The 55,300-nt window shown below is 52.6% G+C and overlaps 3 protein-coding genes across 6 annotated transcripts in view; all 3 read right to left on the reverse strand.

Moving 5' to 3' along the window:
• Positions 1-17,681: 17,681 nt before the first annotated feature.
• On the reverse strand, positions 17,682-27,066 carry C1qtnf6 (C1q and TNF related 6). 2 transcript variants are annotated; one of them, XM_036208578.1, is made up of 3 exons: positions 26,932-27,066; positions 21,713-21,962; positions 17,682-19,735 (listed from the first exon to the last, which is right to left on the reverse strand). In XM_036208578.1, exons 2-3 carry the CDS (start codon positions 21,954-21,956, stop codon positions 19,191-19,193), a joined length of 789 nt encoding a protein of 262 aa, XP_036064471.1. In that variant the 5' UTR covers positions 21,957-21,962; positions 26,932-27,066; the 3' UTR covers positions 17,682-19,190. The 2 variants fall into 2 exon arrangements, with proteins under 2 accessions (XP_036064471.1, XP_036064470.1); XM_036208577.1 differs by lacking the exon at positions 26,932-27,066 and adding an exon at positions 24,047-24,139.
• Positions 27,067-30,558: 3,492 nt separating this feature from the next.
• Sstr3 (somatostatin receptor 3) lies at positions 30,559-37,810 on the reverse strand. 3 transcript variants are annotated; one of them, XM_036208907.1, is made up of 4 exons: positions 37,495-37,810; positions 36,954-37,092; positions 36,451-36,530; positions 30,559-33,793 (listed from the first exon to the last, which is right to left on the reverse strand). In XM_036208907.1, the coding sequence occupies exon 4, from the start codon at positions 33,752-33,754 to the stop codon at positions 32,486-32,488; it is 1,269 nt and encodes a 422-aa protein (XP_036064800.1). In that variant the 5' UTR covers positions 33,755-33,793; positions 36,451-36,530; positions 36,954-37,092; positions 37,495-37,810; the 3' UTR covers positions 30,559-32,485. The 3 variants fall into 3 exon arrangements, with proteins under 3 accessions (XP_036064800.1, XP_036064801.1, XP_036064802.1); XM_036208908.1 differs by lacking the exon at positions 36,451-36,530; XM_036208909.1 differs by lacking the exons at positions 36,451-36,530; positions 36,954-37,092; positions 37,495-37,810 and adding an exon at positions 36,108-36,440.
• Positions 37,811-55,071: 17,261 nt separating this feature from the next.
• Rac2 (Rac family small GTPase 2) overlaps positions 55,072-55,300 on the reverse strand; it is a 14,317-nt gene continuing 14,088 nt past the window's right edge. Inside the window, exon 7 of the mRNA XM_036208290.1 lies at positions 55,072-55,300. This exon is cut by the window's right edge and continues 464 nt beyond it. The gene's annotated coding sequence lies outside the window, so the exon portion shown is untranslated.

Below are 55,300 nucleotides of genomic sequence, written 5' to 3' on the forward strand. Positions count from 1 at the left end.
GTAGCCTGATCTTCCAGGACTAGGATTACAGGTGTGGGCTGCCACACCCAGCACTGCTTGTTCCTCTTAATAAAGAATGGCCATCATGCCTTTCACCATCATTTCATCTGGAAGAGCTCACACCCTAACTGTAAGACATGTGACCACCCATGGCCTGTTAGCCCCTGGCATTCTCAGGCAGGGAGAGTATGTCAGGAAGAAGAGGCCATAAGACGGTCACACCAGCTTGCACAAGGGTTCACAGCCTCTCCTTACAGCTTTCCTTAAATGCTCCCTTCTGCCTCCTCAGGCAGACTTACCTAAACCCAACCCAGAAGCTATGGCAAACCTGACTTTGCTGTTGCAGGGAGAGCAGTCTTCTGAGTGTAGCTCGAGATTACCTGGGAATGCACTGTGGATGCCAATTCACTGGGACTTGAGGGGGGTGACTCAGTGGCTAAGAATGCTTGCTGAGCAGCAATCCTTAGGAACAGAGTTTGTATCCAAGTACTTGACTGGTGAGCTCAACATCGTGAAAACATCATGTAACTCCAGCACTGAGGAATCTGATGCTGACCCCTGCAAGTGCAGAAACACATTCCCATGCACACTCACACAGTCTCACACACACACACACACACACACACACACACACACACACACTCACACACACACTCACACACACACTCACACACATACATACACACATTCACACACACACATACACACACTCACACAGTCACACACACTCTAACACACTCACACACAGTCACACACACACTCTCTCACACACACTTACACACTCACACACACATTCACACAGTCACACACACATACACACACTCACACACACATACACACATACACACACACACACTCACACACATACACACATATACACACACTCACACACACACAGTCACACACACACAAACACTCACACACACACTCACACACACACTCACACACACACTCACACACACAGTCACACACACACAAACACTCACACACACACACTCTCACACACACACATAACTAATCAAACCTTAAAAAAAAAAAAAAGTGCAAACTCACAGACCCCACTGCAGCTCGGGTGACTGGTGTTCTTGTCTCGCGGCTCCGTGGCATCTACTTTAGGGAGCCCTCCCACAGACTCTGGTACCCACTCACGTCTTAGTGTCTCTGCTCTATGAAGCAGCTCCTGTGGCTCCCACTCTGTTCCCCGGCATCTCGTCAGCATACACGCCTGGTTCCACCTCCTGAGTCTCTCTTGCCTCACCTCTCTTCTGCCCCTTCACTGGCAGCATTGGAATTCTGTCCCGTCAGTATTTCCAACTTGAATTAGAATGGCTTCCCGACAGTTCTCCACAGATCCGGGCCTCAGACCTGCCCCGTCAGCAGCTAGACTGACCCATCTAAAGTGGTGTGTGACAACCTTTCCTGCTGCTATGGTCTGGCTCTGGAATGTCCCTCCAAAGGCCCGTGGAGAAAGATGCGGTCTCCACTTTGGTACTATTGGTCTTTTGGTTACTGGAAGTATACCCTTGGAAGTGGGGTACTAAAAATGTCCCTGGATCATTCATCATTCTCTCCCACTCTTGCTTCCAGGCCATGAGATGAGGGGTGTGACTCCTCTGCACACTGCACAGTCCCAAAACAACAGGGCCAGGCTTCATGGACCAGAACCTTCAAACCCATGAGCCAAAAGGAACCTTTCCTCTCTATAACTGGACTGGCTTGGTATTTGTTACAGTAACAAATGGCCGACTGATACAGCTGCTTCCAGAAATGGCTAGAATGTATCTATCCCAGGTCAGTGCTTCAGGGCCTTCAGGGGACAAGGGGCCTGGAACTAGGGACCTTTCAGAGCAGTCCTAGATCCTAAAGGAGATCAGAGCTGACAGCTATCCCAACTGCAGCAGCGAGGAGAATGGGTGACACAGCCCAGGATACAATTTTCTCTTGTCACCTGCCTGCCTGCCTCCAGCCCCCTCTACCGTCCCTGGTGGCTCACAGGAGGCACCCTTCAGATGCACTGCGAAGGAATTAAAACGATTTCCTCAGCCATTGGCACTGACTACTTTCCACAACCCTAATCTAAGGGCTTAGTGCGTGTCACATCATTTAATCCTCTTAACACCCCAGTACTTAGTGAGAATTATCCTAATCTTGCATGAGAGGAAACTGGGCCTAGAAACACTTGCCTCACATCACAATTCCAAAGTGTTAAAGCTGAGATTCGAACTCAGTCATGTCACAGAAGAGCTCAGACTGTTTGTGTGTGTGTGCCTATGTGCATTTATTTATTTATTCTGAGAGGCAAGCATGAGTGTGTCATAGCACACATGTAGAGACCAGAGGGCACCTTGTGAGAGTCATTTCTCCCCTTCCACCACACAGGTCTCTGAGATAAATTCAGGTTGTCCAGTTTGGTGGCAAACCCTTCTACCCATTGAGCCATCATGGCAGCCCAAACCAGACTCGACTCTCCTCTCCTCTCCTCCCCTCCCCTCCCCTCCCCTTCCCTTCCCTTCCCCCTGCCCTCTGACAGTATCTCACTGTGTAGACCGGGCTGGCCTCGAACTCACAGAGATCCACCTGGTTCTGCCTCCTGAGTGCTGGGATTTAAGGCGTGTGTCACCAGGCACCAGGCCAGCTTATCAAGCCAGACTCCAGACTCCTAACCCCTGGCTGATGTTTACCTCACAGGCTTGTTTATGACTATGACTAGGATCCAAGACATCACAACAATTTAGTTTAAGAATCTGTGTTAGCCTCTTTCCTTCCTTCCTTCCTTCCTTCCTTCCTTCCTTCCTTCCTTCCTTCCTTTCTTTTGTTCATTCTTTCTTTCTTCTAAGAAAGGGTTTCTCTTTGTAGCCTCAGCTGTCCTGGATGGAACTTGCTTTGTAGACCAGACTGGCCTCGAACTCAGAGATCCACCTGCCTCTGCCTCCTGAGTGCCGGATTAACTACATACACCACCACACCTGCCTTTAGCCTCATCTTTGGTTCTAGAACCAGGCAACACTTTCATAAAAAGGGAGTAAGTGTTCCAGAAAGTTCAGTTCTAAGTCTGACTTGTGGGGTGACCTGTGACCAAACTTCTCCAATCACAGATCTCTGTTTGGGAGCGATGTGGGGAAGGGAAGGGAAGCCCAAAGGCTGGCGAGGGTGTTTGCAGCAGGCCCTCCTCACATGCTGCTTCTCTGAGCCTTCGAGCCTGAATCCCAGAGACCTCTGCTCTTCCTTTGGCTGCTGGCAGAGGCTGAGTGGACTTCTCTGCTTTGCACCTGGAGTTCTTGACTGGGGTAGGTACCTCTGCCAAGCTGAGGGAGCACCCACTGAGCACAGCTTGAAGGATTGTGGTGAAGGCAAGGCCGGTGTCCTATGAGGGGGCAGTCAGGAACATGCATGCCCACCTCCAGCTTTCTCTCTCCCAGGGTCTTAGAGTCAGGCTGGCATCATCATGTGGCATGCCCTGGTGCCCGCCCAAAGGTACCTAAGGTACCAACTCCATTCCGCTTGGCTCCCCAGCAGGGTTAGTGATAGGAAAAGAAAGGGCCCCAATGCTCCTGGCAGACCGCCTGTGAGTCCCCTGCACACCTAGGGGGTTAGTCCTCCAAGTCCTTGCTGCTTTAGGCAGCTGGCTAATAGAGACAAGCCGCAGAGCTCTCAGGGGGAGCAGGGCCTGTGTCTGGTGGGTGGCTGGTTTCGTTTTCAGAGTGGCTGAAAGTCATCCTGAGAGGCACGTAGTACACGGAAGGACAAGGCTGTTCTCTCAGACTGTTTACTCAACCCTCCTTTCCTGGGGTTACAGGGCACATTCCTCACCTCCATACCATGCGTCTACTCTAGACTATGCCACAAGTCAGCGTGCTGAGGGGTGCTGGGGACCATGAGGGCCAAAACTGTCTCATTGGCTGACTCCACATCTCTACATATTCCATTTCCTCCTCACTCTGCCCAGCAGCCAAACCACCAACACTTCCAACCCAACACTGGCAGGCTAGATAAGGGGGCTCTCTCCCAGTATCCTCCCTACCTCTTCAACCCAACCACTGGCACAGGTCAGAGCTGGGTCCCAGCAGGACCACCAACTCACTAGGCCTAGGTCCCTCATCCCACTAGGCCCAGGTCCCTCAGGTCCCTCATCCCACTAGGCCCAGGTCCCTCATCCCACTATGCCCAGGTCCCTCATCCCACTATGCCCAGGTTCCTCATCCCACTAGGCCCAGATCCTTCAGGGTCTCATCCCACTAGGCCCAGGTCCCTCAGGTCCCTCATCCCACTAGGCCCAGGTCCCTCAGGTCCCTCATCCCACTAGGCCCAGGTCCCTCATCCCACTATGCCCAGGTCCCTCATCCCACTAGGCCCAGGTACTTCAGGGTCTCATCCCACTAGGCCCAGGTCCCTCAGGTCCCTCATCCCACTAGGCCCAGGTTCCTCAGGTCCTTCATCTCACCAGGCCCAGGTCCCTCATCCCACTAGGCCCAGGTACCTCAGGGTCTCATCCCACTAGGCCCAGGTCCCTCAGGTCCCTCATCCCACTAGGCCCAGGTCCCTCAGGTCCCTCATCCCACTAGGCCCAGGTCCCTCAGGTCCCTCATCCCACTAGGCCCAGGTTCCTCAGGTCCCTCATCTCACTAGGCCCAGGTCCCTCCTCTCACTAAGCTCCCATCCCTTCCCTGGAACAATCGCATTGTGAAGCTGCAGATCCCAAGGACAGGTTGTGGCTAATATGAGTGAAATAGAACAAACCAGAAGAATGCAGAATGGCACCCAGGAGGACAAGAGATTCAGACCTCAGAAGACAGACTCAGAACAGCCGAAGAAACCCTGGGACAGCCACACACACCAAAACCAGCTTCCTGGCCTAGATCTCAGAGTCACACTGGCTAAGTGTGACTTAATCCGTGTCACCTCCTGGGTAGGGCAGGAGAACTTCCTCAACCAGCAACCCAATGAGCCCCAAAATACAGGAAAGATTCCCAAAGAGAAATGGCCACTAGCAGAGGCCAGAGTGCCATGAGCCAGAGCCCTCAGAGGGAGCCCTTATCCTGAATCCTTCTCCGGGAAGGGTGCCCTCTGATTGGCAAGTCCATCCTAGGCTTTGTGCAATCCTTAAGGGAGCTGGGGCTCTTCTCAGACACTGGAAGGGGGGACTCCATGGGCTTTGCACCCCACTCCCTGAACCCTGACTTAGGAAAAAGCCAAGCATCAAGGATGTGTAGAAGCTCACCCTCCACTGGTATGTGGGGCTTGACCCCAGGAACCCATGACCTTGATTGACCTCCAGGACCTTCCAGAGCAAAGAGGGCCAGCTAGGCCCCAGGCAACTTGTCATTCTCATTCTTGTTCATCAAGATTGCTGCAACCAGCTCATTCACAGTGCTGGGGGTGATCCTGGAGAAATGACTCCCACTGAGCTCAAGCGAAGCAGTATGAGCCAGGAGCCCTGGACCCCCAGACTCTGGTTTTTCTCCCAGGGATACCGCAATAACCCTGGATTATCGGCCATGTTGCAGACAAGGCTGTGGAAGGAGATGTAGCTCCCGTGCAGAGAGCTGAAATGCACGGAGCCCCCCCACACACACACTCTAGTATAGGGTGCTCTTTCAGCACCTGCAGCCCCTCTATCTTACAAAAGTCAGAGGTCAGAGACTAAGCTGGGTCTGGCCCATGCTCAGAGGCCAGAAGAGAGGACAGGGTAAACTGGCCTTGGGCGCGCTGTTGGGGAGGATGTGGCCGAGGCTTCGGGCCTGTGGTTTCAGCCTGGCTGAAGCCACCTGCACCTATCTTGCAGGAAGCAGGGGGCGGCAGGTGCAAGGGGCAGGGGAGTGGGCGGGGGTGGAGAGGCTGGGAGGTGTGTGGTTTGGCCTGTGAAGGCTCACCAAGCTAGCATGGTCACTTGAGGAGGTGTTTTGTGGGCCCACACCACCAGGCCCTCTTCCTGGGTCTCTTTCAACTCTCCTGCCCAGTGCCTGCCCCTCCTCAGGCCTAGAGCATAGACTAACCCGGGGTCTCAGAGTAGCCACCCCAAAGACACATGAGACAGCAGTATTGTGGAATCAAGCAGAGCACTGGGGTAGAGGGCAGAATGTCCCCAGGCAGAACATTCTAGAAGCCATAGCCTCCCCGGGTAAAAGCAGCTAATGCTTCCTCCACCCTTGACATTTATTCCTTACTGTGGCAAGTGTTCATGCCTAGAGTGTGTCAGAATCTCAGACCCCACCCAGACCTACTGGGTCAGAATCTATTATTTAGTGAGACCCCGTGAGATCCATATGTACACAGGAATTCAGCCATTTAGTACTGACAGCAACCTCACAGATAGGGCATCTCTCATGCTGCTCCTTGGATGAGGGAATTGAGGCACGGAGATTTTAAATGACTAGCCCAAAGCCCCATTGATGGGAAGTGTCAGGGTTGGGGTTAGAACCATGGCTGTCTGGCTTCAGGACGCATATTCCTCTCTGCTTGGCCACTACACCTTTGGAAGGAGAAAGCCAATGGATGTTTGAGGTACCACTGGCCACGTTGGGTTTAGCCAGGCTGTGCAGCTCTGGCCTTGCAAGGCTCGCTGTGGTCTTCCCACTATTTCTCTGGCCCCTACATACCAAGTGAGAGTCTGATTGCACAGATCAGAGGCATTAGTGATTAACTCTGCATTACCAAGAATGCATCACATTAAAGAGAAGGAAATACACCTGGCCTTGCAGTCGATGAACCAAGAGCAAGTCCAGATTGGATTCTCTGCTGCATGATTCCTGTGTCTTCCATCCTGTCTGTCTATTGTCTGAGTCTGAACCTGTGCCTGCCTGAAGGCTGTCTCATGAATCTGTTTGTTCCTGCGCCCATGTCTGTGTGTCTGTCATGTGTGACTGTGTCTTCCATGTGTTCTGTCTGTGTGTCTCTCTGTGTGTGTGCCCCCCACAAAGGGCTTTGCTCTGGATTTACTGAACCCCACAGAAAACACCATGTGGGGAAGGAACGGAACACTTGACAGAAATCTTTGACAGTTTTAGAGCAAGGCCTTAAGTCACTGGCTCCAACAGACTCAGACAGCAAACACTACTGCAAACACCACTGTTTACCAACTAAGATCCATACACGGAGGCTTTCAACCTTGACAGTGGATTGTAGAAGGTTGCTTTCAATCTCTGAACTTACTGCTGTCAGCAAATGATACCCATGCATTGTTCTGGGACGGGGGTATAGACGAGTACGTAACTTCAGGTCACAGCTCTGCATTAGCTTAGGTTATAAAAGTTGATTCCATGAGAAATCTGAGGCAATGAAGGTTGGTTGTGACTTATCCTCTTAGAGGCAGTAAAATAACAGACTGGGTACACAGCAGTCCTGCATCTTAAGTGACTGCAAGAGGTATTGTTACCGCTAGTTGAGAGGTCCGGCAAAATTTTCTGCCTCTTGGTGTGTGAGAGATATTGTCATAATATTGAATTGCCATACTGAATTATATTTTTCCTGGGCACCAAAGGAAAGCCTGCCTCAGGTCAGCGAGGAACCATTCATTAAGCTCTTGGATTGATGGTATAGGTGGTCACAGAAATACCAGTCCACCATGCCATCTACGAATCCTGAGTCCACTTGTGGAGACAGACCACAGATACCTCAACTGATGACCATAATTGGGAGTTTGCATGTCCCCCAAGGAGGGGGCCTGGATGATGGAGAGTCAGGGAGACCAGCCCGCTGGGAAGAGGCAGAGTGGTACAGCAGGCAAGCCTGTCTGGTGAACATTGATGCTTAGAGTTCCCTTCCTTCCCGAGTCCAGCCCTGAGCCAACACCACGCTTCCAGGAAAGGACCACGCTACTGTGAATTCCCCCAGGGGTAAGGAGGTCATGACACCGTGTGTGTGTGTGTGTGTGTGTGTGTGTGTGTGTGTGTGTGTGTGTGTGTGTTCTTTGTGTACAGAAGGATGAGGGCCTCTTTTGCACAAATGAGTCACGTACATATACCCAACCTGCTGTGGATGGCAGATGGCCCCCACACTTTCAGATTCCTGGAGTCCTGGATCCTTGGAATGCTTCCACTGCTGCTGAAGGACCCTCCTCTACTCTGAACTGGAAGAAGTCTCTTGAATCATGGCTGCCCCAGTTGGGAGGAAGGCTATGGTTTACACACCCATTCACAGCTGTGTGTCACAGGCACACGCAGTGGGCTTGTGTGTTGTACACAGAGCCTGTGCTTCCCGCCTGGGCGGTGAGGCTAACACACGCCCTCTAATTCTGCTATCCCTTCTTGCCGCAAATGCACACCTGTGACACTTCTGCCTGAGGACTTTGGGCACTAAAGAAGCTCAATAACTCCTTTAAGAGCAACCTAGATGAAACACAGAGAGGGTGGTACCAGTAGTTGCCACCAGAGGGCAGTGTGGGCTCCACCCTAGTTTCCAAGCAGCACCAATTTACAAGAGGAAAATGACCAGAACACAAAGACCAGAAAGTCTGTGGGAAATCTCATGAGCTAGATCATAATAGGCCTGGGCCCAGAGAGGGTAGCCATCATTCTTAGTTGACACAGTAGGGCAAGGTGCGGCCTCTGACCTTCCAAATACTCTGTCCGTCAAACCTCCCTGTCTACCCCTGCACCCAGCCCTGAGATCTCCCGACCCTATTAACACCAGTATCCCCCTGGTTGGTTTTACATGCTGTCTACTCCAGCACCTAGTTGATCGGGTGCTGGTGGGTGGGTCTGCTGGTGTCTTGACTCTGGTGTCTCAAGTTCCTAAGCTCTATGGATCCCAGAGCTTTCAAGTACTGACAGCCAGGTGTGGCTCTATGTAGGTGCTCAAACTGTCCCAGCTGAAAGAATGGATGGGCAGGAGGAAGGAAGATAAAAACAAAGAGGGATAGATGGACAGACGGAAAGACGGGCAGGTAGACAGATGGACGGATGAGTAGGTGGGGAGGTGGATGAGTAGGTAGGTGGGTGGATGGACAGATACATGGATGGATGGATGGATGGATGGATGGATGGATGGATGGATGGATGGATGAACAGACGGTAGGTGAGTGGACAGATGAACGGACGACCTCCGTGTAAGCTGAAGAGGCATCTCTTCATCCTGCCCTCATCCCAGGAAGAACCTGCCGGTCCCTCTGGCAGCTCCATGCTGAGTGCTATGGAAGGGCTAGTATATGACGGATTTGCATCCTGCCTAACCAAGGCGTTCTCTCAGCGACGGGGAAGAACACATATGGAAATTATAATGAATGCAACATCAGTGCGACATCCCTTGGCCTAGATTTTTGTGACAGCCTAGTAGCAAGAAATATTAAGTCCATATGACTTGACTCTAAACCTCTCAAGACTTTAAATAAGCTAAACTAACAGGAAAAAAAAAATCATGTTTTAGGCCAAATATGCAGTTTGGTTCTTAGAAAAATGTGGTCACCATAAGTATAAGTAACCCAGAGCGTGCCTAGTTTGAAATGTATGCAAAGACCAATATATATATTGAGCTGGAGCAAATAGGCCAAGCTTCTGGAAGAAGTGACCCTGGTGACCCCAGTGACCCCGGTGACCCTGGTGCTTTGATTCAATGCAACAGGCAAAGACAACTGATGTGGACTCCAACCCCAACCTTGCTGTCTCCTAGCTGTGTGAGCCTTGGTAAATTCCGTTACCTCTCTGAGACTCAGTTTCCAGATCTGAAACATGGGAATAATCCCTGCCTCACGAGCCTTTTTTGCAGGGATGGAGCAGCCTGCACACAAAGGCTTGTCAGTAAACAGGAGACATCTCTGTGATCAAGTTACTTCTTCTTAACCTTTTAGGATAAGGTGAAGCACAGTGGGAAACATCCCCCATGAGTTGCTTGCTCTGTCCTTGGCTGGGGATCTGGAAACTGTAGGAGGCAGGGCCTAGTTGGAGGAAGTAGGTGGGTGGGGTGGGTGGGTTAATGTCCTGGGAGCTGTGTCTTGTCCCAGGCCCTCCTGTCTGTCTCTGTCTTTCCCTTCTCTTCTCTTCTCTCTCTCTCTCTCTCTCTCTCTCTCTCTCTCTCTCTCTCTCTCTCTCTCTCTCACCCCTCTCCCCCTCCATCAGAGGTAAAGAAGCTTAGTCATATACCCCTGCTGCCATGATGTCTTGCTTAAGGACATGTAGCCAAGCAACCAGAATTGATCCCCCCCCAACGCCCCTCCTCCACCCGCCCTCTCCCCCCCCCCCCCAAAAAAAAACCCTCATGAGCTAAAATAAATCATTTCTTTCCTGTAAGTTGTCCGGTCAGGTATGTTCTGTTACAGAAACGAACAAGTAACTAACACAGAAGGCTGACACCAGAAAGAGCTGATGCCGTGACCAACCTTGGCTGTGTGGTTCTTGAGCCTCTGGGACTGACTGGTTTGCAGGAAGAGATGGAAGAGTCTGGAGAAGTGAACTGTCAAGTCTGGAGCCATTGTAAGAAGAGTGTGGTAGGGAGTCGGTCAGAACGCAGGCAGGGGCATGGACAGTCCGTGAAGTGAGCTCCGCTGGGAAACAGACTCCAGCTATTCATGTTACAGTGGGAAAGAATTCATCCACATGTTCACCGTGTTCTGATTCCCAAAGTGGAGCTAAAATCAAAAGCAACTAACGGGTTGGTTAATTTGGTGGAGGGCATTCAAGGTGGTGGGCATTCATGCTGCAAGCCACAGGAAAATATAATGGAATCCAGCTACTATCACAGAAGCTACTACTTGGAAAAGTGGAATGCACAGCTAGCTCAGCTGGTAGAGCATGAGACTCTTAATCTCAGGGTCATGAGTTCAAGCCCCACATTGGGCGCCTGGTCTTGAATATTATTAAAGGACCAGCATTAATAATATTCTTCCCAGGGGACCATAAAAGAAGCTATGAACAGCGAGAATTATTTTTGGGAAATGAATCTAAGTACACAGAGCTCTTAGTCTGTCTACTTTATTCCTCTGGGGTAAAATCCTATCTACACAGCTTCAGTTCTGTTCTTGTGCCTAGCTCCTTTCTTGCCTGATTTCTCTCTATATTTATCTACTGTCCCCTCTATGTTCTAGTTAATTCTCTTATCTTAATCTTCTGCCTCATCTAGGTCCTTTTCATCTCGTTCTTACCCAGCTAGTACTTCTCCATCTGACTCTTCCTCTTCTTCCATCTTGTCCTCAAGTTCTCTAGTCACAATCCTCCTTATCCCTCTCAGTTCTCCATCCTCAAGTTCTCTAGGATATTCAGTTATAAACCTAGCAACATCAATCCTCCCCCTCCAGCCAGGTCACCAGGCTTGAATTCCTACAGGAAGTGACTGTCAGGCTTTGTTTTATAACCCCAAAAGGGAGTGGTTAAAGGAGGAGGTCAGCTGAGAGCTAATGTGGGTTAGTATATCAAGAAGGGGATTAATAGCAGGAGGTGGTGGCGCACGCCTGTAATCCCAGCACTTGGGAGGCAGAGACAGGCGGATCTCTGTGAGTTCAAGGCCAGCCTGGTCTACAAAGCAAGTTCCAGGAAAGGCGCAAAACTACACAGAGAAACCCTGTCTTGAAAAACCACAAAAACGGGGGGATTTATGTGCTTAGTCTACATTCCTAGAGGTGATTAGGTAATAAGTTAGGAGTCTATAATACTAAAAATATTAGTAAGGCTGTATAAGAAAGAAGGTCCTCACCTTAAATTGTACAAGAAATAAAGCTATCTGCCTGACCTAGGAGACAGGTGTTGTTTCTATAAGGGTGTTACCTTAGTTCAGATCATTTGGCCTTGGATGCTTGATAGGTACTTTAGATAAATACACTCTTAGGAGTTCTTGGAAGTACATAGCATACAAGAAAATCATTGTAAGAACCAGCTAATATATATATACAAAAGCTAAAATATCAACAAGACTTCTTAAGCCATGGCTTGACCTTTGGAAAAGTCAAGTTGTAGCTTTGGTGATAGTCTCTGGATTCCGTTGCATTTTCCTGCAGCTTGCAGCACACTTGGACTGTGGTGCAGATATTGATGTTTCATTTTAGCCAGCTTTAATGTCAGAAACCTAGGGGCAAAGAGCAGAGTGGAAAAGATTTTTAAAAAGAAGCCATCTGGTCAGAAAAGGGGGCATTTAAAGTTCAGACAAGGGAGGGTGTTGGTTAAATCGGCGCTGCTGGTGGCTGGCCACCGCCCGAGGCGGCCGTGTGGATGGAGGAGCGTGCTGGAGGAAGGTCATGAGCTGAAGAATCATGAGCCATGGTTACCTTTCTAGAGCTTTATTGGGGGAGAGGGAAAGAGGGGGAGAGGGAGAGAGGGGAGGGAGAGAGAGAGAGAGAGAGAGAGAGAGAGAGAGAGAGAGAGAGAGAAGGGAGAGAAACAGAGAGACAGAGAGACCTAGCGGAGGGAAGAGAGCAGAAAGAGGGCCCACCCGCTTTTTAAGCTGGGACACTGTCGCAGGCTGATGATGCAATTAAGGACAGAACCCTTACACACTTACAAAACTTAAACCTGAGTGGGGGCGGGGACAGCTCAGATTCAAACCCTAATAGTGCTCATCATACTCCTTCCCCCAACAGGATCCTTCCAAATCCTCCCTTCCTGTCTTGACCCTGAATGCCCTAGAAGTAATCTGCTGTTTCCCTTGCCTGCCTTGAGCTCTGTGAGCTGCTTGCTCCTGCTAGCCCTCCACACTGGCTTCTACTCTCATCCTTTGTTTGCCCACGAAGGATATTGTGAAGACCCACATAGTATCCCCCTGCTGCAGACCGCAGGCCACCAGAGGAAATGCATTGGGTTTTGCACACTGCCAGCCCCTGTGACAGCACAGTGGGACCCTCTGACAGGTGTAGACTGTGACTGCGAACTCAGGGGACAGCATGTTTGTGGAGGGGGGCATGGACCAGTCTGTGGCTCCACAGTGGCTTCCTCTGTAAAATGACCACAATGACGCATCTGACTCAGAATAAGGCTCCACAGAGGCCCCTCCTCCCCCGGCTCTGTGCAGCAACCCTGAAAACAGCTTCTTGTGTAGAACCTGTTGTGTAGATGGGGAAACTGAGGCACAGAGAGCTGAGGAGATGCTATCAAGTGCTCCGACTTCAACCCTGGCAGAGCCTCGGTAACTTCATCTTAACCAGAGGTGTGTGTGTTGGGGGTGGGTGGGCGGGCTAATTGCGTTACTGCTTAGCATTGACACACACCCTTAATCCCAAGAAGTGAGCCTTTAATCCCAGGGAGTGATGGTAGAAAGGAAAGATATATAAGGCATGAAGACCAGAAACTAGAAGCATTTGGCTGGTTAAGCACTCAGGCTTTCGAGCAGCAGTTTAGTTGAGAGCATTGGGATGAGGACACAGAAGCTTCCAACCTGGGGAAACAAGATCAGCTGAGGAACTGGCGAGGTGAGGTGGCTGTGGCTTGTTCTGTCTCTCTGATCTTCCAGCATTCACCCCACTACCTGGCTCCAGGTTTGATTTTATTAATAAGAACTGTCGAGATTCCTGCTCCAGGGATGTCCAGCCTAGCCCCTTGGGGCTCAGGGGTAAATTGTGACTCTGTAATCCTAGTCTCTTTCCCTGTAGTTGGATTAAGTCATGTGACCAGTTCTAGCCAATGGCAAGCGAGGAGCTACTGCTGACCCAACACTCGGGCACCTCTTACGCTGGCCCTTGTCATGCCTGGATGAGACACCAAGAGTTGTCATGCCAGGCATGTGGGAGATGGTCCTTGGCCCTCAGAGTGGCCATGGAGCCGCCCTGTCCCTCAACTCATGGTTAATTTTGTTTTCTCTGCTCTGCACCTTCCTTGCAACCCCAACAAATATAGGGGTATGCAGCAAAAAACAGAGGGGAAAGGGAGGTCTTTGTGCATGCTCAGATTTTAATCCAAGCAGAGCCCAAGGCTTGATGGGGATGCAATGATCACCCTTACAGTGCCCCCCCCAAAAAACACACACACACACTCCAGTGAATCTAAATGCCCTGAGATGGGGCAGAGGGGAAGCAGGGTATGTCAGTGGGGGCTCCTGTGCAAGTGATCTTGTCCTCTCTGCCCAGGCTGAGCCTGATGGGGATTCACGCATGCACACATGCACACATGCACACATGTATACACACACACACACACACACACACACACACACACACACACTCCTTACTTCTGAAATTCAGGCAATATTGGTCTTGAACAAGCCCCCAAGGAGGTGACTGGAAACCTAGGAAACGAATAGCAGCACAGTGGACCAGACTGGGGAGGCCTGGTTCAGACTGCCCTCCAGGGATACGGTGTGGTACAGAGAAGACCTAGGTGTCTCTTGAGTGATGATGACCAGAAACCGGCTGTATGGTAGGGGAGGGAAGTGGCTACAGCCTGGAGTTGATATCAGCTGGACACTGAGCAATGCGTGGACAGATCTAGCAGGTGATACTGAGACCCTAAAGCTACTTCTTGAGGGGCCAGGGAGAGGCAGTGGGAAGCCAGGAGGCCAACACGGATGACATCGCCCTTCTTCAGTTTCAGCGATGAAAGCTGTCCTAAAATGAAGGTTAGCCCTTCAGAGAGCACAAGCCCTGTTCCATCTATGTCAGAATCCAAGGTGTCAGTTCTTCCCTTGGACTGACAAGCCGTCCCTGGGAAGAGGTCAGCCACCTGCGGGAACACAGGGACCTACATCTGTCCCTACCTCATCCTGCCTCTGACCTGCCTGAGGGTCAGCTGCTTCCTCAATGTGGCTGTGATCTTCACCTAAGGCCTTCCTGCCGCCCTGGGGCCTCTCCAATCTCCGGTCCTCTTGGGCTCAGAGGCCAGGCCTGCCCAACCCTGTGAACTTTTGACTAATGTCCTGGAATCCCTTTCTCCTCTGGCTGCCTCCGAGTGCCCCACCCTTAATGTCCTCCCCATCTGCTTCTGTTCCTGGTGAGTGTTTCCGGCTCTCCCTGCCCGGCAGCTGTACACGTGGCAGCATGGGACCCACAGTGAGGGACCTGCAGACCGGTCAGGAGGAGCAGACTCAACAAAGTCATTCATCCAACAGGCTCTTCTCAACAACTCTGCTCTTCAGTCAGAGCGGAGTCTCCCCACTATTGTGTGGACACAGAGAGAGCAAAGCCAAGGCTCACACAAAGGAGAGAACCAGCCCAGGCCTCACGACAGGGAACACTGAGGTGACATGCTCTGACAGGGTGGCTCTAAAGGGGGAGTAGGCACCTTAGAGCCCCCTGGCCTGGCTCCAGAGCCCACAGGAGCTGGTACCCCGTACCCACCACTTCCTGGAAGCTATTCACAGGTACTTTGTATTTTCTGGAACAACAAGCCCTCACTTCATGATTTCCCCATCCTGTACCCTCATAAATTCTGAAGTGGGTTTCTGCAGCCATTCCCATGTGTACCTTGATTAGTCAAAGACCTCTCAGTAGGGCAAGAAGATTTGGGACCAGATGTTAGACAATGTGGGGTCTAAAAAGGTTAAACAAATTACCCAGCATCCTTCATCCCTCCAGCCAAACAAAAGACTGCCCTGCTCAAAGCCAGGGCAGACAGCCACCAGATCTCTTAGACAAAAGTCTTTGGTAATTGGGGGGCCTGGTGGACAGGGGCTTTATCTGGGCTGGGTACCTGACTGTTTCTGATCTCTGCTTCCAAACTTCCCACTTCCTTCAAAGTCCTGTGTGAACTTGCTCTACTCCTCACAGCATTTAGCCTTCTCCCAATTTCTGGGGCTCACATCCATCCTGGACCACAATGCCAGGCCTCCTCCCTCTGGTGGGGATCTCTCTGTACCACGTGGCCCCAGTGAGCTGCCTCCTAAAGGCCCAGCACCAAGGTCAACCCCAGGCCAAGCTTCACACACAGGACCTCTCTTGTGTCCAGTCCCACCTGGTTCTCTCTCTCTCTCTCTCTCTCTCTCTCTCTCTCTCTCTCTCTCTCTCTGTTTTTATTTTGCTTCGTTGAGACAGTGTCTATGTAGCCCTGGCTAGCCTGGAACATGCCTGGAACACTCTATATAGACCAGGTTGGCTTCCAACCACAGATATCCCCCCTGCCTCTGCCAAGTGCTAGAGTTAAAGGCATGCACCACCACGCCCAGATCTCTCTGCCTTTACAAACACAGATCTCTCAGCAGCCCTGGCTTGGGCAGCCCCCAATTTTATGGACTCCCTGCCCAAAACCCACCATGCTTACCCACCCAGTTGAGAGATTCTCTATTACCAAGGTCTAGGGCCTCCTGGGACTATGCCACCAAATTCAAACACTGTCTGAGACAATCTCATGGCTACCTCTGAACCAAGGCTGGGAGGAAGTTTGTATGCTAGTGGGACAGGTGGGTGAGGTGGGGTGCTGGTCTAGCACCAACTGGGAATGTCTGTGGCTTTGGCTTCAGTGTGCAAATTCTGCAGGTGCCTGGCACGAAGTTTCCAGATCTTAGGTCAGCAGATCACAAATCCTGCCGACACACAAGGCAGCACATCCGGGTCTTCGTGTTAGAGCATATGAAGCAGACTAGAGCTTGGCCAGAGCACACTGCGAGGCCAGCTCTTTGTAGATCACTGGGAAGCAGGCAGGTATAACGGGAGGCCTCCCTTCAGAGCCCTCACGGGCCCCAAGGACACAGAGCCCACTCTGCCACTGTGTGGGCTTGGATCCCAAGCAGGTGCATATGGTGTGTTCTTTGCAATATGCCTCTTACACAGAGTCACCAAACAGTGATGGTTACACAGAGCAGGGCGCAGACTCCCTCCCTTCCACCCGCAGCAACAGGCAAGGAGAGGGGAGGCCGGGGTCACTTTAAGAGTATAATAGACAAGGGACCGTGCTAGTCAATATGGCCCCCCACAGAATATCCTCCATGAGGCATGATGAGTTTTTCCAACTGTTTTCATTATAAGCATGAGACAGAGGTGCAGGACTCTGAGGTCCCCCACACAAGTGAGGTATTGTGGTTGGGATGTGGTGAATATTATCGACACAACAGGATCTCGAATCATCGAAGACCAATGTCTGGGTATGCCTCTGAAGTTGTTTCTAGACTAGGCCAGTTAAAGAGAGGTGATGCCCCTTACCTGTGGGTGGCATCATTCCGTGGTTGGGGTCCAGGACTGACCATAAGGAAGAGTGCTCCATCTCTCTCTGCTTCCTGCCTGCAGATGCAAAGTGACCAGCTGCCTCACACTCTGGCTGTCATGTCATCCATGCCACGGTAGACTGCACCCCCAAGCCACAATGAACCTTTCTTCCCAAGTTGCCTTTTCCTCATAACAAGACAGTAGCTAATAAATTGGTGTGGCACTTGGGAGTTCCCAGCTGGGACATGAGTTTCGGGGATGGTCTCTAAGAGAATAATCATTGTGCTTCTGCTACACTGCAGATGACCAACAGAAGATGTCTGAGAAGGAACACCTGCCAGGCAACATGCCATCTAATCCTGAAGCCACCTGTGAGGTAAGCCATTGTTACCTCCACTTTGCAGGCTGTCAAGTTGAGGCTCAGAGATGTGGGGACTTACTGGGATCCCAGCTGACTCTCAGCGGGTTCCACTAATTCCAGGACCCACGCTGTGTGAGCAACTGGCTAGAGCTGATTTCTTTGCAGGCAGAGAACACACACACAAGGCTTTGTTTCTGTGGAGCCCTCTATCTGCCCCCAGCAGGGCCAGAGTGGCTACCTACCTTCCAAGGCACAGAAGAAGGGCATAGAGCAAAAAGCACCAGGCTGACTTGCCAAGAGAATCCAGTATTTTTATTCACACTGGCCAAGCCGGCAAGGACAGTCGGGCTGAGGGTGGTTTTGTGGAATCAGCCTTCACAGCACATGGCAGGCAGGCCTTGCCTCTGTCACCCTGCCATGGCTCCCTTGGCTGTAAGCACCAGAGATGCCCGCCCAGGGCCAGCCCTGCCCTGGGTCTGCAGAAGCACCAATGGACGGAGACCACCTTCCCCTGAGAAGCCTGGGCAGCCTGCAGTGGAAGAGAGAAGGGTGGAAGGCCACCAGGCCATACACACTGGAAAGGCATGGGGGTCTCGGCGTCCCTGTTTCTCCATGACCTTCCCCAGGGCCTGTCTTGGCAGTGTGGCTCAGAAAGGGCCCCCAGATAACCTGAATGTCACCGGCTTCAGTCCCTAGACCTGCTTTGGGCTGAAACCTGCCACCTCTGTCCTGCCTGGCTTCCCGTGATGTCTGCAAGGGCAATCCAGGCAGGTGAAGCTCTGAAATGCAAGCCACCTTCCGGGTGTCCTTAGCACCTTCTAACACCTTCCTAAGCCCTGTGTGACAGAGAGCACCTAGTGCGTGGTCTGACCTTGGCTAATGTCATGGGAATTAGAAAAAGAGGGTAGGAGGAGTCTTCAAAGGTCAGGGAGAATTGGGCTCCAATTCACTCCCAGGAGCCCTTTTACCCTGGGTGCCTCCAAATCCCTGGGTCTCTTCCCAGCCAAGACTATACCTACGGTTTGCTTTCATGCTGGGCACCAGGCAAGAAGCTAGAGATGGGGAAAGGGACACCATGCCCACCTCCAGCACCCTGTGCCACCACGGAGCAGTGAAGAATGGCCCACAGTGCCTAAGCACCCAGTCTAGAGGAGCACCCCATACATGTGCGCTCAAGTCTTTGGACCCACTTGGGCATACCCCAACCCCTGTCCAGGCTACTGGGCATTCACCAGGGGAGAGACAGGACCTAGGTCTGATTAGTCTAGGTTTTCCTCAGACCTGGGACCAAGTGAGCGATCAGCATTTGATGAATGCATTGCATTAGTGAGCAGTGGCTAGAAAAGCGGGTGGGCGAGGGGTGGAAAGGGCAGAGGTAGGGGTAGGGTGAGGAGAAAACCTGAGGATACAGGAAGAATACTGGAGTTTGGTGGGGGGAATTCCAGAATGTTTGGGAAACCCCTAGAATGCTGGGAACATTCTAGAGAGCTCAGTAGCATCAGCATTACTGAGGAAATTGCCAGAAATGCAGAATCCTGGGTACACCCCAAATGCCAAGCCAGAGTCCACCACACAACAAAGTCCCCCCAGGTAAGAAGAACAGCACAATGATGTGTGAGGAAAGCCTTTCTAGAGGCTGAGGACGTTCTGGAATACTTAAGCCCAAAAGTCTCTGAAAATGAAGCCAAGCGGGGAAGGGATGGAGACAGACCGTAAGTGATAATCATAAGCAATGACAGCGGCAGATCCAGTCCTGGGAAACCTACCTACAGGACCTGCCCTAGCCACCAGCCCTTCCGCCAGCCCTCCCCCAAGCTGCCCAGCTGCGAAACCAGCCAGGGAAGCTCAGTCCTCTGCCTTGATCAGGTGGCCGCTGAAGGTGATGTAGGTGTCCACGTCATCGCTGTAGATGGCGTTCTCTCGCTCCCGCTTGAAGAGCCGCACCCACACGTGGTCGCCAGGCTCCAGCGGCAGCATCACACTCTGGCTCTGCATGATGCTGCGCTCGCTGGGCTGTGCGTACAGGATCACAGCCGCCTGCTCGTTGTGGACGATGTGCACATAGGTCTCCTTGTAATTCCAGCTGTGCACGTTGAGGCTGAAGAAGTAGAGGCCGCGCAGGGGGGCCGCGAAGCGGCCAGTGGTCATGTCGAAGTGGCCTTCTGTGTTCACGAAGACCCTGTCGAACAGCAGAGGGAGGAAGTCCTCACTGCTGTGTAAGGCTGTCTTGCGACCCACAGAGAAGGCAGAGTAGTGTCTCTGGCAGGGGCTGCCAGGGTTGCCTGCCTGCCCCTTGTCACCTTTGACGCCCTGAGAGCCGCGGTCCCCTCTGGGACCATCCTTGCCTGGCTTCCCTGGTGTTCCTGAAGGGCCTCTGTCCCCTTTGTCACCTGTGAGGACATGAAGGGGAGAAGTTAGGGCAGGCATCCTGGCCTATGCTAAGCAGTCATTGTTGGAAACCACTGCTTTAGCCTGGGTCCAGAAATGATGCTGGTGTTTACTGGGCACCTACTACATGCCAAGCGTTTATCACCGCAAACATCTCCCAACACCCAGACTGTGTTCTGTCCAGCTCAACCTGGGTCCCCATCCTGGCAAGGGAGGCATGACAGGCTTCCTGGAGGCTGCTCTGCTGAGGCCAGTGGGGAGGTGGGACAAGGTAAGACATGCTTTTTACACCCCTGGTTAGAGAAGAAAACTGCCTTTGCCATGGCCTGGAGATTTGGGGGTCTTGGGTGTCTAGGGTGTACCTTAAAAGAGCAATACCCACTTCACAGGTGCACATGAGTCCTCACTCGGCAGAGAGAGGGCAGGACATCCACTCAGCATGACCCAGACCATCTCCACCCTCCCTGGAAATGGTGACCTAGTCTCTTTTCCAGCCCTGGCTCCAGGCTGAGCATAGACAAGACACCCCAACCCCACCCCAAAACACCTAGTGTGTACTGAAGAGACCTGACTGCATATTTTCCTGGTAAGGCCCCTTGACCAGGAGTGGTGGTGAAATCAGTGGAGGTAGAGAGGGAAAGGAAGGCACAGGTCCTTGAAGGCAGACCAAAGGAACGTGGAGTGGGGGTGTTCACGGCTGTGGGCTGGCTCCACAGATACCACCTCCCAGCAAAAGCACCTCACTGAGTACAGAGCATCTGAGTACCTGCTCTATCCAGAGTAAGGCCAAGGCGGCTGTGAGGAGGGGGCTGCTTTCCTTCAACACATAAGCTGGCAAGAAGTCTAGAAAGAGGCCAGCTTGACCCACAAGGCTTAGACACAGAGCTCCAGATGTTACCCAGGCAGCCTTGTGCTACACAGAACTGTCCACTTCTGAAAGCCTGTCCAAGGGCAACACAAGGCTTCAGCCACAGCAGAGGCTCACCAGGCCTGGGCTCCTCCACCTCCAGAGGCTAAAGCTACCTGAAGTTGAACTGAGTGTGGCCATGAGGCAGGGAGACCAGGAAATGACCTCTCCCAGGCAATTAAATTGAGTGGGAGTCAGAGGAGAGTGCCCTGCTCTGACTCTGACATCGAAGTGACCCCAGGAGAGTCCCTATTGGACACTAAACTTCCCTATCTACATGGTGGGAGGAATGACCCACAATCATTTCCTCACATTGGGTGGGAGTATGGTGAGCAATGGTGGACATCAGTGGTGTGGCCATGGCAGTCATGGGTCCCATCACTGTGGTGGAACTCAGGCCCTTACATCTGAGACTATATATTAGGGAGCTGTCACCCCCCCAGCACCCCACCTCCAGCACCCCCACCTCCAGCCATAGCGCACCCCCATATCCAGCACCCCCACCTCCAGCAGACCACCTCCAGCCATGGAGAACTTCTACTTCTGTCCCTGCCATGTGCCCCACGTGACACCTATGAAGGCCAGGTCTTCTCTCTGCTCAACCCCCCTTTTCCCGCAGAGAGAAACTTATATCCTGGTGGTGGCTGATGACCCCGTGGGCCCACATCTTCCTCTCCGTGCCATCCTTTCACACCCCTACTGTGTGTGAAGGCCCTTGCCCTGTGAGCATAGGCTTGCCCTTCCCCTTCCCAGGAGCCCTGTGGACCTGCCATGCCCGCTCTGCTACCTGTGCCCCACACTTCAACACCCTCTGCCCACACTGTGGACCTCAGGGCCTTTCTCACCACCTGCTTCACCAGCTTGGGTAGTCTGTTCATTGCACAGCATCTGCCCACCACCTCTTCATTCACCCTGAACTCAGAACAGTCCTTGCACATCCCAGGTGCTATGCATGTGTAGACCGAAGGCAGGCAGGGCCTAGGCAAGGCCTGCCCTGCTTTCTTCTGTCCCTCCATGTTTCCCTCCCTACCTATCCCATACCAATGCTGCCCACGACAGTGTGATAACTCACCCTTCAGGATGGTAATGTTGATGTAGGGCCTGACCTCGGGCAAGACATAGCGGAAGGAGGGGGAAACAGGAGCATGGACAGTGTCAGCAGAGGACAGAGGTTCCTCAGGGTCACAGCATCGTTGACAGCCTTTGGTGAGATGGGAGGCCACAGATTCCCGAAAGGTGGGCTCCTCTGTGGGGACTCCAAACACAAGAGGAAGCAGGAGCACCGCCCAGAGGGAACCCAGGCTGTCTGTCCCCATGATGACCTGGACGGAGAGACACATTTGACTCAGTATATCTGGCATGTCAACACTCAGGGATAACACTATCTGCTGTAGCCAGGGCAGACCCAGTGTTACAAAAGGGAGCAGAGAGGACCCCTGCATCAGGCGAGTCTAGGGCTACCTGGGAAGCAAGTCTGAGGGTACTACACTAGCCACTGAGCCTCCTGTCTATTGTGGCCACTGCCACATGGCCTGGGAAGAATGAAACCCCTATGGAAACCCTCAGATGGCACACACCAGGCTCCTAGGCCTTTACTGAGCCACCAAAGAAGATGCCAGATGTCCACGGGGCTAACCAAGGAGATGGAGAATGTTTCTTTGGCTCCCTCATCTCTAAAGGCCATGGCTCCCACCACCACCTGCAGGCTCCATAGGCAGGAGCTGGGGTCCCCGAGGACCAAGGTATTGGATCCTGCAGGCCTCTTCTGTACAGAAGCAGGAGGTGCCCCTCTTGAAGAACAAGTCAGGAAATGAGATGCCCCCTTTGGAACAACACAAGGTTGAGGAGATGCAGCTTAGCAAGGCTCACCTTCCTGGTATCTTTGTACCCTCAACAAACCCCCTTTACCCAGAGAAAGCTCAGAGTTGAACCATTGGGTGATGGTTGTGTCAATCATGACAGGCCTACCAATCGTCTACTAAGGTTATTGAAATTGGGGGAGGGGAGGACCAAAAGAATTCAGAACTGGTGGGGTTCCATCTTGGGCCTTGAACATGAAGGGGTCCAGAGTTTTCAGAGTGGAGCCGGAAGTAGGCCGGACACTAGAGAAGGAACCTGGACGGGTGGGCAGGAAGCCCAACAGCGGGCCTTTGAGGTGGTGACAGGCTCAGGGCCTGGCGCCACCCGATTATCACAGATCAGAAACTGCTATTGAAACCAGACTGGTTTTTACACCTCTGGCGTCTCTTTGTTTATTTCCTTTTTGTGCCTCCTTAACATTCAGTACAATTTAAAAATATTTTTCTGTGGTTAATACGGGCTGAGAAGGTAAAATGATTACTTCTAGAAAGGCTATGAAGAGGGACTAGGTATTAAAGGGGCAGAGCTCTTAGGTCATCTCCCCAAGGGCCAGGGTGACGACAGGAGGCATCTCCAGAGACATCCGGTTCTGGAATGATCCTGTCCACATTGCTGGGTCCTGCTGGTTCTGCTCCACCAGGCAGGCAGACCCCTCAGAGACCAACCACCCCTATATTCCTCAACTCCAGGTTGCAGTGACGACCCCCCTTCCCTTTATTCTGGCCAGAGATGTGTCCCACCCTGTGGGGACATCTGAAAAACACAAACCAGTGTGACCTAGGCTTGTGGCTTAGCCCTTCTGGTCTTCCTCCTCCCTCATTCACACAAGATGCCAACATGTCTTCCTTGCCAGATTACATGGATGATTTAACAGGCAGCAAAGCTGCCTAGCTTGTCATGTACTTCAAAGAGTCCATTCCTTCCTCTGCCTGGTGGACACTTCATCCTGGTGTCTATGGCTTGACAAGACACAGTACGTCTCTCTCGGAGAGTCAGCATGGTTTAGAGACATTTCTGTTTCCTATTGGTCTGGCCCCTGGGGAGTCAGAGGCTCAGATACTGAAAAGGGGGGCAGCAATGGGGGTGGGCTTAGGGACAGGAAGCAGGAAGCAGGGCCATCTCCCTGGAAGTGGCAGGAAGCGGCCCTAACCACAGCTAGGATCCCTGGCTGGCTCCTGGGAGGGGGCCAGGTAAGACTAAGTGTAGGGGGATCACAACAACCCTAGAGTAGTCTGGAGGGCCCCCACCACCTCTGCTGAAAAGCCAGAGACTCTCGGAGGTAGTGGAGACTCGACCACTGTCATCATCCAGGTGGGCGGGGCTGGGCTAGTGGCTAGGGGAGGGGGGGTCACTGCAAGGGGCAGATAAAAGCCAGGAGCAGTGCAGGGTGGTCAGAGTGTAAGGCGGAAAAGAAGCAGCTCCTCCAAGGAGCTGGCGAGGCCCGAGGGAAAGGGCTCTGTGCTCAGAAAGAGGGGAACGGAGGAACCTCAGACTCTGACCCCAGCCCCCAGCCCAGACAGAAGCAGAGAGGCCTCCAGCCACTCACCCTGGTCCTGCAGCCTCAAGCTCAACTCACAGACCCCGGGCGGCCTCTGGCTCCTTGGCCCATGTCTGTGATAATAGCTTGTTGCTGGCCCGACCCCCAAGGCCGACAACTGAGCCGGGAGGGCGGAGGGACGGAGAGAGGGAGGAGGGAGCATGCTGAGCTGGCTTCCCATTCCCCACCCCCTGCTCCCGCCCCTCAAGCCTAGGGCTCTGCCTCAGAGATGCTGGGAGACGTTTGGATATTCAACTTCCTTGGGAATCTGTGGCCCAGACCCAGCCATGGGACCCTGTTTGAGTCAAAGGCCCTGAGAGTTTAGACGGACGGACGAGGGTCAAGGGCCTAGAAATACTTGGTGTGGAAATCAGAGGCAGCGAGAGAGGGGGCAGGGCTCTCCATTGCTCAGGAAAAGGAGGCTGGGAACTCCCACAGCCCTGGTCTAGTCGGAGCCCAAGAGCCATCTGCCAAGAGCTACAGAGACAGGGTGGCGTGAGGGCACTGGTACCCATCCTCCATAGGCATGAACCCTGGTTGTCCTAACACCCAGTAGCCAGCAACATGGCCAAGCACTGCCTCTCACACCCTAGGTGGTCTAGGACCCTGCCTCCAAGCACATAAGTGCTAGCTAGCCCAAGCATGACTCATCCCCTGCTCCTCCACCTGGAATCCTGCCTTTATTAATTCAATATCTTGTCTCCTAAAGCCAGCCCTCTCACAGAGGTAACCTCCAAGAAGTTCATGGGGGAGCAGCCTGTGTGCTCTGGCTCTTGCCTCAGTTTCCTCCACGGTGGGCTAGGGGATTTTTTTTTTTTTTTTTAGCAAGGGCCACAGACATGGCTCCTAGCCCTGGCTTCCTGGGGCCAGAGACCCTGTCCATCTGATGTCAAATGTCCCTCACCCTTGCCTACCTTCCCATTTTAGTTTTACTGAGTAAGTCCTACTTGAGCTAGGCTTCACTTCTCTTAGGGACCTTGATCCCCAAAAAGTGTTTAGACCCACTTTTTTCCCCAAGTCTCTCTCCAGCCCAGGGGGAGCAAGCAAGTTACCAGCTAGAGGATCTTGGCAGAGACATTACTCTCCAGCCCACCACTTAGGGGGCAGATTTAGGTCTGGGACTTCCTGGCCCCACTAACAGCTAAGAGTATATCAACCCTCGTGTTTTGGGTCCTTGACAGGGCTGTCTCTGTGTGTTGAAGCAGACAATCCAACAGCATATCAGTCCTGGAAGGAGCCTCAGAGATGATCTAATCCCATCCGTTAATCAGGGACATTGTGGCCCAGGCAGATCAAGACTTTGGTACAAAGTCACATAGCAGAGTGGAGTCCAAGTTGGGAGGACGCCAGACTCTTTTGGTCTGGTGCTTGCTGCCTCCCAAAATGACCTGAAGTCCTCAGGTCCAGTCAGGAGTACCAGTAGGACCCAGCAGAAAGCAGACAGAGGGACCATGGCCATATAGGGACCACCATCTGGCCCACACTGGCATGGCCTCTGTGTGGCCCTGCCTGCCTGAGCAGCATTCCTGGGGCACTGAGCCAGGCCTGCAAAGAGGCTACCAGCTTCAAGCTGCAGCCACCAGAGCAAAGGGCTGAGTCAGCAGCCCTGGGGGTGGAGACAGCACCAGGCAGTCTCCGTTCTCTTATGCAGAAAAAAAAAAAGAAAAGATGGATGGAATAGAGAGAAGCAGGAAAAAGATGAAAGGCACGGTTGTGTTGAAGGCCAGCTGTGTGCCTAGCACTGTGCACCCCACTACGCTCGGCACCCCACTATGCACGGCACCCCACACTTGCAGGATCTGGCTGCTCACTCCACCTCAACAGTCCAGGAGGCTCCAAGCCACTGACCTCAGCCATGAGGATGTCCCAGGCAGGTCAGGAAGATTTGAGACAGAGCTCCAGTCCTGGAGTAGACAGACAGACTTGGATTATGGCTCTGTTGCATGTTCTTCCAGCTGTGTGACATTGGGTAAGTTTCCTTACTCCCCTGAGTATTTTGTTTGTTTTTCAAGACAGGGTTTCATTGTGTAGTCCAGGCTGGCCTCGAACTCACTCCTCCTGACTCTACCTGCCAAGGACTGGGATTAAAGGTGTGTGCCACCACTGCCTGGCGCTGCTCTGAGTCTTAATGACCCTGGGCTAGACGGGCTTGATCCAGGACTGACTGTATGAGTGTCTGGGAATAGGCTGCCAAAGGGTGCTTCCTCCTGGCTACCTCGGTTAAGCCCCATATGCTGCAGCGTGCATTCATTTTTGTCAGCACACCTGCCAGTAGGTAACCCCAAGGCCCATGATGCCCTCCATACTCATAAACCTCTATCAGCAAATATGTACCCAGACACAGAAAGCCCGAACTATGTCACCAGGGCCAGAGTCCCACGGTATGAGTCTGTTTCTCCGCTCACTCCCGCCCTTTCTGAATTCCAGGAGCCAGGACAGTGACTTGGTGGCTCCAGAAGTCAGCTGTGTAAATGGTGAATGCTAATTCATAGTTGTAGTTCAAGGTCACTGCCAAGTTAACGTCTGAACTAATGGAGAGGAGGGCGCCACCTACTGGAGAGAGCCAGCGTGCGGCCCGGCACCCAGCACCCCGCCAGACCAGCCTGCCTGGGGAGCCGAGTTTATTCTTCCAAACCTCAGCACCCCAGAAAGCTGGCAGGGTTCTTCTGACCTACAGTCCCTTGAGGACAGCTCCAAATTGGCTTTACTGAGTCCCGCTCTATTGAGCAACCCAGGCTAGACCCTCCAGGTCCAGCCAAAAGAGACAAGAAGAGTTCAATCCCCCTCTTGCTCCCCACCCTCCCCGTCCCTGTCCCGGGGACCCACAACGCGGAAGCCTAGACCGGCGAGGAGCCGAACATATCCGAAAAGAGCCGAACAGAGCCCAGTCCTACCGAGCAAAGCCTAGCAAAGCTGAATCCAACCGAGGACGGCCGAGTGGAGCCGAACAGAGTCGATTTTTCCCGAACCAAAACGAACAAAGTCGGGTACAGCCGGGTGGAATCCGACAGTGGCCGAATAAAGCCGAATCTGAGCGAAGAGGAGGAGCGGTGCTCTGAGGTCCAGCGGCGCCCCCTGGCGAACACAGAAAGCACTGGGCTGACCTGAGCGGGAGTCATTGGGTCACCTTGCAGTCTTGAGATTGTCCTGTAAGATGGGATTGTGGGGTGCACTTCAGGAATGAGGGAACTGAGGCTCCGCCCGGGCCCGAGGCTGGCTCAGAGGCACTCTGAGCTAGGATCTGTAGTTCCCTTGATTGTGTGTGGTCAAGAACACCCCTGCCACTTACAACCCATATGTAAATCCAGTTGTGTTTGCCCGTTTATTGCAGCCAGAGCCTACAGAGACTTCCTTTGTGGAGGGCTACCAGAGCTCAGACACAACCATAGTCTCACAGATGGAGAAACCAAGCCAGCTCCGGAGGTGTTGACCAAGGGCGGTGAGGCGGCAGTTCCCATGAGCAAATATTGACACATTTCCTGGCCATCAAAGCAGCCGGACTGAAAGAGGACATTCTGTCCCTTCTCTGCAAAGCTTTGAAACAGCCTGACCCCACCCCAAGCCTCAGTTTCCCCACCTGCAACAAGCTAGTAGCAGAGGATGTGGCCAGGATCCCAGGTACCTGGACCCCTTAAGGAGAATGAGGCACTCTCTGGAGCCAGTGAGAAAGAAAAGATGTTTGTACACATGTACATCCCCGATTCACCCCCATGCTACAGCACTGTAGCCTGCCCAAAGCTGCAAGGTTTGGGGTGCTGGGCCTATGTGGCCTGGGTATCTCCCTTGCTATATATACTTCCCAGGGGTATTGTGTGCTACCAGGAAGCTGGCAGAGGTAACCTCAGAGCACCCCAACCCCCTAGTATCACTTTATCCACTTAGCACTGGGGAGGCTGAGGCAAGAGAATGGCCCTGTTCTTGGTCTTTTTCCTGGTCATGATATTGGGCAACAACTGCACATCTGTCCTGTGGACATACTTCTGAAAATGCTTGTGCAGTACCTGTGGGCACCAGGCACTGGCCTAAGCTCTGCGACATTAACTCGTTTAACGACCTCAGCGACTCCTTAGCCAGTGAGGAAGAAACTGAGGCCAGGAGAGGTTCATTTACTGGCTCCAGGTCAGATAGAGAGTGAATGGGTGAGCTGGGCCTTAAGCACAGACAGTCTGAGTCCACAGTGTCTACACACTGACACTCTCTGCTGTCCCCTCCTTGGCTCCTAGAGAAACCATCTGGCCTCTGGGCTGAGCCTTTGGCAGTTAACAGTGCCCACTCACCACGTGTTGCATGAATGATGAGCAGGTTGGTTTGTATACAGCATGTTTGATTGCAGGCCAGAAGAGGGCACCAGATCTCATTACAGATGATTGTGAGCCACCATGTGGTTGCTGGGAATTGAACTCAGGACCTCTGGAAGAGCAGTCAGTGCTCTTAACCTCTGAGCCATCTCTCCAGCCCGAGGCTGGGTTTTTTAAGGCAGGGTTTCCCTATGTAGTACAACCTGGCCTTGAACTCAGGGTAATGTTCAGCTTCCCAAATGCTGGGATCACAGGTGTGTGCCACACCCCCCTATCACCCTGACCTTTACTTCTGTCTGTTCTTGTGTATGTGTGCATTCATTGCTCTTTTCCTGAGGACACACATTGTATTGAGCATGACTTCCCTCCCCACTTACGTCTATAATGACCTTCTTTCCAAAAGAAAGGAAACAGGTTAAGATTTCAATACAGGGATTATGAAGGGCACAATCCAGTCCCACCTACCCCACCCCCATCCCCCAGGAGCTAACTCTCCAGGACACCATGACTTTACAGCCTCTGCCTCATCATGGGATTTCACCCCTACTCTTTCCTCCCATGATCTTGCTGGTGCATTGCCTAACTGTGGAGCCTCAACACACACCAGCCTCTCTGTCTGGCACACTCAGGCTCCAACACCTCCCTCTGTGCATACCTACTATGCTCTCCCAGCACACATATATACTCTCCTTCCTCACAGTACCCAAAGGGTAGCAATTCACAAGTGCCCACCTGGGAACATCCAGATACGGGAGCCATGCCCATGTACCCCAGTCACCTTCCTCCACGACAGCCCAGTAGTGGGTTCCAGTCCTCTGGAAAAGAAGCATGCACTCTTTTTAACCTGTCTCTATCTCTCCATCTCCTCCCATGACTTTTAGGCCATACATTCCCCCCACAGCTTTATAATGGACTCCCCGAGAGCCTGAGGGTTGCCAGTAGCAGGAAGAGCCCTGAGACTTTGTCAAGACCACACTTTGCTCACCTCTAAGAGTTCCCTTGCAACACAGCCTGGGGTCCCTCTACTCAAGACTTTTCTACTCCTGAGGATTTATGGAGCCCAATTGTCATCTCCCTTTGGGGTATCATCTTCGGGTAAAGAGGGGTCCCAACCATCGGTAGCCTTGTCCTCCCCGGCCTCAGGCTCTGCAGACTCCAAGCTCTTCTCCCATCATGCTGTTGCTGACGCACAAAGTCCCGATCCAGAAGCTGGTGACCATGGGCTGTTGCCTGGCAACCGCCTCTGAGCGACAAGATCAAGGTAAGTCAGCAACTTCCATTGCCGAAGAGGAGGACAGAGGCAGGCTTGACGGTCACTGCCTCTCTTTCTCTGCTTGGGACTAAATCATAGATTCTAGTCCCCAAACCCCAAAGCAAGCTCCTTCAGTTTCCCTTGCCTGCCCCTCACACCCTTATTTATTCCCAATCACAGCTCCGAAGCATGCTCCCGTGTGACTGTGGCCCCATGTCTTCATTCCAGAGACTCATGGGAAGGGCCATAGCTGCCCTGCCAGGCAGGCCCTGGAGATACAGCTGCATCACGCCGGCCCTGCGAGGTCAAGATTTCAGATGCATGTAGACACATGCACATGGACTTCAGCATGTCCCAGTGTCACTAAGTTCAGAGTCATGGGAGCAGACAAGAAACCCCTGCCCATTTGGACACTTCCAGGTAACGCCCAGGCATTGGCTGACCCATGGCTTGTACCTACACACACCTGCCTGAGAACACTTTGGACACATGTTTATGGCCATGCGCTGAACAAAGCCTCCCCCCCCCCCCCACACACACACTGTATGATTGTACCTAGACATAGCAGCCACAGAAAGCCTATGCACACTCAGCCTACTGCTGCTGCTGTCTGGCCCTTCCCCTCACCTCCTTGCCCCTCCCACTACCCCACTGGCCAGATTATATTGTCCACCACACTGCCTCACTTCTTTCTGGCTGGGAAGGTAGACATTGACCAGTCATTACCAACACGGCCTTGTTTTTGTGGATTGGCCCAGGAGACCGTCATGTGACTTAGTTGTAGTCAATCACCTTTCTGCTTGGAGACTTGCTGTTTGGATAATATTAAGTGTCTATTGTTTCAGATGGTGTTCTTCAAGGATATAGGCTCAAACTTTTAAGGGCATCTGTATGACCCTAGAAGGACTATGAAGCCATATGGAAAGACACCACACAATTGCACACTCACCCATCAGGACATACAGAAGAAATGGCTTAGTCACTATATTTATTGACAGGAGCTGGGGTCAGAAGCAGCAAAGGATTTCCCAGTTGGCCACCCAACTCCTTTTGCAAGGCACAGCTCCCCTGCCCCATCCAGGGAGGTTGGGCTGCTCACTTCTGCCCAAGCTCCTCCTCAGAGGAACCTCAGGGCTGGGCCTCACGCTCCACACATGCCTGAGTTTTGCAAACTTCCTCCTCCCAGGGTGGCCTGCATTCTTTCTGACCCTCGGCCACTGACCTCCTGCACCTCATTTCTCACGAATACCTTCACCCCAGTAGCTGCCACAGAGATCACTCACTGAAGGGGCAGGATGTGGGCTTAGCCTGAGTTGGGGGTACCTCCACTTTGCATCCCGTAAGTAGCCCCATCGTGGTGAGCAGTGGCTTAGCCAGCGTGACTCAGTTTCCTCCTGGATTCCAGCAGACTGGCGAGCTAGGGAACCACATCCACACCACGGTGAGGATACTGAGACCCAGAGGGGGAGGGCCCTGCCAAGCAGCTTGAGGTGAATAGAAGATCCAGGTTTCTCAGCTTCTGGATTTGTGGGTTCCCTGAGGACCCTACCTTTGCAGAGTAAGGTGGGGGTTTAGGCAGAAGCTCCAACCTCTCCAAGGCCAACTTTGTTGGGACCAAAAGGGCCATCTCTGGGAGGGGGAAGGGTAGAGTCCTGGCTCAGCCTGGGGCAGCGGCTACTTACTCCCCATGACAGCCCATTATCCTCTTTACAGTGTTTGGAGCCCTGGGAACACAGAGGATGGGGAGCTCTGACCCCCACCAAGGGTTTATGAGGAGCCAGGCCCATTCCTATGAACTCCATTGCGGCCCCTCTCCTCAACGCCGCAGACAGACCCTTCCTGATGACCATCAATGCTGCAACTGAGCTTAGCCCAAGGGGCGAAGGTTGGTTCAAGATCACAGCACAGCTCTGTTCTCTCCTCCCGCCTCTCCCCTCCCCTTATTACTGCCTCTGCTCCCTCTCCTTCATCTTGGCCACCCTCCTCCTTCTATCTCTCATCCCCTCAGGCTGCCACAGTCTCTGCCCTGGGGACAAGGTACCTGGCCTAAATAGGGTGAGTCAGGCTGTGGGTGGCCTGAGCCTGTGCGGTGTGTGGTCCCTCCCCAGAAGAGGAATACAAAATTAGAAGCATACGTCAGATGTAGGCCCCAGAGGGGTCCAAATAGTGAGACCCCCTGAAGCTTGGCTTCGTCTGCCGTCTGAAAACCTCCTCTCTTCACGTCCAGGAGCACAGGAGGGCCCAGCACTGAGATACTGGGATGAGGACCTGTAGGACATTGGGCTGTCCAGCAGAAGAGGTAGGAAGCTTAGGTAGGAACAGAGTGGCCAAGGCCACACAGCAGCATGGGAAGGGCTGAGCTGGGTCCTAAGCAGGAGCATCCCATCCTACAGTCTTACACTTCCTCTGGGCTTCAGCCAAGGCCCCAGCTCACCTGCATCCCTGATTCTCCAAGCCCTGCTGTGCCTTCCTGAGGGCCAAGGTACAGACCAACACCCAAGATACCTTGTTTCTTGGTCAGCCTGCCCACATCACCTTAACTTGGGCTCGGGAGAGTCCCCCCAGTAACAACACCCTCCAGACCCCTCATGACAGGGCCCATCCGGGCCTCATTGTACCCATCCCTGAGTCAAAAGAAGAAAGCGAGGCCCAGAGAGGGCAGAGGACCTGCCAAAGGGCACACAGCAGGCCCCAGCACAGAGGGGCAGAACCTAGGCCCCTGAACATTCCGTCATTGGACCCTGAACCTCGGCGGCCCAAGGATGGCCAGGACAGCGGTGTCAATGAAGTAGCTTAAGCCGCTGCTTGCTCAGACCACTGCATGTAGCTGGTACTCATGTCCTTAAGCCAGGCACAGCCTCTGCCTTTCTCTGGGCCATTGCTGGTCCTCTGAAGTCCTTACAGGTGGCTCAGGGTGCTAGGCTTGTCCCCAGCTGCAGCCTCCTGGGGTAGAAGCTGCAGCTCCTTGGCAGATCCTGTGCTGGGCTCCTGTCCACTGGTGCCAGGCTGTGCCATCTGACTGACCCTTCCGTTCATCTCCTTCCTTCTCTGAGCCCTCCTCTCCTCCTCCTCTCTTCTCTCCTCTTCCTCTTCATCCTCCTCCTCCTCAGTCTTCTCTGGAGGGCCGGACCCTGGCTCCTGGCTCCGTACACGACGTGACGGTCTCAGCAGGACCCTGCGGAAGCCCTGCTTGAAGCGGTAGGAGAGGAAGCCGTAGAGGATGGGGTTGGCGCAGCTGTTGGCGTAGGGCAGCGCCACCACCAGGAAGTAGAGGCCAAAGAAGGCAGGCTCCTCCGGCAGTGGGCACACGACGTTAATGATGTTGAGCAAATAGAAGGGCATCCAGCAGAGGACGAAGAGCGCCACCACGGCCACCACCATGCGCGTGACCCTGCGCTCAGAACGCCGCCGCCGCTGGCAAGAAGGTGCCTGCACCCACTGGCAAGATGGCGCCCGCACCCGGCGTGTGGTCGACCGCACCTTCACCACAATGAGCAGGTAACATAAGCAGATGACCAGCAGGGGCCCAAAGAAGCCCAATGCAGCCGTGTAGATGATGAAGGCTGCTCGCCAAGCAGCTGCTGGCTCTGGCCATTGCATGTGGCATGTGCTCATGCCCCGGGGGACTCCCGAAAAGATGACCACAGGCAGTACCACCACAGCCGAGGCCACCCAGACGGCCGCACTGACTGTGCGGGCCACGGGTGCCGTGCGCCAGCGGGCCGAGCGTGTGGGGTGCACCACTGCCAGGTAGCGGTCCACACTCATGACGGTTAGGCAGAAGATGCTGGTGAACTGGTTGATGCCATCCACGGCCATGACCAGACGGCACATGAGCGAGCCAAAGGGCCAGTAGGACAGTGCATTCTGGGCAGCCAGGAAGGGCAGCCCTAGCATGAAGAGCTCATCAGCCAGTGCCAGGTTGAGGATATAGACACTAGTCACTGACGGACTGGCTGTGTGCCGCAGCACCACATAGATCACCAGAGAGTTGCCCAGCAGTCCCACCACGCACACCACCAGGTACACCAGAGAGATCAAGATGCCACTGACAGCCAGACCTGCCAGACTTGTACCAGCAGATGCGTTCCCCAGGGGCCAGGCTGAGGATGTGTTCCCAGGGTCCAAGGTTGTGGGCACCGATGAAGAATAGGCAGCCGTGGCCATGGCCAATGAGAGGCCGGTCAGCAATCAATTACTCCTGGCCTATGGGAGGGAGAACACAGCTTAGTTGTGTCCGAGAATCCTTCCTCTGTGCCACTCAACCACCGCTACCTTGAACTTGGAGACCTACTGTGTGCCAGCTCAAAGCTGGAGGAGCATCTTACAGACCAGTAAGGTGAGGGATGCTATTCCTATTTCTCAGATGAGACTTCAAGTCCTCCCAATTCCAGATGAAATAAATAGGTGTGTTGTTTCTAGCAGAGTCCAGAATTTTCCTCAGATCTCTAATTCCAAACAGGATGGCAATGAGCTGATGGTGTCTCCTCTCCTGGAAGTTCAGCACCTCTCTAGCCCCGGCCATCACACGGGGTCCTCTACCTAAAGCCCTGCCTGGAAGGATGACTGTAAATGTGAGAGTGGGTGCCTGGACCCCTTCTCCATCCAGACAAACAGGTGATGAGAAGTCTGCAAGGCGTCTGGAAGCTTCGTCCCCCAGCTGCAGGGCTGTGGGTCCTGGGCTGAGTAGGAGGGAGCACCAGCTGGCAGGAACAGATATTCCCTGGTACTTGGTGAGGTCCTTTTATCCCGACTCTGTGCCTGGGCCTTGGGGACTCTGCTGGGCTTCCCTGCTGGACTCAGCTCTCCTGCCATCACTGAGATTCATGCAACCCTGGACCATTTCCACTGTCCCCCACCTCTCACTTCACTCCATCACATCCTGCACCAGTGAGTGAGGCATCAAATGAGTCAGAGGAGCCCAGAGTGGGCAGTCTTGAGAAGGAGTGGGCTGCAGAGGAAGGGAACCCCTCAGGCCTGCTCAGCAGCTTGTTGCTTCTGGAACTTCGGGAGGGTAAGAGACTAAGAGCAGCCCCTCCCATGGGCCTGACCCTCTGCCCCATCTTTTTCCAGCCAATGAACCTTTCCGCCTGCCCCTACCAGTTCCCTTGGATCCTGGATCCTGAGTGCTTCCAACTCCACCCTGCAGAGCAGAATGAAGGGGAAGTCTCTAAACTAAGAAGCTATCCTCAGTTCTGTGTTGACACACACACACACACCCTTGGTCTGGACTCTGCTAGAAACAGAGTGTTTCAGGTATCCCGATGAGACTCTGGAAGTAGGAGGCTCCTGGGAAGGGGAAGCCCCCATCTCCCAGCATGCTCCTGAGTAGGGAGCATACAACAGCTCCAAGTGCCAGGCTGGCGATGCCAAGGATGGCAAAGGACCCCTGGCAGAGTGCCAAGGCTCTTCTCTGCCACACTCCAGATTGGCTAGGCTTCCCACAGCCTCCAAGCTCCTGGCTGGGAGAGAGCCCCCAACCGGTTCTCAACCTGCTACATCTTCAGCTCTCTTGAGCTGGATCTGATAAATCTGGGCAGTGAGCTGTGGGATCCTGAAATGTCTTCACAGAGCTGGCTGTTCCTTGCTGTGCCCAGACCCCAGAAGACTTCAGGAAAAGCTGGTGTCTCAGAACTGTGCCAGAACACAAAGCATTCCTGCTGTCCTCAACAACTGGCCAGGAGGAGCTAAGGGGAGCCACAACCAGGAAGGAGCATGTATAGGAGTACCTGTGACCTGTCACCCTATTTTACAGGCTGGCAGACTGAGGCCAGGCTAGCACAGGCCCCTACAGTACTGTGCTGGTCTCACTATCCTTCTGGCCTAGGCAGAGCTTGCCTGGCTGGTGTCTGTGCTCTTGAACTCTGGACCATGGGCCCAAAGCCTCAGACCCACAAAAGCCTAGAGATGGGAATTTAAATTCTTGGAACACAGCCATGGATCCCAGAGTCAGGTTTTCAGGCCCCGTGACTTTTAATCAGAGAATGTCGCAACTCCAGACAGCTGGAGTTGACCATTCCAGGCCAGGAACTGTGGGTTCTAGGACCTTACACTTTTGCTCCCAGGGTGGAGGTGGGGCACCCTCTGTCACCCGGCCACCCTGCCCACCTGCTTTGCGCAGTGCCTTTTTCTAGCTTTCCCACAGACTGGCCAATCAAAGACACTCAGGACTGCAGGAGAAGGGAGAGCGCCAGGCACAGAGAAGAGCTGAGAGCCAGGCAGACCTCATTTCCAGGCTTCCGGCATGGATGCCCTCGGGGAAGCCCAGGGTGTGCTCCAAGGATGGCCCCTCCAGCCCCACACAGGCTCACACACACACACACACACACACACACACACACACTCACTCACTCACACACAGGAACACAGCTACCCGACAGACCCTCCTTAGACTCAGGGGTGGAGCATCGCTTCCTGGTACCCTGGCCTCCCTCCAAGACACCCTCCTTGCTGTCAAAGCTGACAGGCCAGGCAGGTGCCAGAACGTGGAAATCACATCTTTTCACCCGGGAAGACAGACCTGCAATTCCGATGCCGTCTTTTCTTTAAGGATCTGGAATCCTGTGCCTGATCTAATTCCTCCTTGGAAGGGAGGGAGGGACTTTGCCTCCCTGTCTGGTTTATCTTTGGCACAAGCTTGCCTGAAAGCTGGGGGTGGAATCTCCTCAGGGGACCGTGCAGGAGGGGAGAGACACACAGAGAGGGTGCGTTACTGCTCCTAAGCCCCACAGCAACTAAGGATGGCCCCTCAGGCATGCAAGACGCTCCGGGTGCTCTTATCTCCCTCTCATTCAACGCCTACCCCCTCCAAAGTGCTTTCGCTCAGCACTTAGCCTAGCACCCAGAACTCAGTAAGTACTTACAGAAACAAGCCTGTTAGAAAGTAAACTCCAAAGTGCAAGGACGTTCCTGGGCCGAGGCTTCAAATTCACATCCCGAGACCCTAGCAGAGCCCAGAAAGGAGGGATAAGGGAAGAAGTGGAACCTCAGAGAGGTGTAGCGGCTTCTGCAAGGTTACCCAACGGGTGAGTGAGAAAACAGATTCTGTCTACTGGACCATGCTGGCATCCTTAAAGTCCTCCGGCTTGGAGTTGTCAAAAGTCAGTGTAAGCTGAGGACCCCTGGCTGGCTCTGCCATCTGCCTGTCCTCTGCACCCTGGCCCTTCCTCCAAAGAGGCTGGGGTTTTGTGGGTTAGCAGTGGCTGACACGAGCCCTAGGCTGGGGACCTTACTTCCAGGAGCACCCCCTCAAGCCCTGAGCTGGGGACTTGGGTTCTGCTGATGGCAAACTACTCTGCGACCTTGGATAAGTCACTTCTCTCTGGTTCTAGTCTCTTCCTCTTCCAATGGAGACATGCATACCCACCTCGCAGGGTCGCTGCATGTCAGATGCTCCACTCCCAGCAGGAAGGGGCGCTCACGAGTGCCACCAAGTAGGCCCAGACAGCAGCATGCATCTGGCTTGGTCTGGTTCTGACATTCTGCTGTATGGAGGCTCCAAGATTCTGGAATGATGGCACAAGTTGCTGAGATTAATAGCCCTTCCTACCTTACACCCACACCGAGCTCACCAAAAAGGTTCCCTCATTGCTTTTAAGAACTCTCCACTCTGCTAGCCCTCGACTGAGCCCTAAATTCAACTTGGTCAGAGAAAGCGCTCAGGTATCCCACCCTCCAAGATCCCCTTGAGCCCAGCCTCCTTACCTGCCCACAGGGCAAGAGCTCCCTTTTGCAGTCGCCAGGCTGGGTAACATCCTGCAGCTAGGCACCACTAGAGTACAACCAGCTGGGGTCCCATACGGTGCCCACTCCTCCAGCGCTCGTGGGCTCAGGCCCTTCCTAGGCCCTCAGTGACCACGTCAGCCCACATTGTGTCTCCCATCTGGTCCCCGGCCCTGACTTCTCACCTGCACCTTGTCCGTCATCCCCCATCTCCAGGACTCTGTGGAGGATGCAGGACACAGAATGGGGTCTTCAGACAGCACCCAGTGGGGGGTGGCAGGAGTCACTTCCCAAGGTGATGGGAATGTGAAGAGAGCAGGGGACATAAGAAGCCAATAGAAAATAAGGAAAGGAGGGGGGTCGGAGGTGGAGAGAGAGAGGAGAGGGAGAGGAGACAGCGTGTGGGTGGAAAGGCAGAATGAGGGGGAGTGAGGAGAGATGCCTGGCAAGGAGCAGGGACAGAGGAGAGAGGAGAGGAGAGAATGGACCGACGGAGGAGCAGGGAGAGATGCAGAGAAAGGCAGGGACAGAGGGAGGCAGGAGGAAGGAGAAAGAGGGGGTGGTAGGGACAGTGACAGAGAAGGATTGTGCCACAGATGGTGACATGGAGAGCCAGCAGAGCGGGGAGCAGGAGGATGCGGGAGGGGCCGGGAGGAGGGGCTGAGCGCCGGACAGTAGGTACCCGACTGAGGGGCAGCAGGTTAGGGGCGGAGGCCGGGAGAGGGAGAGGCAGATCCGGTTACCGAGGAGATTTCAGCCACCCACGCTGGCCTTGGCTCCCACAGGGACTTGAAAAAAAGAGGGGGGCAGCGGAGAGGGGGAGCTGCCTGCCTGAGGCAGGATAGCCCCAGACCCCAGGACGTACTTCTCCGTGGTGGGAGGGGGGCTGCGTGGCGGCATGAGGGGGCAGAAGGCAGCATGGGCGCCGAGATGTGGGCTCCGAACCCACATCTCTCCTGTTGAGAATCCCAAGGGCAGAGACAGGTCCAGAAGAAGGCAGATAGGGACTGTGATGGGGGGGGGGGTCAGTTGGATCTGGACAGAGGAGCCCAGAGATGGGAAAGGAAGTAGGTATTTTGGGCTTTGAGAACCAAGAGCCTAAAGTCAAAGATACACGTTGAGAAAACAAATTCCCACTCTTCGAACTGATACAATTTGAAATGTAACAACCACACTTGAAGGCAATTGTTCACAACTCACGGACTACCTACTGAGCTCCCTGGGAGGGGAATACTTGGTGTTGCTGAGGTGTAAGAGTGGTGATCCCCAACATCAGATTGCCCACCTACATAAGCCATTCATTCTTGATTGGTGAGCTGGACAGACCCCAGTAGTAAACAGTAACTATCTGTGGCCAGTGCTGGTCTAAAGTGGACGGGAGCTCTGAACAGCTCTGGATGTGTCCTTCGAGTCCAGGGTGGGGCTTCTTGAAGCTGTCTTCCTCTGTTCACCGTCCTCTGTGGCTCTTCAGCACAGTCACCCACAGCCTGCTCCCCCTGTTGTCTGCTACCTGCAACTTCCCTTTGGCTCCCTAAACTCTGAGCTCATCGACTTCATTCATTCATTGATTCATTCATTCATTCACTTGTCCATTCATCCTCAGACCTTGTTGCCTCCAGCTTTGTTCCAGTCTCTAAGGAGGAAAGGGATGAGGCTAGCCCTGGGCAGACAATCCACACCCCATCACTAAGGATTAAGTCTAACTTTCCAACCTTGGCTGGAACTAAAGGAAACGGGGCAGAGATGGGACTAAGAACCATGATGGTGGGTGAGGAGCTGGCTTTTCACCAAGTAAGGATCTAGACAGGGCAAACCTTGGGGTCCTTACGATCAGCTTGGGATCTGGACCTCTCAAACTCGATGAGCCAGGAGCTTCTGAGAATGGAAGAGAGGGTCTGTGCCTTGATTTAGATTTCCACAGTTCATTCACTGCCGCACCGAGTCACATCCAGGGCAAGGGTAGGAGCAGAGGCCAGTCAGAAACCTCAGAGTCTTCACACAGGTTACACCAGAAGCTGAAATACTGGTTTTACCCCAGCCCCATGTGTGGGACAAATGGTCATCAGGTTGACAGTTCTCGCCCGGGACAGGGAGTCTCATTCCTCGGACTTCCAAAGTCTGTCTTCACAGCCGTGATGTACTTCATGATGACTTGTCTGTCTTCACAGCCGTGATGAACTTCATGATGACTTGTCTGTCTTCACAGCCGTGATGTACTTCATGATGACTTGTCTGAGGATGGGGCATGAATGTTTTCTCTATTGGGCTGTCATTCTCCCCCCGCCCCGGGGCAAGCCCTAGCCATGTCCTCAAGGTGACCCTGGGCTGGCACCGGCCTGGTACATAGTAAGCATTCATCCCATATACTAATGAAAGAAGATGGAAGATGGATGCATGTGTGCATTCATGGGCACATGGATGAATGGATGGATGGATGGATGGATGCATGAATGGATAGATGATAGGTGGATACAAGAATGGATGGGTGGATGGATGGATAGATGATGATGGGTGGATATAAGAATGGAAGGAAGCTGGGCGGTGGTGGCACACACATTTAATCCCAGCACTCAGAGGCAGAGCCAGGCGGATCTCTGTGAGTTCGAGGCCAGCCTGGTCTACAGAGCGAGATCCAAGACAGGCACCAAAGCTACACAGAGAAACCCCCCCCCAAAAAAAAAGATGGATGGATGGGTAGGTGAGTGGATGGATGGATGGACTCACAGAGTTCATGGGTGGATGAATGGGGAGATGAATGGATAGTGTATAGCAGAGGGATAAGAAGGGGTACCTGTTTCCTGAGGGAACATTGGAAGCAAGAGAGGGTGTGAAAGGTGTCCACACAGCAGACTGGGGTCAACACTTTTCTAGGAGATTTCTGCCAGTAAAAGTGACCTGGGGCTTCTGTTGAGCCCTTTCACTGATGAGCTAGGGCAGAGAGAGGAACATACACGTTCATGCCTAGAATTCTGGGAGCAGGGAACACTGGGACCCTACAAGTACTCCAGAGAGATAATTTTGCCCTGGAGGGTTGAGGTTCTAGAAGCCTGTGGCTCAAAACCCAAATCCCTGATCCCAGGCTGGACCTGACGCCCAGGGTTGTCAGGCTGTGGAGGCTGCCTGGCTGGCTTTCCCATAGAGATGACAATGCCAGACACCCCCATGTGCTCTCGGCCTTGGCAAAAATCATGGTGGAGTCTCCACCCTCACCCTAGAGGGCTCCCATGGCCAGAAACAGTGCCTCTGCCATCAGACAAGAGGAGCCCAGATCCAGGCTCCTCCCCTCCCTGGGAGTCAGAGAAAATCCTCCCCTCTCCTCCCCAACAGGTGCCTAGACAGGAGCTGCCCATGGAGCCAGGGAGTTACCTAGCTACTGAAACAGGAGATACCTTCCTGGCCCTGCTCGGGAACTTTCTCACTAATGTCCCCATCAAGGGTGTCTTTGGGTTTGCCACCCCCTGCTGGCTCCTCCTCTGCTTTGCCTATGTACTGGCTGTGTGACCTCAAATATGTGACCAGCCATCCCTGAGATTCAACTTCAGCTCCTGTATCACAGGGTAATGCCGGTCACAGGCTGAGCCACTCCCCACCCCCCAAGCATGCAGCAGTTTAGTTCCTGGGCACCACTCACTTCTGACTTCTGAGCTCCTGCATGGGAGGGACCTGAGGACACTGGACAGAGGGGTTCCAGTCCCAGCTCTGTCCCGAGCCACATGACTGCAAAACCCCTCTTGGAACTTCAGTGTTCTCCCGCAGTGGAAGCCACCTCACCTCCTGGCTGCAGGGGATCTGACCATGGCTGATGGGAAACAGAGGAGAGGCTCATGGGATAGCCTCGGCACTAGCTTCATCTCCTCAGCTTTGAGCTCTTTCCTCTTCCTCCTCCTCTCCTCTACTCTTTCTCTCCCCCCATCTCTCTGTCTCCCCCTCCCCATCTTCTCTCTCTCTCTCTTTCTGTCAGTCTCTCTCCTCTCTCTGTCCCTCTCTCCTCTCCGTTTCTGTCTCTTTCTCTCTATCTCTCTCTGTCTCTTCCCTCTCTCTCTGTATGCCTCCTCTCTCTCCTCTCCTCTCCTCCTCCTCCTTCCTCTCTCTCTCTCTCTCTCTCTCTCTCTCTCTCCCTCTCTCCCTCTCTCTCTCTCTCTCACCTGGCTGACTCTTCTGGCGTCCTCCTCACCAGCCCCCCCCCCCCCCCCCCACCCCGTTGCTTTCTCACACTGACTCCTAACTAAAGGTACTTGAGAATCAAGGACACCGCGACCTTCCCTTCTCCCTCTGAAAGCAGGGGCTGAAGGCCATAAGAGGCGCCTGCCTCCCAGCACCAGGAGGCTGGTTACCAGGCAGGGCTGGGGAGGGGAGGGTCTGCAGAGCACACCGTCTTTTTAACCCTGGTCTTCCCCTGAGACAGCTGCCGCGCTCTCTACCCAGCCCGTGAGCACTGGAAGTCCGTTGCCTGTGAGGGAAGTGAGATGGAGGACGCTCCTATACCGTGCCTATTAATACCACTCACATGCCTTTCTCCCATGAATCTGTCCTGTGCCCATTTCCTTCTTGGCGTGCCCAGAGACCCTTAGACAGCTGAGTGGAACCAGCCTGCTCAAGAGGAACAGGGAATCTATTAAAATGCTGAGTCACAGTCTGACTCCTCGGGGCCACCTGTCACTCACTGAACAAGTCCCTGCCACCAAGTTTAGTGTTAACCTGCCTCTACCGACCTGTACTCCCACTCTGCCCCTCTTGTCACCAGCACACCATCAGTGCTGCCTGAACCTCACGAGGACCCTGGGCCCTTTGCCCAGGCTGCTCCCGTGTCTCCCCTTCCCTCCCCTTCCAGCAGGCTCAGACATTGCCTGCTCTGAGGCACGCTTCCTCCCCTGGGCCTCCTTTTCGTCTGTAATGCAATTATTTTTCATTTCTAATTTGCTCTTGTGTTCTTCAAGCGTTATTTGCAAACATGTTTCTGAGTCCCGTTGTGCTAAAAGGTTTTAAATGACAAAATACAGCCATCCTCCAGTGGCCTTCTTCCCCTCCGCGGTTCGTCTCAGAGGCAGCACTGACCTTTAGTTGTGTTTAAATACCACATTTCCTAAGCATTCTTCTCCCTCTCCAGCCCCTCCCCACCAACACACACCTTGTGGCTTTGAAATAAGGACTTACTATGGAGCCCAAATTAATGTTGCATCCTCCTGCTTCAACCTTCCAAGTTTGGGGCTCCTAAGTGTGGGTCACCCCACACAACAGAGGTTTTTGTTTGGTTGGTTGGTTGGTTTTTTTTTTTTTTTTTTTTTTTTTAGCTGAGGATCGAACCCAGAGCCTTGCACTTGCTAGGCAAGCACTCTATCACTGAGCTAAATCCTCAACCCCCAGAGATTTTTTTTAAAGTGTACTTTATGTGTATGAGTTTTTGCCTGAATATGACTATGTACCATGTGCATGACTGATACCAAAGGGGGTCAGAAGAGAACACCAGATGGTTGTTAGATGTGTGTGTGTGTGTGTGTGTGTGTGTGTGTGTGTGTGTGTGTGTGTGTTGGTAACCAAATCCCAGTCCTCTGGTAGAGCAACCATTGCTCTTAACCGCTGGGCCATCTCTCCAGGCCCCTGTGCAGCAGAAATCTTGATTTCCTGTTCCCATTCTTCCCACCCTATCAGCGTTCTTCAATCTTTCACTCTCTTACTTCAAAACAAAAACCTTGCTATTCCGGGGCTTAGCATTTCCACATGACCCTCCAGTGCCCCAAAGCCATGCATCAGAACCCGCAGAGTCCAGCTCCAGTGAGAATTTTCTTAGAGACCACCGAGTTGCTCTCCTCAGTGATAGCTGTCCCCTGGGCTGACACCCCAGGACCCTGTCTTCATCAGAGAATGGGTTGCTTCAGCTTTTCCCCAGGGTTCTGTCTGCATTCTGGAGTCCCTGGCTTCCTCTCTGGCAATTCCCTCTCTCCCTTAGGAGGAGTGTAGCTTCCGGAAGGTGTGCATGCCTGGAACAGCCAGGTGGGTGTTGCCTTAGAGGTTGACCGTCGCTTCAGCTTGGCTCGTGGACACTATCTCTCCGTGGTCCCTGCCTTCTGCACCTGCACCCATTCCCAGTCCACAGCACATACATAGTTTTTGTGTGACCTTTCCACTTAGTTCCTCTTTGTCTCTGGCTGCTAGGAGGCGAGCAGCGTTCCTCCACTGGGCCCTTTTCTCCACGCCCACGGGTCTAAAAGCAATGGAGCCAGCTGATTATGGGTTGAAACCCCTGAAACCACAAGTCAAAATACACCATTCAGACCCTGGGCTACTGACTTCAGACATCTCATTGCTACCATAAAAGGTCACGCAGAAAGGTTGGTGCTGAGAAGTGAGATAATTTCTGTGACAATTCTTGACCGTCTGGTCTGGAAGGCTTCAGAACTGGTTTGTGGGAGGAATTTGAAAGAAAAAAAAACTTGGAGATGTGGGCTGATGGAGACCCGGAGTGCTGTGAGCAAGAGCTAGGTGGGCCATTCTGGTTGAACCTCAGAAAACCAGAATGCAAGAGGGATGCTATATGAAGTTGTGAGAGAATAAACCCTTTCCTCCCTAAGTGGCTTTGGTCATGGTGTTTCATTGCAGCAATAGAAACTGTAACTAAGAGAAGTTGGTCCCAGGAGTGGGGCATTGCTTTGACAGACCTGACCACTTGTCCTGGGTAAGACTATGGAAGGACTTTGGAACTTTGGGCTAGAAAAGCCATGGAGTATTGAGAGCTCAGTAAGCTGTTCTGTAGGACCCTAGAAGATAAGATTATTAAGAGCTGGGCAGACAATGGAGGCCTGACTTTCAAAGTTCAGAAGAAAGCCTACTCTACCAGGCTATTTGTGTGAAGAATCTGTGGTTCTGCTCCATTGGGGCTGAAGAATCAGCTGTGATTAAGAACAGATCAGGCTGGGCAGTGGTGGCGCACGCCTGTAATCCCAGTTCTTGGGAGGCAGAGGCAGGTGGATCTCTGTGAGTTCGAGGCCAGCCTGGTCTACAAAGTGAGTTCCAGGACAGCCTCGAAAGCTACAGAGAAACCCTGTCTCAAAAAACAAAAAACAAAATAACAACAACAAAAAGAACAGATCAGAATTATTGAAGTGACATCTCCTGGGAAGTGTTTCCTGGGAGTCAGCAAACAGAATCTGCGCTCCAGAAGTGGCCAAGGTTGTTCCTTGTTATGGCAGCCAAACTTGATAGTGTAAGAGTCACCCAGGTGGTACTGGTTTTGAAGACATGAGGGGTCATGAAGAGCAGCTAAGGCTTGTCATTGTGCTGCAGGGCTGTAGTTCCTGAAGAGAGCCCAGGAAAGGCTACTGCTAAAAGTGAAGCCCACTTGCAGCAAGGAACCCCACCATTTTTGGAGGACCAGTATTATGGGATGATGACCAAGAACAGCAGCTGCAGGGGAGTGGAATCACGTGGAGCCTAGAAGATGAGCTGTGTGTGCTGCAGAGGGCAGAGCTGGAGAAGCAACCCAAGTTCCCTAGAGCAGCCCAGAAGATGGTGAGTGGACCCCTGATCACTGGACATTGAGTTTTTACACTGTTGGAGTTTGGTTTTGCTTTGTTCAGATTGGGACTGTGCCCTGGTTCCTCCCTCTTGAAGTAAGAAAGTATTTCATTTATTTTTTACTTGACAAGAACCCACAGTTGAAAGATTTTGAATTTTAAAAGATTTCGGATTATAAAAGAGATTGGCTATTTTAAAGAGACTGAACTTTTAAGCATTTAAAATTTTAAAGACTGTGGAACTTTCAAGTTTTAGAATGTTTATATTGTTTTTTTTTAGATTTATTTATTTATTATGTATACAGTGTTCTGTCTGCATGCCTGAAGAGGGTACCAGATCCTATTATAGATTGTGAGCCACCATGTGGTTGTTGGAAATTGAACTCAGGACCTCTGGAAAAGCAGCCAGTTCTCTTAACATCTGATCATCTCTCCAGCCTGGAGTGTTTATATTGCAATGTTAATATTAATGTGTGATCTTGGGGAAGAACAATTTTAAAAGGTTATGGTTTAACAGTGATGTGTTTATGTGTCAAGTTGACAAGAGGTCAATTGTGCTGGATAGTTTCAGGTCAACTTGACACAAGCTAGAGCTATCTGAAAGGATAAATGCCTTCATAAGAACCAGCTATACGGCAGGGCGGTGGTGGCACACACCTCTAATCCCAGCACTCAGGAGGCAGAGCCAGGTGGATCTCTGTGAGTTTGAGGCCAGCCTGGTCTACAGAATGAGATCCAGGACAGGCACTAAAACTACACAGAGAAACCCTGTCTTGGGGATAAATAAATAATAAAGAACTAGCTATAGGACATTTTAGTGACTATTTCAAGAAGGACCCAGCCCATTGTGGCTGGTGGTCCTTGGTTCTTTAAGAAATCAGAGTAAGCAAGTTCATGAGGAGCAGCACTCCCCCATGGCCTCTGCATCAGCTCCTGCCTCCAAGTTCCTGCTCTGCTTGAGTGCCTGCCCTCACTGCTTTTCAGGATGAACTATTATATGAACTATGAGTGAATAAACCCTCTCCTCCCCAAGTTGCTTTTGGCCATGGTGATTCATCACAGCCATTAAAACCCTAACTAAGACAGATGCGGACAGAGCCAGTGCCCACTAAGTTTCAGATGGAAACATGAACAGTACTGTGAACTGGGCCACGCATCACTCATGTTTCCTTAGGTCAGAGAACTTGTTCCTGCTTCTCCCATGCCCTGGAACTTTGTGAGGCTGAGCTTAAAGGTAATGGACTGATTCATCTGAAAGAGGAGATTTTAAGGAATTTCAGCATTTCGACTACACCATGGTTATTACTAGCTGCTTTTAGCCATGTTGGTGGCTAGAACTGGGAGGAGGATTTGAAAAACTTGCAGCTTGCTCAGTAAAGGAGTGGTTAAAGTTGGCTCTAAGTGAGGAATAGATTGCTAAAGAGGTTCGCACTTTTAAAAAAGGAACTGGGAGGCACAGGCAGGGGAATCTCTGTGAATTCAAGGCCAACCTAGTCTACAAGGAGAGTTCCAGGCCAACCAGGGCCACACAGGGAGAACCTGCCTCAAAAAAACAAAACCAACCAAACAAACAAAAACCAAGAATGACCACAGCAGACAGGAAGCTAATACCTTATATCTGAACAGTAGGGAAAATGCCTTGAGATTATCATAAGAGTTGGTCAGACAGACCTCACCCACTGGCAGAGTCCAGGCTGTAAAAGAACTCATTAAAAGACTTTCCAGGAGCTGGAGAGATGGCTCAGAGGTTAAGAGCACCGACTGCTCTTCCAGAGGTCCTGAGTTCAATTCCCAGCAACTACATGGTGGCTCACAACCATCTGTAGTGTGATCTGGTGCCCTCTTCTGGCCTGCAGTCATACATGCTGTATACATAATAAATAAGTAAATAAATCTTAAAAAAAAAAAAAAAGACTTACTCAGAATTTATTTCACCATGTTCATCTGCCCAGGCACTCAGAGGCTGCCACAGCCAAGGTCCGTAGAGGACCAGTTATTGCTTGAGATGATTGCAGACCTTGTACCATTCATATGAGACTGGTTTTGCGGGCATGTAGAATGGAAGAGCTGTAAGATTGTGGAGGCATCCACCCAGATTTCACAGGAAAGCCCAGGAGGCCAGGTGGGGTCTGACAGGGTCAATGTGTGAAACCGAGGAGAAAACTGAGGACGCAGGAGAGATCATGGCAAGCTGGAGACACCAGAGACATGGAGCACCTGTCAAGGAAACCCACGGACAGTGAGCAGAGCCAACCCAGGAAAGAGGCCATGTGTGCTGCAGCCATCAAAGCCAGAGTGGTGGGGTACACACCAGGAGGCTCACACTATGGCACCATGTGCCGTGGATGCAAAACATGGATCTACAGGCTTTGGCATTCTTCCTGTTGGGTCTTTGGCCTCACCTCTCCTTTCTATTCTCCCGTTCGTTCTGAAAGAATGATTGTGTTTACTGTGTGATGGACTTTTTTGTTTTGTTTGTTGGGTTGTTTTGTGTGTGTGGGGGGGGGTGTTTGTTTGTTTGGTTGGTTGGTTGTGTTGTACCCATGTCATGAGACCCCTGAGTAAGACAACCACAGAGCCAATATCCAAAGCAAAACACACAGGGGTTTATTGATAACAAGCAAGCCTGGGCTTGGTCCACATCTAACACTCAACACAGTGTATGGAGGATGACGGCCCTGAGCTCTCAGTGGGAGGGGTTTTTAAAGGGAAAAATTGCAAGCAGAGTGGTTCTAACCTTTGCATCATATGATTGGGTGAGGGTGTGTAACCTTTTAATTTACTGGTCGGAAGTTACACTTATCATTTTGGGGCAGGCCTGGACAAGTCCCAGGCTTTGTCCTTGAGCTGCTATGGGGGCTGGGTCGCCTCACACGTTCACACTGACCCATGCACATAGATCTAAGTTGAAGAAGGGTCCCAGACAGCAAACTGGCTGAACCTTGAGCAGTCAGAGTACATGCAGGAAGGGAGCTACTGCAAGGACTATGTCTTTTGTTCATGGCCCTCCCAGAAACTGCTTGCTCAGTCTCAGGAAACTGATATGGTGATATTGTGTTCCCCAAAATATTGTGCACCCTAATAAACTTATCTGGGGTCAGAGAACAGAACAGCCACTAGATATAGAAGCCAGAAAGTGGTGGCACACACACCTTTAATCCTAGCCTTCTGAAGGCAGAGATCCATCCGGATCTCTGTGAGTTCGAAGCCACACTGGAAACAGCCAGGCATGGTGACTCACACCTTTAATCCCAGGAAGTGATGGCAGGAAGCAGAAAAGTATATAAGGCATGAAGACCAGAAACTAGAGCCTGGTTAAGCTTTTAGGCAGTTCAGCTGAGATCCATTCTGGATGAGGACTCAGAGGCTTCCAGTCTGAGGAAACAGGATCAGCTGAGGAACTGGCAAGGTGAGGTAGCTGTGGCTTGTTCTGCTTCTCTGATCTTCCAGCATTCACCCCAATACCAAGCTCCAGGTTTGATTTTATTAAGAAGACCTTTTACGAGCCGTGCTACAAGCTGAAATTGAGGCCCCATCTCTGAGAGAAGACTGAGCAGCCTGTTATGGCATCTGCTGGGTCCTTTCAGGTTTTTGTTGTTGTTCTTTGTTTGTCTTTAATTTTGTAAATCTTTCTCGACTCTCAGCTCCAGTTTGAACTTTTGATCACTGTTGAAGTTGTTGAGGCTTTTGGAGAAAGTCTCAGTGCGGTATGCACGGGGCAGCTGTGTGGAGTCAAATGATCGTCTCTCAACTGTCTTCATTTGGTCCAAGGAAGCATGTCAGGGTGTCACACCGACAGGAGATGGGATTGAAGAGGTTGGTCTGGATTGTCAACTGGATTGACTTGAGAAGCACCTAGGAAATCAGTAAAGAACACCCTGGGTGTCTGTGGCCATTTCTGGAAATGACGGGATGATGGAGGAGCTTCTGACTTCACCACTGGTTCGATCCACTGAGAGTCTGCTTTCAGATGGACTGTTGGGGAGTGGAACTGTGGAAGGTGGAGTCTCATTGGAGGAAGTGTGTCTCTGAGACCGTGTTTCAGAAGGGTGTATCTTTCTTGGTCCTGGCTCCTTACTGTTTATCTCTTTGCTTGCTGGCTGCTGAGATGAGCAAGCTACCCTCTACCAAGTCCCACCTCCATGATGCTCCAGCCTTGCTGTGGGCCTCAAAGGGAGAAGTCACTCAACCGCCAACCGAAGCCTTTGAAACCAGGAGCCAAAATGAATCTTTCAATTGTGTATTTCTGGTATCTTTTTTTTTTTCTAAGTAAAATCAAATCCACACCTCCCAAACCCAGTGTGGGCCCTCACCCTGGCTTGCCTGCAGCAGGCACTCCTTGGGGCCAGAGCTCCCTGGTTGGAATTTTCCCTGCCAAGGTCAAGGATGGGTGGCTGCAAGGCACAGGGTAAGCACTCAGAAGACCGACTGCTCCTTCCTCAGGCTCCTCAGCCACTCATTATTTCAATCTCACGGCACCACAGTCACTGCTGCAGCCTACAGTGTTTGATCCAGTCTCCCTGCAGTCCCGGGAGGTGGTTTGCTTTGCATCATTTTTATCTGCAATGCCCTCCCAGCCCTCCTTCCTCCCAGTAGGCCCTGAGGCCTGCCCTTCACCATCCTCCTGCTCTCAGGCTCGCCCACCAGTGTTTGGGGTAATAGCTGTCTCCCATTTTTCTCTGAAAACATGTTGTTGTTTCTCTTTCTTCTGCCCCTGATTCACAGCTGCCTTCCCACAGGGCCAGGCTATATGGACTTAAGGGTATATGTACCAACCCAGGGTGTACTGACCTCAGACCAGAGCTCTTCATTTCTGTACAGAAGACTCTGAGGTATGGACCAAACCATAAGGACAGGGGTATTCACGTGTCTGTCTGTCTCTCTCTGACCTCCCAGCCCCTGGTGATCAAGGGCTGGGCCTCATTCTTCTCTGTGTGTCCAGGCTTAACATAGCCAGGTGTGGGGGACACAGGAAGTGAATAAAATAAAGTCAGTATTACTCTATGCCTACTCTTTTTGCTTTCCTCGGGGTCTTTTCAGGACATCTCCCAGCTCTGCCTCTCCCTCCACAGGACCCACTAGGCCCTTTCCTGACACCCCATGAAGCTTGTGTAGAGTCAGAGGGGTGTGGGAAGGCAGAGATCAAAAAAGCAGTTAGCCAGGGCTCTCCAGACCCAGGTGCCTACAGAGGCCAACATGCCACGCTCCCTCACCATTTCAGGACTCACCCAGGCAGCTCTTCCCCTTCACATGCTAGTAGATGGGACAGTTGGGGCGGGGAAGAAAGGTCTCCGCTGGCATGGCATAGATAGCTCACATGCATGGCTGCCCCTTTGTGGGCAGTGGGAAGGCTGCTCCAGCAGGTTATGGGCATGACTGGTCCTCTCTTTTTCTCTCTCTCATTTAAGTACAATTTTTTATCCATTCCCTCATTTGCATAAACCACATCATGCAGTGTGTCTAGGTGCCCAGCACCAGCTAGGGCCTTAGTGTTAAACAAAGAACAAGACAGACTGGTTCCTTCCAGTCAAGGGGAACCCCCTCGCCCCGGACAAAGCCCTCTTCATAAATGCTGAGCTCCAAGCAGCAATAATGACTGAGGCAAGGGGAGGCTGGAGACTGGAGCTCAGAGGTGCTGGGGGCAGGAGTTTCCCAAGTTCTATATGTGGAGAAACAGCTTGGGCTGAGACCCTAAGGTGGACAGCTGCCCCTGCAGGAAGCTTTGTGAGAAAGGAAAGCCTGCCGCTGGGGTTTCTGGAGGCATCTGCAGAGGCCAGAGTCCATGTTTGTGGCGGTCCTGCTTTTCTGTCAGCCTGACTGGATAGGGATCATCTAGGGCAGCGCTTCTCAACATGTGGGTCATGAAAGGATCAAACCACCCTTTCACAAGGGGGGTCACCACAACATGAGGAACTGTGTTAAAGGGTCACAGCATTAGTGTCTTAGTTAGGGTTTCTGTTGCTGTGAAGAGACACCATGATCATGGCAACTCTTATAAAGGAAACTAATTCATTGGGGCTGGCTCACAGTTTCAGAGGTTTAGTCTGTTATCATCATGGCAGGAAGCATGGCAGCATGCAGGCAGATGTGGTGCTGGAAAAGAAGCCAAGAGTCCTACATATTGATCTGCAGGCAGCAGAAGGAGGCTGTGGACCACACTGGGTGTAGCTTGAGCATAGGAGACCTCAAAGTCCCCCCACCCCCCAGTGACACACTTCCTCCAACAAGACCACACCTACTCCAACAAGGCCACACCTACTCCAACAAGACCACACCCACTCCAACAAGGCCACACCTACTCCAACAAGGCCACACCTACTCCAACAAGGCCACACCTACTCCAACAAGGCCACACCTACTCCAACAAGGCCACATCTCCTAATAGTGCCACTCTCATGGACCTGTGGGGACCATTTTTTTTCAAACTACCACAATTAGGAAGGTTGAGAACTACTTACTGTTCTAGGGGAGTGAGGTGTATCTCTGAGGATTTTCTGGAGAAATAATAGGGAAAACCAACCTGAATGGAGGATGGGAAGGGAGACACCATCGCACTGGCTGGGATCTGAACGGAATAAAAAAGGAGAAAGGAGAAAACCAGCCAAGCACCAGTGTTCCCATATCTGCATGGTGGTCCACCATGATGTAAACGGCTCTCCACACACTCCCACTGCCACGACCTGAGCCTCCCCACCATGCTTGACTGAACTCCCTGGAACTGTGAGTCCAAAGATGTCTTTCTTCCCGTGGGTTATTTCTGCTGTGTGTTCCTCAGCAAGGAGAAAAGCTAACTCACAGGGCTCAGGGCTGCTTCAGTCACGGGAGTGGGTAGACGGAGGGTGAGCCAGATTCACTTGCACCATGAAGCGGTTATCCTGGAGGCTCTGAGGTGATAAACCACAGCCACAATAAGGAAACAGTGCATAAGGGATGAACATGTGGATGGTCACCAAGTGACCACCCCTGCTCCAGCTCTCAAGGACTTTACTTCCAGGTCCCAGCGGTGCTGGGCTCTGTGGTCTAAAGAGAAACACATGGAGTGGAACCTGGACCCAGTTAAGCCCTCACCCGGAGGGGTTTGACTTGTTATGTAGCGTTGCTGACTGCGACACGCGGCTCCTGGGAGCAAGATTGGTGAGGGCATTAGCAGTGGAGGGCGTGAAGATTTGGGGTTGCCTGGGAGATGTCTGGCACATACTGAAAGGAAAAGGTGAGGGATCAGAACACATGAGGAATGGCATCAGAGTTCAGGGTGAGGACCTGAGTCCAGGTACTGAGTGTCTATGCTGGCAGGGGGTATAGGACTCTGAGAGCATACAGCTGGGCCGCTTCCCTGATCTCTGCTGACATGGGAACCTCCTCCATGGCCTGTGAACTCCTGGGGGCATGGTGTGGACCACAGCCTTCACGACAACCTGCTAGATGAATCCAGGCTCCAGTGAACAATGGGTCTTACACATTCCTTAAACAGCAAGTAGAGAGGACACTTGGGTGGTACACTGTATCTGTGACACAGGAAGATCCTACCCAAACTGCCCAGAGGAGTCAAGGCCTGGGAAGGTTGTCACTGCTGACCAGGGTGGGGTGGCAAGACCCAGCTTGAGAGAGGCAGTGCTGTCAGGGGCTGGAATTAGGGGACATCGGAATCACAATCATCCAGGCCTGACCAGTGAGTGCTGATGTGAGACAGTGGGGTTGGAAGGCCTCTGCTTTGGAAGAGGAACAGGAAGCAGCCAGGTGTTGAGGCAGGGGGCTTCAGAGGAGGCGGTCCAGTCCAACAGGTGCTTGCCCAGGCTCCCGGGCAATGATGTCATGGGTGAGAGGGCTGAGCATGGAGAGTTCTGGCCCCGGCCCCTCCCAGGCCACACATCGTGTGGGTGGGTGCTCTCAGAGGCCACTGGAGTGAACCTCAATCCTCAGCCTACCCAGCACTTCTTCTTGTTTCAAAATGTACTCTCTTCAGCTGCTCACAGCTCGCCATTTTCTGTCCAAGAGGCCTCTGAGCCTCAGCGCTGCACTCAGGGTCTGTGGCCTCAGCCAGCAGCGAACATCAGCAGAAAGTCCCGTCAGCTACGGCAAAAACAAGTCTGTGGTTCCTTCATTCATCCTCAGAACAAGGCTGACTGAGGCTTTCAGGCGCCAGGTTCACTTTCCCCTGCCCTCTACTCTAAGCGGTCGGCTTCTACTGTTTATGCTGTGGGCTTCAAGCTCACAAGATGGCAGTCACTGCTCCAACCATCCCATCGGTGTTCAGAGCAGCTCTCTCGCCAGCCCCTGAAAACAGGTGACTGCTGCCCTGCCCCAAGCTAGGATTCTGTAGCCAAGAAGAGCAGAATGATGGAAGAGAGGGGTGTGGGGGGGGGGGTGGGGGGGTCAGGCTGCTTTTTCCATCTGAGCACTGACTGCTCGGCTTTCCAGGGCCTGTTTCTCCCTTTGCAAGCAGCACCTGGAGTGACATGATGGGGACTGAGATTACACATGCCTGGGGTAGGGGAGCAGCGCTGTTTCATATCATTACTCATGGTGTAAAAGTAGGGACCCCAGGGCAGCTTGGGAGAGCTGAACACCCACAGCAGGCTCCCACCCCAGCACACAGGGGACAGGGGCATGGGGGCGGGGCCCAGGATGGCGGGCAGATGAGCAAGGAAGGAGAAGAAAGGTCCTGGGGCGTGTTGCTGGGCAGGTTTTTCTAGGCTCCTTGGTCTTGTATTCAAGGAACTGAAATTAAGGCTTACACAGGTTGCAAAAGTGACTTTATTCGCAGCCAAGAGAAAGCAGAGATCAGAAAGAAATAAGCCGCCAAGGCAGACAGCGGGCTGTGTGAGTGACAGTGAGCTCACAGGCTCCAGATGACAGCCCTGGGCTGCTTTCATGCGCTCTGCAGGGAGAAGGGATTTGACTACTTAAGGCCATGGTTTGAATGTTTCTGTCTTTTGATCTGCCGATTTGAATCATGTAAGTCTTTGCTCAGTGTCCCGCACAGAAAAGGAGCTAAAAGAGGCACCCTCGAACTTTGGCTGCCTCTAGGGGGCACCCAGGCCTTTAACATGTCAGCCTGACTGGGGTACAGGTCCTCCCAACCAGTTGGAGCACCCAGCAAGTGTGGGTTTAAAATCTTTCTGTCTGTGTCTGAGAAACAGTTTGAAAGATTGACCTCACATGAGCCAAGCTAAGAACAGTGTCTTCCTCTGCTGTACCCAGCCCCTCCAGAGGTGGAGTCCCTTAAATGGGGGTGGGGAGGTGCTGTGGAGCCCGAGGTGGGGGCTAGAACTCTAGGAGACAGAACATGGGCAGGGTGGACACTCCTTGGCTGGAGCTGGTCTTCCAGGCTGTCAGGGTGAGCCATCTCCTCTCAGCCACTTACAGCCTCAGGCCCTGGGGGTGGGGACTTAGGTGTCACAGAGTCCCTGAGACTATGGCGGCACCTGACACAGATGGCGGGTCACCAGAAGTGAGCTGGGAGAAGGACTGGGCATCTCGGGCAGTGTCATGCCCATGTGGTGGGTCTATATAATTCAGGGAAGACCAAAGTGGGACTGTCTCAGGGCCAGGCCCTGGGGCGCCTGATGCAGGCACCCCATCAACTTCCATAGTGGTCTAAACTCTCTAGTAAGCGTTTCAATGTTATCCAGGCATGGAGGTGTACCCTTGCAATCCCAGCACTTAGGAAGCTGAGGCAGGAGGATAGCCGGTATGAAGTCAGCCCAGGATATATGATGAAACCTTATTTCAAAAAGAAGAGGGAAAAATGTTTTTGATGTTGTTTTTTGTTTGTTTGTTTTGTTTTGTTTTGTTTTGTTTTAGTGCCAGCTGGGGTAGGAACTGTCCTCAGCAGTGGAAGAATGGACATCTACCATATTTACCATACAGATCTCTGGCTTCCAGACCCCGAGTTCTGGAAAGGCTGTTTTCCTTAAGAACCCATCCTCCCACACCTACCCTGTACCCCAGCTTCCTTGGGCCGCCTCCACTCCTGGTTCTAACACGACACACGGCCAGTCACATCAGTTCTCTGCCACAGCTGGTTGAAGGTGGGCCTAAGACAAGCTGGTCCAATCAGAGCAGCCCTTCCTTAGAACTTTGCCTGATTCTATGCCTGAACTTAAACCTCAGAGGATCAATCCCCAAGAGTCAAGTGCTTGAAAAGGAGCCTGCTAGCAGCAGGCAGAGCCAGAATGGATAGGAAGGCATCTTTTGAACCCTAAACCCCCTCTGCACACCTTGATCAAGCTGCGCCTGAAGTCACAGCAGTTCCAACTCCAATCAATACATTTATTTTCTGCATAAGCAAGAGAACTGTGTTTTCTGTCTGCAGTGGTTCAGGTCCTGGCTGGCAGGGTAAGGTGGACAGTCCCAAGAAAATACGACTCAGGACCTTTTGAATAGAACAGGAAGTCTTGAGAGACGGTAGGGGTGGGCTGAGCCCCTCACTTGGCTGGGCACACAAGAGGTTTATAGAAATGGATTTGTTCTGGGTTTT

This window comes from Onychomys torridus, chromosome 16 (genome assembly GCF_903995425.1).
Source record: "Onychomys torridus chromosome 16, mOncTor1.1, whole genome shotgun sequence".
NCBI classification, from domain to species: domain Eukaryota; kingdom Metazoa; phylum Chordata; class Mammalia; order Rodentia; family Cricetidae; genus Onychomys; species Onychomys torridus.

Excerpts from the sequence above, each read along its gene's own strand:
- C1qtnf6 (XM_036208578.1), bottom strand. The coding sequence starts at position 21,956 with ATGGGGACAGACAGCCTGGGTTCCCTCTGGGCGGTGCTCCTGCTTCCT. Across the intron at positions 19,736-21,712 it reads CAACATTACCATCCTGAAGG|GTGACAAAGGGGACAGAGGC; the intron begins GTGAGTTATCAC and ends ATGTCCTCACAG.
- Sstr3 (XM_036208908.1), bottom strand. The coding sequence starts at position 33,754 with ATGGCCACGGCTGCCTATTCTTCATCGGTGCCCACAACCTTGGACCCT.